A 72089-nucleotide genomic window follows, 5' to 3' on the forward strand; every position below is an offset into this window, starting at 1 on the left:
ACTCAAAAGTTTTCATTTTCTATCTTGCTAGTTCAATACTGTATGTTACATACTTATCACCATTTAATTTCATTCTTAGCACCATATATTTAGATAGATCTATTCCCCAATTGGGGTTCTATTCCCTATAGTAGAATAACATATTCATATTCTTTGCATGTTCCTAACTAACTCTCTCTTGTTGAATAGCTTCTCACATTAGTAATTCCTACTATTCGATGTTTCCAAAGGTTACTTGCAGATTCTAGTTTAACTCTCATTTGCTTTTTGAGGATTACTGGAACAATAAATTTTAAATTCATAATAGGTTAAAGGTATCCCAATAACTTGGTAATGTGGTATACTCTTCAAGTGTTACCTTTCTATTTACTCACCATTCATTTTATTGACTTAATATTTTAGCCTAAAGGTACAAAATCTGATTATGAAGATCATAAGTTTCCTTTACTTATGTTTGAAATTTCTAAATCAATACCAGTAAACTTGATCACTTCCATATTTGATATGAACTACCATACTTCCACGAGTGATTGAGTTAGACAAAATTTGACTTCTACTAAAGGTGATGTGAAACACTTTCTCTCTGGTTACTAGGTTATGTACTCATTTCCACTCATAGGATTGGAAGATGTTTTAGTGTTCTTAACTTAGTTTTACTTCAAGGTGATCATATTCAAATTAATTTTGAACTCCTTATGGAATCATAATATACCTTTTTATAAATACCACATTCTTGCATCAACTCAGTTATTTCAAGTCATTAAGATGGGGTTATCTGTTCATCGTTGACCATTTACAATTGTTGATACCAATTCCAAGTTCTTTCTTAGGTATAGTCATCGGCATCATTGTTTAGCAAGAATACATTAGCTTCTTTAAATTCTGTAAGGAGAACTCCCTACTTCATATGGTAATATTAAAACGTCCACACTTAACATGGACCCATTATTGCCCAAGTGTTATAAACCTAGGCTCTGATACCAAAATGTCATGCCCAAAATATAGGGGCAAAACACACGTATTTTTTTTTAAAAAAAAAAGATTAATAACACCACCAAGTTTGATATGTTTGTTTTCATAAGTTAATGTATAGGTATAATGTAAGACAGATACAAATTCTCCTAACAATGTCCTAACATTCCATTTAGTTTAAAATCATCATCCAGGAATAATTCATTAAATTAAACTTTCATTATTAAATTGATTAATTAAATTAAACAATCCAATTTCAATTAATTAAAAGATCTAACACATTATTTCATTTATTTACTTTTGAAATAATATTATAATTACAACATAATAGAATATGAGACCCATTAGTAAACATAATTTACAATTGATCTAAAATATTAATTAACCCCATAATTAAATTTTTCTAATGACTCATAATTAAATCTAACATAAAAATATATCTTTTTAAATAATCATTATAATCCCTAAACATCAATTCCACATTAATTTTAAACCAATTCATTGTCTTTAAACTTACCACATAAATAATTTAAACACTAATTATATGAACTTAAGTTAAACTAAATAAAAAATAATAGACTACCTCTAGCAACGTTTAACATTATTTAGTTTAAATATACTATAATCTAATTTTAAGAAAGTACTAACTACCTTTAACTAATAATAAAATAACTTCTAATGATAAAATCTACTAAAAATAAAACTAACTAAACTTTATTAAATCTAAAATAAATTCTAATATTAAAATATACTCATATTTAAAATAAATAATAATTAAAATTACTTAAGAAATACACTAGCTAAAACTTTAACAAAAAAAAAAAAACTAATAACTAAAAACATACTAATCTCTAACCCACATACTACCTAACTAAATTCTAAAACTTTATTCAAAAAACTTACTAATCTAACATTTATTATGACACGTATTTGGCAGATTTTGCAACTCTACAACTTTTTCGCCCATTTTATTTTTGAATTTTGAATTATGGAGGGCCTAAACCTCCGGATCCGCCTTCTTGCCCAGAGCTGCAACTAGTGCTTGCAGTGAGTAGAGATGTTGACCAGTTGTTTAGTGGAGGGTCTATGGTGTTTGATGGGTTAGGGTATGTCAAGCCAGCTTTGGAGGATGGATGGTCATGTGTGGATGTCCCTGAACAGGTGGGAGGAAGTTCTGCCAGTTGTTAGCAGGGAGATGCCCAAAAGTTGGATGTGGGTTCTCTATTGGGATGGAAGAATGCGCTCGTGAGTTCCAAGATGTCCAGCCCCATCACGGAGAATCCCACGGTAACTCATGAAAAAGAAGGTCCTTTGATTACACTCATGCCATCAGAAATGGTAAGGAAATGGGTGGACCATAAATGGAAGGTCAAAGGGACTGTAAGTGTTTCTCCCATGCCAAGTGGTCTTTTTTGTTTTAGATTCACTATGGAAGAAGATCTCATGATGGTTCTATCTGGGACTTGGTATTTCAAGAAGCACTATCTAGCCCTAACTAGATGACATTTGGGCTTTGATACTAGTTTGGAGCTAAACAAACTTACCCTAGTTTGGGTAAGATTACCTAGCCTTCCTCTGGAATTTTGGGATGAAATGATATTAAGATGGGTTGGGAACTCTGTTGGTCATTTTGTTACTACTGACAAAGTGACAATGCAAAAATTGAGACTTGTCTATGCTAGATTTTGTGTGAATGTAGCACTAAATAGAACACTACCTATTGTGGTCACTTTAAAAACTAAATGGAGTGAGAGAGCTCAGCCCATAGAATATGAGATTGCTGGCTTGTTTTGCCAAAGATGTGGGCAATTCGGTCACCTTATTGTGGATTGCAAAACTAAAATGCAAAAAGATAAACAAAAGGAGTGCTCCCCAGGGATAGTTATGGAGAATATTGGGGAACCTTCTGTACAGACTGAGAAGACAGTAATGAAACCTCCTATAACCTTGCCCATTATGACCTCCACGCAGGATATGAGTCCTAGGGGTAAGGAGACTAAGGAAGATGAGAAGGCTCGAGAGGAATACCCTTTCAAAAGAGATTTGGAGGACCTTCTGGGCTCACCTTTGGCAAGGTCTTTGGCAAAAGAGTGTTTGGAAGATGGAGAAATATAAGGAACCAACACTACACAAGATTTGACAACAATCTAGTTTGGGGGGAGCAAGCTTGAAACCCCTTCTATGGGAAAGGGGATAACCCTAGCTTTCATGGGCTCCTTAATAACAAGGCGGGGGGGGGACCATAAGCTTAAGGAAGGTGATATAAGGGAGTTAGTTTTCTCCCCTCTAAGTATAGTAAAGGCCTCGTAGGATGAGATAGCAACAAGAGTAATGGCAAGCATTGATAATATGGATAAGTAGATGAGCCCCTCTTCACCTCAAGAGGATAATGGGGAATGGGAAGTGCAAAAGAAGAAGAAAATGGGAGGGATAAAACTAGATATTGGAGTTTTAGGAACAACAAGAAGACCATCAAGTAGAGTTACCAGGACAAAGTAAACTGCTAGAGATGTAGGCAGTGGTAAATAGCTTACACTTGAGATAGTAACAAAAGGTAAGAAATGAAACTCCTTTCATGGAATATAAAGGGATTGAATAATCCCCAGAAGTAGTATGCTCTCAAGAAATTAATATCTCAAGAAAAAATTGACTATGTGTTAATTCAAGAGACAAAAATGTCTAGCTCAAATTTTGATAAAATTGCTAGCTATATCTGGCTAGGGGTAGGGTATATACATAGGGATTCAGATGGAGCTTCGGGGGGAATTGCTACCATGTGGAATCTAAACTTGTTGAAGGGCTATGAGATCTGGAAGGATTTTTTTTTTTTATAATTACTCATTTCCAATCGAATAGTCACAGCTAGAAGCTGATTAATATCTATGCACCTAATAGCAGATTAGGGAGGAGGGAAATGCATGATAATTTGATAAGGATATATAAAACTATGATGGAGGAGAAATGGATGTGTATGGGTGATTTCAATACCCCTCTTTACCATTCGAAGAAGAGGGGAGGCAACAGAGAATGTCAAGAGAGTTTGCAAGATCTAAGTGAATTTACGGGGAAGCTAGACTTCATGGATGTGGAGTTGAGGGGTAACCCATACACCTGGACTAATAATAGGAAAGGTGAAGATCTCATTCAGGTTAGGTTGGACAGATTATTATTGTCAGGGAATTGGAATAGCATGGGCAACTCCTACCTGGAAAATCTTAACAGAACGGTGTCTGACCACTCACCCATTTTATTCCATTGGGAGGATGGCTATAAAGGGGGAAAGAAACCTTTCATAGATGAAATAATGTGAGAATCACATCTGGAATTCAAAGATAAGATTTAGGAGTGGTGGAATATAAGAATAGAGGGTACTGCAATGTATAGACTTACCTAGAAACTAGATAATATTTGGACAAATGTCAGAGCTTGGGCTAAAAGTTCATTTCGGGATCTGTTGAAAGGTAAAGGAGAAGTAGAGGAAAAGCTAAAAAAGCTCTAAAGGGCTATTGTAGAAGGGAATAACTTGAAGGAGAATATTCAGGAGGAGGAAAAACTTAGAAGGAGGTGGAAAGAGATCCTGTAAAAGGAGGAAATTTTCTAGAAACAAAGATCTAGAATCCAATGGCTGGAGGAAGGGGATAAAAATACCACCTTCTTCCATAGATCTACTTCTAACCAAAAAAGAAGAAACACTATCTCAGAACTAAGTGAAGAAGGAGGAAGGTTACTAAAAGAGTAGGAGGACATGGGGAAAGTTGTGGTTGATCACTTCAGTAAGGCGCTTAAGGAAGATAACCTTGCTGGGAACTAGGTGATCAGGAGAGGTCTGATTAATTCAATCCCAAGGAGTATAAGAGAAGAGGAAAATGATTGCATCCTTGGTAAGATCTTAGAAGAGGAAGTGAAAAAGGTAGTGTTCTCAATGAAAGCTTTTAAGGCCTCGGGCCCTGATGACTTCCCACCTATTTTCTTCCAGCATTTATGGGAGGTGATCAAATCTGAAGTTATTTGGGTGACTAGGGATTTCTTCAGAATTGGAAAAATACTACGGAGCATAAATAAGACCTTTATTGCACTTGTTCCTAAAAATTCCAATCCTCTGAATTTGAATGATTTTAGACCTATAAGTCTATGTAATACTATTTACAAGGTCTTTGCCAAGGTTTTAGTGAATAGATTAAAGCCTTTCTTGGAAAAAATTATTGGTAGTCCTTAGAAGGGGTTTGTGCCAGGAAGGAAGATCCTTGATGCAGCTATTTCAACCCATGAGGTTATCCATTCAATGGAAAAGAGTAGGCAACCTAGAATGGCATTCAAGTTAGACATTTCCAAAGCTTATGATAAGGTCAAGTGGGACTTCCTTCAGGATGTACTATAAAGAATTGGGTTTAACAATAGGATTATAAACTTGATCATGTTGATGGTGAGCTCAGTACAGTACTCTTTCCTTCTAAATGGGTCCCCATGGGGTAACATAATGGTAGGAGAAGGCTTAAGACAGGGCGGCCCCCTCTCACCTTACCTATTTATCATGGTTGCTGAAGTCTTGGGAAGGTCATTCTATGAATTAGCTGATTCGGGCTGCATTAAAGGTGTGAAACTAGCCACTAATGCTGAAGCTGAGGTTATTCAACAATTTGTGGATGGCACCTTCCTATTTGGAGAATCTTCAATCATGGAGGCTGAATCCTAGAAAATGATTTTACATAATTATGAAAAAAGCTCAGGGCAACAAGTGAACTACCATTAAAGCAAGATTTATTTCTTTAACACTGATCCTTCACTTCAAAGAAGGATTAGGAAAATCTTGCATTGCCAATCTGCTTGCCTCCCAGACACTTATTTAGGCCTCCCCCTCACTACCAAGGAGGTGTCTAATGAATTTTGGAATTTGATAGTGGAGAGAATTCAAAAGAGGCTTGCAGGTTGGAAAGGGTAGATATTAAGCAATGTCGAAAAACTTCAACTAATTGCTGCTGCCCTTCAGGGAATCCCTATTTATTTCCTATCCATATTTAAGATTAATCTTAATATGGTCGAGAAAATTGAGAGAATTCAAAGGAATTTCCTATGATCAGGGACTGAAGATAAAAATAAATTGAATCTGGTCAACTGGAAGGAGGTGTGTAAACCAAAAGCTAAGGGGGGGCTTGGGATTAGAAGAATAAAAGACCTTAATAAAGCTCTCCTTACAAAAAATTGATGGAGACTGGCAGAAGGAAACACAGGGTAGGGAAATATTATGAAAGCTAAATATTTGTCTAATACCTCCTTTCGGTGGAACCTATATAATAATGACCTCCCGAGTGGTTCAAAGATCTAGCAGAACATTATTAGAAATAGAGGACTGCTAAGAGAAGGATTGAGGTGGATTATGGGCAATGGCTTCAATATAAGGTTTTGGGAAGATAGGTGGATGGAGGGGAAACCGTTGGCTTTAAGTAAATTTAGTGGTTTAAAGGAACTCCTTAAAAAGGACATAGGGGTTAGAGTGGGAGACTACATTGATTAGGGGAGGAGATGGAAGAAGTAGTTGAAGGAGGATTATCTGCAGGAGATAGGTATTCTCATACAGGAACTAGAAGAACTAATAAAGGAACAAAGGATCACAATCCTACAATAGGAAGACATTTTAGCTTGGGATTTAACTCCGACTGGGAACTTCACTGTCAAATCTACTTATACCCTAATGTTCAGTAAGGAACTATGCCAAACTACGTAGGGTAAGGTATGGATCAATAACCTCATACCTAAGATTAATTTCTTTTGGTGGATGGTTCAACATGGAAAATCCTAACAATCGATAATTTGAAAAAAAGGGGATTCTACATAACAAACCCTCGTTGCCTTTGTGATCAAAAGGAAGACAATATTTACCACCTTTTCATTGAATATCAGTTTGCGGTTAACATCTAGACTAAGGTTTGGGAAAGATTGGGGGTGGTATGGGTCATGAAAGATAACTTGGGATAATTTGTGGATAATTGGGATTGCCCATTCCATCATCCAAGACTAATCCTCTTATGGAAGTTTATCCCACCATATGAATGCTGGCACATATGGAAAGAAAGGAATAACAGGATATTCAGGGGAGAAAATAGGATGGTTGAAGTGGTTATTGGAGTGATGAAAAAATTATTGAAGGAAAATATAAGAGTAGCTAAATACAAGATGCCAAAGGAGGAACCTAGAAGACTTGAAAGAATTGTGTTGAGAATTGGGGTTGTCAAGAGGACTTCTTCCTTTTTGATAGCTCTGCTAGGAGGAGGAGACAATAGACAATACGGAGACCACCCACCATCACATAGTATAAATTAAATTTTGATAGAGTTGAGAAAGGAGGATAGGGAGCAGCTGGTGGTGTGCTGAGAGATAGGAATGGTGATTTTCTATTGGTTTATGCAGGCCGGGTCGGGATTGGTAGCAATAATGTGGCAGAAGCTATGGCATTACTATGGGGTCTACAACTTTCTAGGGAAAGAAACATTTTAGAGTTAACTATAGAAGGGGACTCCAAACTGGTGATCGATTGGGTAAAGGGGGAGGTAAAATTGGGATGGAAGATTAGAAATATCATCCTAGATATTAAAAATATATTGGAGGAAATGAGAATGGTCCACCTACAGGATATCTACCGGGAGGGTAATCAAGTGGCAGACATTGCGCCTACCATGGGGTTTAACGTTAGGGCAATCATGTGCTGGGAAAATTTAGTTGATATCAACGAAAATCTAAGGATGTTGATATTCAAGAAAAAAGGCAATAGAATTCAAAATGATGATTACTAAATTTAAAAGTAAGGCCAATTTTGGCGAGATGGAGAACTTTGTCGCTAAATTTAACTTTAGCATTTTGGAAATAAGAGATAGACGTAGTCGTACAAATGACAACTGGAGTAATTACGAATTAAGAAATTTGTCTTTTCGCAATTATGGTAACTTAGGGCAAGCTTCGAATTGCTTCCCAAATGGAAGTACGATAGATATGATGGATTGGGATGTTAGAAATCGACGAGGAGAGAAAATTAGGTTTTTTAATACCCAAAAAACTCATAATAAGATGTTATGGGATTCTGGTGCTCATCATATGCAGGTCTGTAATTTCGATCCCTATTGCCCCAAAGGATTAAAGCAAGAGAGCAGCCATAGAGAATTGGAAAGCGATAAAGTTCTGATGCATATTTCTGAGGAAGAGAGGCAAGATAGTGGAGAAATTATTATGGGAGGTGATCTAAATCAGTTGGAACCAACGAGACTTGAGAACTTCAAGGACAGGATGGCAACTTGGTATCTCCTAAAGGAAGGGGGTTTTTTGCCATATATGTTGTCCATGGCTGGGCACGATGAAAATTGTGCATTACAGTTTGTGAATAATTGGGATGATAGGAAGGTCACAATCAACAGCATTACTTTTCAAGTCACAGAGGAGGTTATTGCCATGGCAATAAGACTCACAATAAAGGGAAAAAAGTGGAAGAAAGTCACCAAAATATCAGATGAGAATAGCATGAAAAACTTCTTTATGGAGAATGAGGAGCCAATTCACTACAGAGGAGGGTTTAAAAGGGATAAGCTACCTAAGCCCTAGGATGATGTGTGTCTGGTCTCGATGAAGTATCTCACCCTGGAAGGTAGGTTTGGAGTGTGCTATTACTATCATTTTCCCTTGTTGAATCATTTTACAAATAGGGATTTCATTTCCATTCCATTTTTTCTTCTACATTCGCTTGAGGATATGATTAAGGATGTTAAGGAAAAAAAAAAGTAAAGGCCTAAACTTCACCATTATTCATCAGGGGTTAATTTTCTGTCTGTATCAGTTCCACTTAGCTCTGTGTCACCCTAGAGAAGTTGTTGTGGAAAACCCCTGCCATAGTAGGATTTCCCCCCTGAGCTCCAATACGGAGATAAAAATCCATACTCCTAGGCCATCTCCTAGTAAGGATACTAAGAAAAAGAAAAAACTTAACATAGCCATAGAACAAAAGGGGAACAAGAAATTAAAAGTGATAAGGTGGTAGAGGTTGTTGGAGAGGATTCTGGTGAAGATATTTGGGGAAAAGCAAGAAGAAGGTCTAGTAGGCTAGCTTAGTCCTAGGCTAGGGGTAAGCAGAAGTCAATTAGATACCCTGTTGAGGAAGTTGAAGAAGATAGCTCTGATAATAACAATGACAGAAGGGAGGAGGAAAGCATTTCCAACTCTAAAAAGGATGATGGTAATGAGGAGGGGGAAAAAAGTTTCAATTCTGGGAACATTTTCATGTATGACACTCAAACTCAAGTGTCGAAAAGCAAATAAAGGAATATTGAGACAACCCATGTTTCAGCTAGCTTCTCACTTAAACCCCTTACTTTTTGTGATGAGACGAGCAAAAAGGATAATTCCCCATTTACCATTTCTTCCCCTGTTAAGGAAAATTTGAAGATTTCTTCTAACCCACGGGTGTTGCAAGATAAAACAAAGGGACAAAAAATGAAGGAGGTTGCTGCTACAAAGGTCAAGGAGCATAAAGAGGAGATGGTGACGGTGGAAGAGCATTACAGAAACCTAGAGGAAAGAGTCAAAGCTTTGGAGGAGGGGTTTTTCACCTTCTCCATGTTTGGACTTAAAGTTACTCATGCTGCTGCAACTACCCTCCAATTGCTGGCACAGGAGAAGGAGGAGGAAGCTGGCTTGGACATGGAGGACAATAAATTACTCTTTAAGTTCCTTGCTGACGACTGGGCCCAAATTCTTCTTCATGCAAGAGGAAAAGGGAAAAAAGAAATCTAATTCTTTTTTTATTTCTGTTTAGTTATGGGGTCTGTGGATCCAAAGACTTTATATACTATTATGATAGTTATAGTTTTGCTGGTTATCAGTTGTAATTATGTTTTTATTAGGCCTGGGTGCCTCGTTGGACTTTGGTTAGTTGCTAGGGTTCCTTTTTGGTTCTAGCTCTCTTGTCTTAGGTTCTCATCGCTGACTGCTGGTTCTCCTGTTCTTTTTGTCTATTTTTGCTACTGGTTGGTAATGTGCTGGTTACCGGCCTTTTGACTATTAAGGGCCGACCCCTTTCCTTTTGGTTGGTTTTAATTTTAAAAACATTAATTATAATAATTTAAAATTACTAAAATAAAATATCACTAAATTTAGCTTATACAACAAACTAACTTACTTTAAAACTTTAATATATAACTTGCACCACTTAATTCATTTCCAAAAAAGAAAGTCAAACATGACATAGGGGCACTTGAGGCAATTTATTTCAGATTTTGAAGGCCTTTGAAAAAGAGGATAAGAATTTATGTCTAAAAGTTTTCTAGGTAAGGATAAAGATAGAGACAATAGTTATGTCATAAAGTTAAGTAGTTAGAATCTTAGGATATTTTGACTTTCTTTTGTTGTTTTCTTTTTTTTAAAATTTATTTATTTAAATTTAAAATATCTATTTATGACCCAATAAGATATTTAAAAAGGATCTTTAAGATGCTCTATTGAAAGAAAGATAGTTAACTTTTTCCCATACAAATTCTAGAGGAATATTTGCTTAATGGGGTAAAAAAAAATTTTGCTAAGTTAATTTTTTTTTGAAAAAAAATTGTTTTTTTTTCTTTCTAAGTGTTAATTTTGAATACAAGTTTTTTTTTTGACAAAGGTGTGTGTGTGTGTGTGTGTGTGTGTGTGTGTGTGTGTGTGTATTCTCAAGACCATATTTATCTAAGTATGGATTTTTGAATGAACAAGGGAGAATATATTATTTTATTTATAAGTAATGGATTCTTCATTTTACATAACTAACCAAGGGAAATATATATATCTTTCTTTCTAATGTTGATTATAATCTTCGAGTTCAAATATTTTGTTTTAAACAATGACGTAGGATTACTTTACTTCCTAATAATTATGAAAGTAAATCAAAGTCCTAACCATAACATTAAATTTTCTTTAACATATTTGGAATTATAATTACATAATTATATTTCATCATTTGATCCAATTAATATTAATCAAGTGAATGAAGTTTTGAAGTATAAAATGCCATAGAAGGGTACAACATCATTACATCTAATTTCAAGTAACATATGCCAAAAACTAAAATAACAAAAATATCATAAGTAGGAATAATACTCAATTTTTATCAACAAATGTGGTTCAATCATTTCTCATTTATTTTATTGAACTACCTGGTTCAAGGGCTCCACCAGGAAAGAACCAGAAAGAAAACTCAACTTTGTAGTCATTTCAACAAAGAGTTTAAATATAACATTTTTACACAAGATTAATATCCCGAGGAGAATTCTCCCAACATATTTGGATTTCAATAACATTTTTGAATTTCTGCTTGGCTCCACAATAGGAAACCATTACGAAGTCCGCAACACATTAGGGTGATCATGGAGAGAACAAAAATTGACCAGGAGACAACCAATTTGAACATGAAGACAAATTCAAAACATTCACTCCCATCCAGGTTTGCACAACAAGTTTGTCATTGAATCAAACTAGGGAGAAGGTGGATTTTTCCAACAGGAGATGTCAGCCACAACACCATAACAGGTGCCCTTTCGGGGCTATAATCACAAGAACTTTTGTTCTTCCATTTCATAATTTCAAAACTCAAAACATAGTTTGTGTTAACGAGTAGGGGCCCATAACACCCTACTCTCTCCCTCTCCTCATCCAGAGGGGAGACTCTGCACTATTCAAGTCCAACTAAAGACATCCTCCCATACATGGCCATTTCTGCCTTATTTGAGGGTGAGTAATGCCAACACAACTCATACAATCACTTCAAAAATCAAAGCAAAAATACAAAGGAAAAACATTTAAGAAAACCCATTTCATCCCTCCCAAACATATTCAACAACCACATGAACAATACATATGCAAACAAAATGACTTAAGCATGAAACACAACATGAACAACATGAGCTAAGAGATTCCTACCTTCATAAAAAGGTTATGATAATTGAACAAATTTGAGATGAGCTTTCCTTCCTTCTCCTTCTCCTTTAATCTTGAATTGCTCTCTAAAACTAGAGCTTGGGTGAACACCCTTCCTCTCTCAAATTTACCTCTAAATAAGTTACTAACTCGACCAACTCCCCAAAATGCAATAACTTCCCCACTTGCCTAAATGTTCTAGAGTCTTCTAACTCAACTAGTCATAAGGCTAACCTCAAGGTGGAGCTTAACTCATCCCACTCATTGAGAAACATTCAATTTTCATAATAAAATAAAAATAGGATATTTTGGTGACCATTAAAGTCAACAAAAGGGGCTAAAGGGGTGGAAAATGCCTCAAACCCATACCCATACCCCCTAGGTACTTAGTTTTCATGATTTTTGGCCTCTAGGACTAATTAGGGACCTATCAAAATGCCTAAAAATTTTGGACTTCCTAACAACCCTAAAAAATGCAAATTAAACACAAATCTTGATTAGGGTAATTAATCTTGATTATAAACTGATTAGCAAAAAGATAACTAACCTAGTCCAAATTAGATATTTTGGTTACTTAGTTAACCCTAACTATCAAGTTGAAATGCATATACAAATCACGAGTCTCAAGCAACACTATAAAGTCACTGTTACAAAACATTAACACTTAAAGATTATAGATGATACATTCATTCAATTCACGATACAAATAAAATATGAACAATGGGGTATGCATCTTTTATTAGACTCAACCTTAGTTTCCACAAAGGGTACATAGGGTCTAGTTCTGATTCTCTATTAGATTTCTTGGCTAATAAATCCTTCACACTCATTGCACACATCAGTAGCTCGAGAAAATCACATGCATATATTTAAAACTTATTTGTACAGTCACATAAATTAGAACATAAATCATTCATTTAAATAACACTTTCTAATTTTGGCACACACATTTAGTCATTAGTAATTACATAATCAATATAACATAACTTTATTCATTAATTCAAATAAAAATACTAGAATAATCATCATTAGGCATGCGTATACATGAACATCATCAACATCACCTATTAAGAAATATTGAACTATTTGAAAGCATAAAATATAATCATCGGGGTACCAAAATCAACACCCTCATCATCAAGTAAAAATGCCTCGTAACATCATTAGTGAAATTTTAATGTTTAAATAGATGAGATAATTTAGTAGTTCTTGAATCACTGAGTATTGAATCATGGATGTATCAAATGCTCTCAATTTCATTAGGATATTCACAACATAAAACATTACTTCATATCTGATTCAATCTCCTATAACAGTTTTAATAGAGGATTCATATTTGATAAGTACATATCAGGAGGGATCTTACATAATAATTGTCTTCATAATCCTTTATCCCCTCACTAAAAAAAGCAATAGTTTTTTGCTCATTTGCATCATTCAACTGTGTCAAGATAGCTGATACACACTATTCACCACCAAGGGTATATAGAATAAAATCCTTACCGAAATTGGGATTGATAAGGGTAAGAGCCAATGTTATTGTTTCCTTGATCACTTCAAAACTAGCTCCCCCTCCTTTGTCTAAGTAAAGATTATAATCTTCTTAAGCATGACTATAAGAGGCTTAACCATGGTAACAAGATTAGGGATAAATTTCCTTACAAAGTTGGTTCTACCATGGAAGCTTTGTAACCCTTTCTTATGAGTAGGAAGTGAGAGAGAAATAATTTCCTCTATTATCTCTAGATCAATAGTTAAACCCTCCTTAGCAACAATGTTTCCAAGCAATTTTCCTTGACTAGTGGCAAACAAACACTTGCTTGGATTCAATGACACACCGTACTCTCTACACTTGATGAAAAGCTACCTCAAATGATCAAAATAATCTATCACATTCTTGGAGTAGACTATTATATCATCTAGATAGACTAACACAAAAATTTCAATTATGCTCTTGAAAGCCATCTCTATTTCCTTTTGAAAGGTAGCCCTTGCATTGGTTAGTCCAAAAGCAATCTTGCTATAGGCATAAGTACCCCATTTAGTGGTGAAACTAGTATTGTATCTATCAAACTCTTAGACTAGCAGTTGGTTATAACCTAAAAACCCATCTAAAATGGAAAACCTTTTAGAGTTAATGACCTTGGATAAAATATGCTCCATGGAATGGAGAGGATGGTGATCCTTAAGAGAAGCCCTATTAAGGTCTCTAAAATCTACATACAGTCTAATTTCTCCACTCTTCTTCCTAGGAAGAAGGTTGGCTACCCAAGATTGAATGTTTAATAGGAAAAATAATATTAGCCTCTATCAGTTTGAATAGCTCCTTTCTCATCATAGGCTCAATCTTAGGGTTGACTGGTCTTTGCTTTTATCTAATGGGTTTAGCATCACTACTCAAATCTATGGTATGTTGGAACAAGCTTCGATCAAAACCTTTTCAATCATCATATGTCCATGAAAATACATCATTAAATTATTGATATAAATGAACAAAACTTTCTTGTTTAGCTAAAGAGCATACCTTTTCCATGTTTAGAGTCTTTCCAACAACAATGGCAACTGGTATGTGATCATCTTTAATTGTAGCCAAGTTCAACTCTCTATTCCTTGCTTGATCATTAGTGTTGAAGATACTCTTCAAAGTGATTAGACCTTTAGGTAACTTGTTTGAACTTAGGTTCATGATTTGGTCACCATACTGGCCTTGTAGCCTAAATTGGTCCCTCTTAGAGAATTTTGCCTCTTCTTGCAAGAAATTGACAATTTACACATCAGAATCAAAGACTTTCCAATTTGTGTAGTATGTCTTACAACCATTCTAATTTATTGCTTCCTATTATCTTCAATATGCTAAGGTACATCATAATGAGCACCAATAGCTACAAGTCAGTTAGCATATTTCTTTTCTTTTCTAGGGACACTCTAAATATTGAATGCTTGAATACCTTGAAGAAAATCCCACACTCTATGTTTGTATTATTTGAGGAGTTTGTTATTGGTGATATTCTAGCTTCTTAATTGATTAATAACCAACTCACCATCCCCAAATATCCTTAGAGCTTCGATTCCTCTCTTTTGTGCAAGTTGGAGACCTTGGACCAAAGCTTCATACTCTACTATGTTATTGGTGCAGTTGAATTGGAGCCTAAAAGATAAATAATACTTCTCCAATTCAAGGGAAACATGAAGTACATAAGCCCCTAAACTATTTTTATTTCTTGATCAATCAAAGAACATGCTCAATAATCCTCTTGTATATTTTCTTTATGTGGTTGGGGATAGGAAAATTACCCTCAATTATACAATATGTGCCAAGTCCTATCTCTAGAGTTTCTTGTGTTGGATCAAATTGATAAGCACTGGTCCACTCATCCAAAAGATAATCAGGCACTTCTGCCAATGAAGTAGCAGGCTCATGTGATGTATTCCCTTCATCTTCTTCCATAATTGTCCAATTCATGCTTATAGGGATAGGAGTATAAGTCTCTATGTGACTAAGGGCTAGAGGCTCTATTCTTAAGGAAGCTTTTTCCCCATTCCTTGTCCTCAAGAACACGTAGGACCAATTTGTTGCAATATGACCCCCTATTTATGCAGTGAAGTCTCTTGAAAGACAGATGGAAAAATAAGGCTCTACCTCTACTACTGATATATCTTGAGTTATAATACAACCCGCGCAAGCATGCAATGCCATTTCTACATTCTTTAGGATCCCTACAATCTTGACAAAACTGCCATCTAACTAAAGGAAATCCCTAACTATGGGCTCATACTTGATGCTAAGGAGATTAGCTATGCACTTAGGCTGTATAGAGCTAATAGCACCTAAATCTATCATACAATTCTAGACTAGTTCATTTCCTATGATCAAGAAAACATAAAAGGTGAGAGGCCTGATTTTCTTACTTGTCTCTCCTCCTTTAATTGGTTGTGCCAAGCTTGTTGCATCCTCTTCTCTAGGTGGCTAATTCTTTGCTTCTATGCCTTCTAACTCCTACTTTAGTAACTTCCTCTTTCATGGCATAGCAGTAGAAATATCCCATATAGAGAGATTGATAGTAGGCTCTCACTAGTACATTTGGATTCATTTTTTGACCTTTATTGGTCAAATTTTTGACCTAAATTTTGACCAAATTTCAACCAATTTCGACCAACCCATTGGTCAAAAAAATTTGTTGACCAAATTTTGACCAATTTTGACCAACATTCTGGTTGGTCAAAATTTTAACCAATGGATTGGTCGAAAACCTTCTAGAGCCATTTTTCAAGTTCAATTAGGAGGAATTGGTTGAAATTTCGACCAATGAAGGTGGAAAGTTTCGACCAATGAAGGTAGAAATTTTGACCAAAAAATGTACGAAATTTTTTTGGTGTTGGTGGAAATTTCAACCAGTAAAGGTAGAAATTTCAACCAACAAAGGTAGGAAAAAAATTCAGGCATTGGTGGAAATTTCAACCAATAAAGGTAGAAATTTCGACCAACAAAGGTAGGAAAAAAAATTAGGCATTGGTGGAAATTTCGACCAATGAAGGTAGAAATTTCCACCAACAAAGGTAGAAAAAACCCAGGCATTGGTGGAAATTTTGACCAATGAAGGTAGAAATTTCCACCAACAAAGGTGGAAAAAAATCTAGGTGTTGGTGGAAATTTCGACCAACAACTAGGTGTAAATTTTTTTTCAGACATTCTATAAAATAGTTCACATGCCTTGTGTATGATATGACATTTTGCATGCATCCTATACTCTCTCATCTAGCTAATGATGGATTACGTAGAGTGATCTAAAACCATGATTCTAAAAACCAAACACAATCAAATCGAAAATGAATGTGCACTACAAATGGATTGTGGAAATATGATATTGTTAATTTTGCATGCATGTCTACTAAGAAAAATATATGTTTAAGTTGTGATTGTCCTAGTAGACATGCATGCAAAATTACTAATATTAGATTTCCACAATCTATTTGTAGTGCAAGTTCATTGTGGATTTGATTGTGTGTTTTTTAGCATCATGATTTTAGATCACTCTACGTAATCCATCATTAGCCGAATGAGAGAGAGTGTAGGATGCATGCAAAATGTCATATCATACACAAGGCATGCAAACTATTTTATAGAATGCCTAAAAAACATCGACAGTATCTAATATGATGAATATATAATTAGTTATATGATTGAGACAAATCATGTACATTGTATGAAGGCATTCCATGGTGGACATGGCCCACCAAAAGATAAAAGATATGATAAAAAGACTTATTTTTATGTTTTGAACATATGGGGTACACATAACATGACTTATTATTGCACAATTCAACTAAGTTTAGTTAATTTCCATAAGGATTTTCCCCATTTAATGGTGAACGTTTTGTCACATTTCAAGCCTTTTGATTATATAAAGAAATGGATAGCATGAAAAGTTTAAGTAATGTCAAGCCATTTATTTACTTGATATATAATGTGAATAGAACTATTATGTTGCTCAACAAAAACCACCAAATAAAATCATCATGTAACCAAGAAGGGATGGATGGAATGTCGAAATCGACCTCCAACTAACAAGTATCACCATCCCTCTATATTATAAGTTATAGTGGTGCACTAGATTTTCTCTATTCCATCATACACTTACATATCATACACTTTACCATAGTCCATATCAACAAGGTTAGAGAGATCAGTTTCATTTGACTGGTATGTGGAAGATCTTGATGTTGAGAAGTTGTGTGATTCACGTGGAGTGGAAGGTGTTTTGGCCCCTTGGAAGGAAGCTTCATCTCTTTTACTAGCTTCTTTATTTTTACTTAGAGAAGCATATTGCTTTGAATTGTCCCCATGGCTCCTTGCAGATGATGCCAAGAGTATCCTTGCTATTTTCTTCTACCATAACATAATGTTCACAAAGTGTTAGAATTGTCTCTAGATGAAAAGAAACTATAGAGGCTCAATTGAGGAAACTGATGAATTTAGGCCTCTTTTGGCACAATCAAGAAATAGCCAGATCAACAACTGAGTATACCATACCACAACTAGGCAACCAAAATAGATGGACCAAAGTGAAAAAAAAATTTCAATTTCTTCTGACTATATAAATTTAAAAACCAATGAGAAAAAACTTGCCTTGGCCAGCATGGGGATAGGTAAGTAACATGTCGATCTTGTGGAATATGAGGATGATGTTGGAAGCCCCACCAAATAACCAATCACTCTTCAAAGATTAGGCTATCATGGATTTAATGATAGCATACTAAGAACAATATTTTATTCCTAATTAGTTCTCTTAGTTGGGGATGCAGTGATGAGTACCTTCTTGAGTTTGCTAATTAGAAATTCGTAAAAAAATCATGGTCATTGAAAAATAAAACAATATAGATAACCTACATCACAAGTGCAAGGATGGAGAGGGATCATCAAGGAAATTAAGGCCTCTTGATGGTTGTCACAGAGACTTAATGTCTATCAAATCAAAGAATGTCAATCTGAGACAATCACTATTGAAGCCTTATTAGTCATGAGGATGAAACTAAATGAATTGTTGTTACTCTAACCATTCTGAGCTGAAACTAAATGAACTATATGCTAATATTGAAAGCCTTGGTGATAAACACTAATCACTCCATTAATAAGTTTTATGGTTGGTAACAAAATGACTTCGTATGCATTTATGTTGAGAAACAGTACTCAGTTATTTTATATATACTAGACTCACAATTGACAGAACTCCAGTAACTGCCTATGAAGACCACTACACACATATATGTTGTTACTATTAAATAATTCTTTAACTAATATCTAGACCACAGAGACAGATACATGTTAGCTTGCATTCTTACCACTTCTTTTGTCCATACATCTCCCTCTAACCACTTGAGAGGAAGAGCTTCTTTTGGGTTCCATATTCCAAACTGAGGGTCATCGCCAACTACAGTAAATTGTTGGCCACATTTGCATTTCTTTTCTAAGACAAACTTCACTTTAACCAGAGGTTACCCTGTAATAAACAAATTGTAAGGTTTGTGATGGAATTTTCAACCTAATTATGAAGATGAATATGAGCAAAAGAAAATTACAATTACAATAGAAAGGGCTTTAATATGCAGCTTGCAATTTTGTAGTCATGTTATCAACACCAAAAGTGAATGACTACCATTTAATTACACATAAGTCCTAGCATAATGGAAAACCAATGCACAAGGTTGGACTTCAACTATTATGAGAAATTTTAAATTGCTTACTAGCATTCATTTATCAAATTGATCTCCACTTCTAAGTTTTGAGGATATTATTTTTGTTTGTCATTCATAGAGTGCCATCTTGCTATCTTTTCTTATATTGCCAAAGAATAATAATGGAATTTTTCCCTTAACATGTTGTCAACCTTACCAAAGGAAACCTCAACTTTAGCAAGCTTGTCAACAGTAAGTGGCTACAAGACTTATCTGGTCATTTTTTAAGACATCTCCTTGATTTTAATATAACTCATCTATGTTGTTGCACTTCTCATCTTCACCAGGAAGCTAGAAACTCATGCTATTACCTTGCTAATTAAGACTGCATGTTGGCTTGCACTCACTATTAATATGGTATTGAAAATTATTCCATAAGCTAAGAGCCTTTATATATATGTGTAAGTTATGAAATTTCACAATATCTATAGTATTCTTGTAGAACTGAAGAATATAAAAGATTAGCCAAAACAATGAAGTCTTGCAATAAATTTTTCTGCCTTTAAAATTGATCTTTGTGACAACATATGACAGTTGGTTCATTGAAAGTAGTATTTCATCTTCAAATTTATGAGCAGCAAAAAAAGGCTTTAGTTGTGTTTGCAAAATTCCTTCTGATAGATTGAATTCTTATTGTGCTTCAAGATACTAATTCCAACAATCAACATTTGCTAAAAATAATATAATTATCTTAAAATTTCCATCTCTATCAAAAAAACATGTTTCCAGAGTTACAGTTGTGGATGTAGTATCAAGAATTTACATAGTGTTGACAGTAAATGGTTTATATAATTTCATGTTTTAAATTTCTAAAATATAAATCATTCTCTTCTAAACTTTTGTACATATGTAACAAAGAAAAATAGCTACACTTGTAATTTTAGAGGAAAAAACCACATTAGCAAGCGAAAGTTTCAAGATATGCAGAAGAGTCGTGGTATTGGAATCACTCATACATTCATCAAAATTTCTTGGTATTTGAAGTAACCTGTACAGGATATTGATATGCCAAATCTACAAATTTTTTGACTTTACAACATTGAAGACAAAATTCTCTAAGTCCTAAAATATACTGCTACTTTAAAGTTGACTATTGCATGAACCAAAGAAATAAATGTAGTGCACACATCACACAAGAGTCTAATCTCATGGTGCCTTTATATTCCTTTTCTCATCAAAGCCTTGGAACTTTCCAGAAAAAAGAGTAAATTATTACAAATCCTTACTCAAAGTTAAACTAGATGACCAATATGCTAATTTAGAAGGAATTCAAAACATTGTTGTTCCTCCCACCTTGCCCTTATGCTTTCTGCTTGTAACTTTCCTCTCAACTAATAGAGTTCTATATTTTTGCTTGCATTACATCTATATTTTATTTTTCTTCCCTCCCAAGATGTTCTCTTTATTTTTATTCTGTGTGTTTGCTCACCCTAGAATGGGTCAAAGTTAAACTAGATGACCCAATAACTGATAATTTCTATATCTAAAGAGCACATGATCTAGTGGTTGCTCTAAGTCATCCCAGAGAGCCTAGAAATATTTTGTATGGAAAGACATCTTCCAAATCCATTTTGACACCAATTTGTGCATAGTTTAGCACCATGTGAGGAAAAGAAGGCTCTATCGCAATAATGTACTTTCCAATTGCGTTCCCTATCCTCTTTAGTGCATTTGATTTCAAAATGGAAAATGTAAGCAAGGTGAGGGAAAAATATGGCGATAGAACCTGCATATGTTTGCATTCTATTATAGGCATTCTTCAGGAGTAGAAGCTCCACACATTCTTATTCCCATCAACAAATAGAATATATCATTGAGTTATTTTACCTAAAAAATAACTTGCAATTAAAGGATAAACTTGAGATGTGCAATATGTATCCTAGGTACTATAATGGAAATTCTACTTCATTATAGCAAATTGGTCTGTCTTGTTTCCAAAAAACCCCAAAATAGTTGGATAAGTATAAATACTCCATTAATAACTGGCAAAACTGGGACAAACCAAAAGGCATTCATACATTTTTAATGGGCTATCCCCACAAAATATCATGACATAAGTAATCCTCATCAATCATACCCTATACAGGAAATACTTTATCCCAATATAAAGAATTGCGACTTAGACCTTCTTAGGTACACTACTTCAAAAAAAATTGAAAACATGAAAATTAAATCCTTAAAATGCTTATGTGATTCATATTATACAATGCCAATTTTTTTTGAACTTTCATTCATTAGTAAAAAACAAATAACAAAGAAACAAATTATGAATTTGCAAATGATATTCTTGTTTTCTCACTACTTTGCCCCCACAAACCAACAACATTCCAAATACAAGGCACAATATGTTAATTACATTACACAGACTAGAAATGGTGCAAGTATTCATAGGTTGAGGATTCTGCATGATGACTTGACTTATGTCACAAAGTTCAATTTTTTCCTTGGCTTAAACTTTTTAAAACATTAACAAAGAGATTAAAACCATCTCTGGGTAGATGAAAGGTTAGAAACCAAAGCAACTAACTTTAATCAAAGTTCATCAGCCATAGTTTCCTAGATCTCAGCTACAAGTTCAAGGAAAATGTAGCATTCACTAACTACCAAGTTAGCACTATGATGCCAATATATACAATAACAAAAAGAATATATGTGATACCTATTTATGAAAAAACAATAAAACTATGTTCAATGGAACAAACCTTGCTTTCTATGAGAACTTCAATTTCTACAATTTTAGCAAACACAAATTTGATATCCATCCAACACATGGAAAGCTACTAACTATGCATATTACATAATAGAACAAACCTTTTTCTTCATGAGAAGTCTTTAAATCAGCTAGGTTGGTACGCATAAAAATATCCTCCGAACTCATCTCATCCTAAAAATCAGTGAAGAATCTCATTAGACAGGTTCAGCATTGACATAGCTCAAAAATTTACTAACTCATTATCTAATAAAGATTCTCAAAAAAATCCAGATTAGTTGTTAAAAGATAAAAATATTTATCCATGTAGCAAAGCATTTCCAATTTAATTGAAGAAAAGAGTTAAAATATAAAAGTCGATCTAGTGTTCTACAAATAAAGACACCAAACTCAGATGCTTCGATAGTTAGTCTTAATTTTAGTCAGTTATGCTAAAGAAACATATAAATTGATGCCTCCCATTGTCATTAAAATAGTTTTCTCCTTATTTCTTAGCATAGATCATAAAATGCCTCCCATTGTCATTACAACCAATACTTTGTCGAAAAGTCCCAACAAGCATGACATGAAGTCTACATACTTGAAAATTTGAAATAATGAGAACAACAACAAAGGTTTAATCTTGATACTACAATGACTCAATAAAATTGACTTGTAAATGTACAGTAAGATCAAAGGTAGTAGCTTCAACCATTCTCTCCTACATATGTTGAAAATTTACTAGTCATTGATAGAAAAGATTTATAGCTCATCATTTCCAAACATGGGAACAATTAAGAAAAGATTACAAGATATTTAAAGCACATTCAAGCTGACAATTAAATTTCAAGAGAAACTCATTCTTAACTAAGAGTCAAGAAAGTTATTCTACATGTACAACAAACAAAAAACTACTTCCCCACCACCCAAAAAGCACATGAAAAACAAGTAAGAGGCATGCAAGAGGACAACCTTTTATATTATTTATTATTAATATGATAATATCTTGACAACTAAATTGCATGCTCAATGTAGTGAACTTGGTCATAGGATAAATCTAAAGATGCAGAATTATAAAATATGTTCATCTATGTACATATTGTGATTAAACACTCTTATTGTGAGATGCAACTGTGTATTGACCTCAAACAAAACATGTTTTCAGCAGAAATATTTTAAGCCTTCCAAAATACATAAGTATTTATTGTGCTTCAAGCTCAAAGCCATACCAGAATGAGGGCCTTTTTACATCCTAATAAGTGTTACAAGTACAATATTTTATGATAAAAATATTAATAATTATTAATATACTTTAAAAGGTGGCAGCTTGTCTTGTAGCCTCTCCCTCGTACATATATAGTACAAGCACTATTGTCTCTTTGTCCCTAATATCTAACTATTTACAAGCATGTATTCTAAGAAGAGCCATATCTTTACAGATTACCAATGATGATTTTTACTCTTTAATTGTCATATAATTTGAAAAGAAATGTTTGGAAAATATGGAACTAGTCCTCTAAATTGTGGCAATCTAAAATGATTTACCAAATGCGATAAAAATATAGCGAAACAAAACAAAAGAGATACAATCTGTACATTATTTACTATGAATAGCCTTGATATGTAGATGAATGTGAATAGAAACACCAAAGGCTGAAATAAAGGGCAACACATTTGGCACTATAAAGGGCGTCATCTACACATTTTCTTTGAGTGACTTATTTTCTCCTTGCAATCACTCTCTACATGCCGCCACCTTGTTTATGAAGGAAAAAATAGAGTTCAATCAACATTCACTGCATTTAATAAAAGAAAAGAGTTTCCCAATAGGTTCGTATGATTATTGAGGGAGTGGGACATGCTTAAGAAATATTTAATATTAACTGCAATTACTTGTAAAGAAAAGAATGAGAGAAATTGTATCCCTTAAAGGGGAAGGGTATAAAAAGAGGTCTAGCAAAAAGAAATGCAGAAGAAAACTAAATGCAAATTTATATATTTATTTTGCATTGGTAGAGCATAAATAGTGTCCTAGTAGCCCAAGGACAAAACCCCTTAGCATACTTATTTGGACTGATCCATTATTCCAAATGGTCTATTTTCATGGCAAAGTTCTTTATCAACTCTTCATATTTCACTAATGGTCTGGTAACATTTTTTATTTTTCAAGTTTAGAAAATGTTAGAAGGTTTACTCTATGACATGGAATTAATAGGCCACATAACATCCAATTTCAACTCACTAATAAAATATATAGCTAGAATACAAACTATGGAAAACCAATGATGAATGGAAGGAGATTGGCAGTGGAGACTGAAACATGCCAAATAGACATATATCCAGCTCAGTGATGACACTATGTGAGACTGGATGAATTTTGTGATTGTGTTCTAATTTAAATTCTCATTTGGAAACCATAGAATGCAAATTGTATTTAAAGAATAGATATTATACTCATAGAAATCATCTAAGTAGGATGTCTTCATTGGATTTTGCTTCTTAGCATTTTGATTTTAGATGAAATATAAAACCCAAATTTTGATTGGGACTTGATAAGTTGCAAGTTTCATCATCTAGGAATCTTTATCATCTTTAATGCACTAGTCCCTTTGTTGAAGCCTTGGAGTGTCTAATTCCTCCTTGAGTGTCCCAAAGTATAAAGGTGTATTAGAGGTGTCCAGAGATTTCTTGGTGAAAAAGGTGTCTGCTAGTTGTACTGCGAAGATATCTGGGGTTTTGAAGATGGGGCTTACAGAATCTAAGAGGGAGTTATATGAGGAATTCAAGTGATATTTTTTTTCTAACAAATTTGTTGGAGGATTGCAAGGTTATTATATGCCTGATGATGATGCAGACCATGAGTACATCAAGAGACTAGTTGAAGGATGGAACACTTGGGCTAGATCCAAGGCATTTGATTGCAAGTACATGAGGACAAAGAGTAGAGGGTACATCATATTTTCAAGGTCTACTGATGAAGTGATTAGAGATTGGAAGAAAAGGAAAAGGAACCCAATCCAAAGGGACTTAGATTGCTTTGATCCTTGGTAGCATGATGTAGGAGCATCAAGGCCAAGAATGAAGACATGAGAAGACATTAAGGTCACTAGATAGAAAACATGACTATGTTGGGTCATTGAATGTAATAAGACCCTTGTAAAGGTCCTTTTTGATATGTTTTGTAATCATTTTGTTAAAGTTCAAAGTTGTAAGCCATTAATGGCATGATGAAAGTACAAAGAGAGTCCTAGAAGGTACTAGGATGATTAAATGTGGTCAAAAGGTCATGATGTGCATATAAAATGAAAATAAGTACAATGTAATTGGAAAAATTATGTAACATTGTCAAATGTTGACAATAGGCCACCTATGGCACTATAATAGAGTCTAGAGGTTAAGTACTGGCCTAGAAGTCCTTTAAGTATTAGAAGAGTCTTAGTTTCAAAAGTTTTATCAATATTTGAGTCTTAAAAGACCAAGGGTAAAACAATTAGTAGAGGAGTTGTTATTAAAAGTTATTAAAAACTGTTCAAAACTGTCCCAAGACAGTTAAAGTAGTTTTTGAAGTTTGGACAGTTAGATGGTGGAAAAGGAGTTTATAAATACAATGTATTCGGTTTCCAAGGCATGATGGTCAGAGATCTCAATATAAAAGTCTTGAAAAATTAATAAAATTATGTATTTCGCTATCACATTATAATTGTCAAAAACAACGACTAATGCAATTTGGTTTGTTTTAAAGTTTGTAAGTCTTTTGGCATCAAAAAGATTTGTATTTGAATCCTAAATATTTAGAAGGCTTTGATCATGGCTTATTAACATTTGGATACTGAAAGTTTAAGAGAAAGAAGTCATTTTGTTTGCTGTAATATGACAGTCACGTGACAGATTTAACTCTGTTGTGTTGTTCTAATGAGTAAAAGCCCCTCCCACTTTATTTAGATGGTTGTTTCTTGTGGAAGGAGGGTTAAAAATGTATACTTCTTGTAGGTATTGTTTTCATGCAGGAATGTGCAATGAGATTGGAGAAGAAGATCTCTAGTTGAGACAGAGTGTTGTTTGGGAACACTTGGTGGTTGGAACAGTCAAGGTTTAGATATTCAATCTACATGAGGGCTTTATTTTATTGCACAGAAGGTCATGTTAGGATCAAGTGAAGGTGTTCGATCCATTGGGAGGGTCTAGAAACATTTGGAGAGGTGAGTTTGGCAAAACCCTAGGCTTATGCACCTAGAAAGGAGGGATTGATGATTGGACAAGAAAAACTTTATGGAATCTCCCGTGAATGTGAAAATCCTTTATTTTGGGTTAGGATGCAACTTTTTTTGAGGTTAGATGGTTTGGGGAATGAGATCTACTAGTGGTTACTTTATAACAAGAGGGCTAATTGTGGGCAGCAGTGTTGGTTTGGGCATTTGGTCCAAGGAAGTAGCATGAGCATTTGTATTATGTTGTATAGTGTCTAAAAGGGTATCAAGATATGGTCTTTTTTTTAGTGTTTTGGGAAAGGTGAGAGAAAATAGTGAAAAACTGATTAGGAAAGGCTAATTGAGAATAGGCCTAGTGAAGGGCTAGAATTGAGTTTTGGTATCAGATGATGAGTTGAATATTTGGGAACCATGGGAACAAGTTAATTGAAGTTGTATGAAGTGAGTGAAGGTGGAGAAAACACCTGGTTAAAGTGAAGACAAGATTGGAGCCTATTGGGCATTGTGAGTATTTGATAACTTGTTGACAATATTGCTTAGATGAATCCAACGGATGGATTGAGGGATAGAGATTATGTTTATAAGATGTAGAGCCTATGGTGGCACATGAGAATGATATGTGCACTCTGATATCGTTTGGAATTGACTGGATCAAGGAGAGTGATCCTATGAAGAAACTTTTTTGTGTTATGAGAACACTAAATAAGTCCATCTAGATGAGAACAAAGGGACCAGTGCACTAAAGATGACAAAGACTCCTAGATGATGAAACTTGCAACTTATCAACTCCCAATAAGACCTTGCTAATGCTCTGATACCACTTGATGGATTTATACAAAGTCATGTGTGGTGGCACATGATAAAATAGAGACTAAAAATTATTTTTCTACCAGTTTCCTGCGAGTGAGCTCTGCTGCTGCTTTCACACTACCAAGACTATGAATATTTGAGGAAAATTGTGTAGTAATAACTCTTCCTTTTGCAGAAGAAATCTTTCTCAATAATTCTTTGGCAACATCTATTTCACTAGTAGTTCTTCCAGGTGAAATAATGTGGAGTTTCTCATCATCTGACAATAGAACAAATTTCAGCACGGAGCATAATCCAACAACTATCAAGTACATTTGATATTCCAAGCACTCTAATGGACCATAGAGAAGCAGATCAATTCCTGAGCATGACAAATAAAATAGCAATTTTATAATACACTGACACAGATTAAATAATAATTATCTAAGTATTCAATTATATTAGACACAAAACCTTGATCCCTGGGAAACAACCATCTATTCATTGATTTTATGCTAAGACACTGAGTCAAAGGTATTCTATTTCCATTTTTCATTTGACACCCGACTAAAAAAAAAAAAAAAAAATTTTTAAAACTATATCCACAAAAATCCTCATCAAATGGGTATATGAAACTTCAATAGAACAAAATCTTATGTGAACTGTAGTTAAATAATACGACTCTAGTTTCTGATTAAGATTTACGACTATTATACCCCATTACAATTTTATTTTCAAGCTTCTTATGCAAAAGGATTTTCTAGAAAATGGTCAGAGGTCATTTAGTGAACTAGAAATTGAAACCATCCTGAAACCCAGTCAAAAGATTGATGTTAGATATTTTCTAGGACAATTGAGGGATACAAATCCCTATAATCATCTCAATCCATAGATATGATGTGGCTTTGAAGTTTTGAATGGTTCAGAAAGATACATATTTAATAAATAAGATTCTCAAATACAAAGTAAAGAATTGTTTGGTCTAGCATCTCAAAATTCTCCCTTGATCCCCTAAAATCAACAACACTCTCATCATCTAGGGAGCATATATGTTGGCAATCATATCAAGCCCTAAAACATAGAAGATAATAGCATAACATTGCTAAGATACATGTCGGTAAGGATAGATGGGAGAAGGATGTGTGGAGATAACAAGACCTTTTATTAGACTGAGATACAACACCCATCTGGAAAAATGCTGCACTCTTAGAGTGGTGTAGGATATTTGTGGAGTTTTCTGCTTGTATAAGATTCCCAAGCTTCACCATTCATGGATTTTGTTATCTTTTCATTGCTAAAACTTAGTTGTTTCTAAGATTTTAATGCCTTTTAGAAGAGTAACATGAAGAATAGGTTTCAAGACTTACATTTATAACGCTTAAATGGGTATTTTGATTTAGTTTTCAAAAACCTACCCTTTGATTTTAAACAAGATTTAAACAAGAGTAGGGAAATGTTGTGAATTGAGTTAGTGTCAAAAGATGTTATGAGAACTTTATCCAAATGTTGAGAAAAAAATTCCACTGCCTTGATACAGCTTGTAATTGTATGTTCATGTGTTTGTCAATAGTCCACAATCTAATATTCTTCTCTTGTAGTTACTTGTTGATATATGAATATGATTAGTATCAGAATTTGGAATGTATGAGGAAACTCATTTAGCAATTTGTTGTTTATCTGCTTTCAGATCTTATACTATCAAATTATTTTGTGGTGTTTCTCTGCAATGATTTTGCTATGGATAAACTTAGCAAGCTTCTCTTTCTTGACACCTACCATTGAAGATAAAGATGCTTTTCCTTATCAAAATCAACTTTTTCCTTTCTTTTCTAGCAATCTCTAGCAGCTTTTAGTTAAAATATGGTGGGTATGAAAGCATGGTAGCAAAATGGGTGCATCAGTTGTTAGAGATAATCAGATAACCATTGTTCTTTATAGTTATACTTGGAGAGCATTGATAGGATTGAATGGAAATGAACATATAGACCCTGCTCAGTTGAGTATTATTAACATTAACTACCACCATGAGAATTCAGATAGGGCATCTTGAGTTTTGAAGCCTTCTTTGTTAATTTCATTCATTGAGATTCTGAATGAGAAAATTTTCAATAAAGCAATAGAGTCTAACAATCTTGCTTGTTAGATCATCTCTAAAGTTCTCACTTCCAGAATGCTTAAAATCCTGCATCTGATCATTTCGTAGCAACAACTAGGCTTTTTTCCTGGGAGACAAATCTTGGACTCAGTGCTGATGGTTCATGAGGTTGTTCATTCTTTACAAGCTTCCAAGTGGGAAGGTATGTTTCTCAAACTAGATCTCTCAAAAGCCTATGATCGGGTGGGCTGGTCCTTTCTTGGAAAGGTCCTTTAGGCCTTTGGTTTTGACAATAAAGTGTGTAAACTCATTTCTCAATTGGTGTCTACCTCCTCTCTTGCTGTCCTAATCAATGGAGCCCCCTTTGAGTTCTTTAAACCTTCTAGAGGTCTCAGGCAGGGAGACCCCCTATCACCTATCCTCTTCATTATTTTAGCTGATTGCATTGGGAGGTTTATTGAATGCAAAAAGTCTGATGGAAGTCTAATTGGGATTAAGCCTTCTTTGAGAAATGACCCCTTCACTCACCAGCAATTTGTGGATGACACTATAATGGGGGGGGAAGCTCCTGTGAAAGAAGCTAAGACATTGAAAGAGGTTCTTGATACTTACTCCAGAGGGATTGGTTAGTTGATTAACTAGAACAAAAGCTTGACCTTCTTTGTTAACACCCTTGAAGTAAGACAAAGGAAAATTGCTAGAATTCTTGGTTGTGGGGTGGGCTCTCTCCCTTCATCCTATCTAGGTCTCCCCTTGGGCTCTTCTCCCCCTGACTCCTTCTGGAATGGTATTCTAGATAGATTCAACAAGAAGATGGTTGGATGGAAGGGTGCCTCTCTCAGCCAGGCTGGGAAATGTCTACTGGTCAAATCCACTCTTTAGAACCTTCCCATCTATGCTTTGAGCCTTTTTGGAATTCCTGCAAAATTTGCAAAGGAAATGGAGAAAATCCAAAGAGACTTTCTATGGACTGGACTTGAAGGAAAGAAAAGGTACCCACTTGTTGCCTGGCAGAAGGTCTACCTCCCCAAGAGGTATGGAGGTTTGGGCATCAGAAAGCTTACCAATCTCAATAAGGCACTTCTTGCGAAACAAATATGGTGTATCTTCAATAACACTGATGAATGGAGAGACATGGGTCAGTGCAAGAAGTTGGGTCTCACTTTTGGCCAAAAAGTGGAAGTGTTTTTCCTATTTTTGAAATATTTTGTCAATTGATGCCAAAATTTGAGCCATTAGAGATTAAATATAAAAAAGCTTTAGAAATAAAAATTGTAGTGCCTACAATCTTCTTTTTCAATATGTAATTTATTTGTACACCCATATGATAGATTATGTTTTTGGTATGGATCTTTAAAAATCACTTTTTCAAAATGCCTATTTCAAGACCATACCACGGTCGTGTACGGACACCATAATTTGACACAAATGAATGAATTTTTGCGAATCCTTTTAAATAGAGTTACCTGACACACCAAAGATTGATGAAAATATTTTTCTTGAATTTTTTAATGAATATTTTTTTTTTATTAATTTTTAATTGGCTATAAAAGAAAATTTTTAAATCTCTCATGTACGGACACCATAATTTGATCAAAAGTTCACTTTTTTCAATTTTATTTTTTTTTAACTTCAAAAGAATTGAATGTAGATTGATGACATATAAATTAATTTAAGAAAAAATATATAATAAAAAAGTTATTAAAGTTTTAGTGGACATTGCTATTTTACATTTAGGTACCAGCTTTGATTAAAAAATAATGAAAAAAATAGTAAATAAAATCATAACTCTATAAAATTTATATTTCTGAAATCAGGACAATGAGAGCTGTAATGGGTTTTTTTTGTAAAAAAATTTGATCTGGAAGACCCTCTAAAAATTATGGCAAGGCATGAATTTGTCAGTTTAATGCCTTAGCCAAATCTTGAGAGGCCAAGGCATAGGCTTGGTCTCACCAAGCCTGTCCCAAACCAAAATTCAAGACAGGAAAAAAAAATCCCGCCTCATGTTGTAAGAAACGAGCACCTGTTATTTGAATTTCAAAAAACAGGTACCCATTTTGAAAAGCTAAAAGCGGCATGTAAAATCCATCGAAAACTTAAAAATTTGAATTTTTAAGAAACGGGTACCCATTTTAAATTTTTAAAAAATCGGTGCCCGTTTCTTAAAAATTTAAATTTTTAATTTTTTGAGAAATGGGTACCCATTTTTTGAAAATAAAAAACGGGTACCCGATTTTTAAAAATAACGAGTGCCTATTTTTTAAATTTAGGGTCGGGCACCCGAGCCAAAAATAGGTGCCTAATTTTTAAAATCGGGTGCCCGTTTCTAAAAGGTCTCATTTCGCGGATTTGACTTCCGCAAAATTGTGACCCAACTTTGTGCATTCACCCACATTTTGGAAAATAAATACCTCAGAAGTCCTTCTCTTCATTTTACTTTATTCAATAAGGACATCCCTAAAGGGTCAAAGAATTGGAATGGTATCCTGAAGGCTAGGGACTTGGCTAAGGCAAGGGTCTCTTGGAAACTTGGCAATGGGGAGGATATTCAGTTTTGGTCTGACTAGTGGTTATGTCAAGGCCCACTTTCTAGCAATCCATTTTTTGAGAGATGGGTGCAAGAATGCATGGAGTTATATGGATCTAAAGTTAGCAATTATTGGGTTGGTCAGGAATGGAGAGATCTCTCCCTCATTTCTGAGGAATTGAAACCAATAATGACTATGCTTAATGCTTTGATCCCTAGTAATAATAAGGATGAGCTGGTCTGGAGGGATAATCCCAATGGAAGTTATTCTGTTGCTTCTGGCTACAACTCTCTTTGGGGTTTAAAAGAGAAACCCCCTTGGGCGGATGCCTAGCTCACGGGCCTCACTCCTAAGATTAACATATTTTATTGGCTGGCCCTTTAGAACAAAATCCTAACACAAGATAACCTCATGAAGAGAGGCCATTTTATGCCCAGCAGATGCCCGCTCTGTAAAAACTAGTCTAAGTCAGGAAATCATATCTTCATTCAATGTGACTATGCTAGGGAGGTGTCGAATTCTCTTAATCAGGATATGGAGATTCTCTGGTGCTGGCCAGATAACCTTATCGACTTTTCTAGTCATTAGAAAAGCCTCTATAAAATTGCTAGCCGGCAAGATAACTATGCCTGGTTTTTGCCTCACTTCTGTTGGAGTATCTGGAAGGAAAGGAACAACAGAATTTTTAGGGACAGAGAGGAGCCGGCAATTATTCTGGGAAGGAAGATTTTGAAAAACATAAAAGAAAACCTCCAAGTAATGAAGGAGGGGGAAGTTGACATAAGGGACAGGAAGACAGTTAAAGAAAAAGATAGGGATCCCAAAAGATAGGATGCCAAATGGATTCTACCCCCGGAAGGATGGTCAAAAGCCAACTTCGATGGTGCTTCTAAGGGCAACCCTAGCCCCTCTAGAAGTGGTGGAATTATTAGAAATAGTTTTAGGGAGGGGATTGCAGCTTTTTCTCTCCCACTTGGTACCTAGACCAATCATTTGGTCGAAGCCAGAGCCGCGTGCAGTGTGGTGAAGCTGGCTTTTGAAGCTGGAGTTACCAAACTTTTTCTTGAAGGGGACTCCAAAAACATAATTAACAATATTACTGGTATCTCCCCTCCCTCGTGGTCAATTGCAAATATAATTGATGAGACACGTGCCTCCCTCACAAAATTTGAGAAGGTCCACGTCACTCATGTGTTTAGAGAGGGAAACCCAGTTGCTAACTAGTTTGCTAACAAAGGGGTGGGAGTAGACAAAGAGATGATCTAGCACTCCAGAAAAGATATGCTGATGGAAACTAAGTCACTTATCGAGCTGGAGAAAATCCACGGAAGTATGGGTCAATCTAATTGTTATTATGTTTAATAAAGAAAGAATGGAGGTTAGTACGAGCAATAATATGTTTCTTGGTTTATGTAATCTCAAGGGATTTTCTCCATCTTTTTGACACGTTTAGAGGATCATCATTAATTTTACCTGCTATTGCACCAAAGAGACGAATGATCACAAACCCAACAATAGAAACAAAGCCAAAATCTTGACTGGAAAAAATTTGCAGAGATTGGGGCTCATGAGAATTGTTGAAGAAAAAATGGACGCCATGACTAGAGAAAGGAGCAGAAAGGAGCTGTGAGTGAAGTGGAGAAGTTGAAGAATATGGGCAAAGTCTGGAAAAAATTGGAAAAGGGCGGGGTTACGAGTTTTTTCGAGAAACTCCATGGTTTTGACCCTGAGGTCACCAATAGCATGGTGAACTCGTGGAACAATGGCAAGGTCAAGGTGAACGGAGTTTCTTTCCAAATCACATAGGAGGTGGTTGCAGAGGTCACTGGTATCCCTATGGAGGGTTTCAAATTCTATAGGGACAAGAAACTCTCGTCCAATGCAGGCAAGGAGTTCGTGAAAAATGATGAAGAGATGAACAAGCTGGAAAAGAAAGAGTCCTATGTGACGGAGACTATAAAGAAATTTTGGAGGTATATTTTATATGCCCTCATTGATTATGTTACCCTAGACCCAAGGTTTGATCGGGTAAGAACTCACCATTTTGTGATTTTAAATCATTTTTTCCATAAGAAAAGAATTTCCATTCCCTTTTACCTTCTCACTTCAATGAACAAGGAAATTTCTAGTTTCAAGAAGAAAGCCACTGCTAACCTTGCTTTGCATGAGGGCTTATTACTGCTCATCCATGAGCATTTCAAAGCTCAATCTATATGCAAGAACCCTCCTCAAGTTGAGGATGTTGAAGAAGGCAGCTCCAGCTTTTTCTCTGACTCTGATGACATTGAGAGCGTTAGCTCGAAGGAGGAGAATGTTTCCTCAGGAAAGAAGAAAAAAGGTCAAGCCAGGAAACTATCAACTGCTACTACTCCCAGCAGGAAAAGCCCTAAGGATCATGACCAAGCCCAAGGAAAAGATGGTTATGTTGAGGAGGAGGAGGAAATGGACATGGAAGATTCTGAAAAAATGTTAGAGGAGGAGTTGGAAGAGGAGAAACCTAGGAAAAAATGAAAGAGGGAGGTTGTGAGAGTTGAGGAGACCAGAAATCAGAGGGCCGATGCTATTCCTCTTCCCCTCTCCCCTGTCCACTCTCAGCCTCCTTTGGAGGAAAAAGAGAATGTCATCATTGGTGAGAATGAGGGGGAAGTGCAGGTCAAAAATAGGATAAAGGCCTAGAAAAACTTCAATGTGAAGACTGCTACTATGGGGATTTTTAGGGAAGCTATGAACCCTCAGATCCTAGTGGACAACCTGGAGCAGCCTAGGCTCAATGAGCTCATAGACCCAGCTATCCTGGCCATCTCAAACAACGCAAGGGAGACTAGAATGAACCTTTTGAATAATGCCCACAGTAGTATGATTAACAACTTCAGGTCAATCAAATGGCTCTTCCATGAGCTAGAGGAAGTTAGAGAAAGGGTATCCCAGATGGAAAGTATAAAGAATAAGATAGGTAATGACAGCCAGGAGGACCAAGATAATAGAGAAAGCTTAAATGAAAGGAGATTAAGAAATCTTGAAAATTACAACCACAACCTAGCTAGTCAAATGATTTCTCTCCTGAGTTCGATTAATGACAACATCCAATCACTTGCTAGAAAACTTAAGGACAGAGGCTTGCTGGTGGAGGAGGGAGGATAGAATAGGGATAAGGCCAGACTGGATGATGACAAGGCCACAATTAGCACTCTCACCAATATGGATCAAGGCATGGAGAAGGTCCAGGATCAAATGGCTAAGGAGCGTGTAGGAAATGGAGAAGTTAACTGAAGACTAGTTTTCTTGTCTTTTGTCTTTTCATCTTCCTGACTTTTGGCTTTTCGATAGGCTTTCTATAGTCTGTTCTAGTTTGTTTGTTTTTCGGCCTTTCTATGGGCCTTTGTTTTGGGCTGGGCCTTCGAGATTTTTTATTAGCTGTTGGACCTCTGTTTTGGATGGGCCTCTTTGGCTTATTATCAGCTTTGTTTCTGTTAAACTTATGGGTTTCAGGATCCCTTAAAACCTGTTTATCTTATCGAAAACAATCTTGCTTGTTAGGCATGTAGATAGGCAGTTAAATCGGCAATAGAAGAGGAAAATTAATCTGGATAGTACATAAATGGTCAAAAAAGATATTAAATTATCAAATAAAATCATAAATCTATGTTCTTTCAATTGTTGAGAGTGATACAATTTGTATAACTTGTAGATAAGATGCAAGAGAAAGTTATTCATATTTTAGATTCTACACATCTATTTTTATCTTTCTTTTATCCTATAGATCCTACACGCTCTTCAAATTCTGATGTTGATTGAATTATTCTCAAATATCCATTGATGGATTCATTGATGATGGGCTTACAAACAAGAGTTTTTTCCATGTTCACGGGAAACAAATGATGAATCTACAATACCCAGTGAGGATGATCAAGGAGCCTCATTTGAAAATAGTGATTGTGAGTCTCAAGCAAAGAAAGCAAAGGAAAATGTTGAGGAAACTAAGATAAGTGAATCAGCAAATGGGAAAAAGGGTAGCTCAGGCAGCATTCCTAATAAAGTGATGCCCAAAAAACCTGACAAGCTTCTCCCATGTCCAAGGTATGATAGTTTGGAGACCAAGTTTTGTTATTACAACAACTACAATGTCAATCAACCAAGGCATTTTTGTAAGAACTGCCAAAGGTATTGGACTGCTGGAGGAACTCTAAGAAATGTTCCTGTAGGGCAGGTAGGAGGAAGACCAAGCACAACACAAATAACACTACTTCTACATCAACCTTGATCAACTCTCATGGCTCTTTGTTAGTAGGTAAATAGTAAAACATTAATTATTTTAAGAAAACCTTATAAAAAAATTACTTAGTGAGTAAATAGTAAAATTTTAATTATTGCAAGTAAACCTTGTCTGCCTGACAAAATTATTTAGCAAGTAAAAAGTAAAACTATAGAATTTTGATTATATTAAGCAAACCTTACAAACTATGTGACAAAGTCACTCAGTAAGGGGTATAATATTTTGGCTAAGTTTTATTGGGGATGTGGCAGTCCTTCAAGAGGATAAGAGATTGGATGTGTGTTCTCAATATTTTTGAGATGATGTAGGTGGTGGTTAATGTGTTATGATAAGTGGCTAAATGATTTGATATGAACATAGACAATCTATACAATGCGTATATCTATAATGTTATAATGTTAATATGGATAATACAAGATGTAGATTCCTACCTGATTATGATTACGTATGAGTGTCATGTATACATGGATGCATGATATATGGCTTCTACCAGTATTTATGATTGTTAATAGATATATGATGTATCGTTGATGATTATTATGATGATGAAAATGTGTTTAGACTAATAAATTTAAATGCAATGCACTTAAATGAAGGTAAGGCATATAAAATGATTATGAAGGGATGCATATACTAATAGGTCAGTATGATGCAAGATGAAACTAAATGAATGCAATAATAAATATGATTAATGGATAGAATAACAAGTCAATATTATGCAAGATGAAGTGAAATGACAATGAAATGATGAAAATGATTAATGGATAGATGTAAGTCTTTTGTTCTGTTAGCACTTTAAAAGTAATCTAAAGCATTGATGCAAAAACTAATACAAAATTAAATTAGAAAATTATCAACAAATTTTTTATTAAGCCTACATAATTTATATTTTTGAACTCTATATTGATAAAAAAATAGCTCAATAAGAATGAAAAGATGAAAACAATTAGAACAATAAAAAATATATATTATAGAATCAATTGACCAACAAATGAAACTAAATGATAATGCAGTTCCATGATAGATGAGATGTAAGAACAAAAGCAATGGAAGATAGATGTAAAACTAGAAAATGAAATTGTGTGTCAAGGGACTCAAAAAACAAAGCATACAGACCAAAGTGAAGCAAATCTTGGGTCCAAAAGATGATTCACCCTGTGTTTTCTTGACATGAGAGAAGAGGACTAGAACAAGTGTACGTGTCTTCCAGTCAAAAAGAATTTGTGTGCAATAGTTGGAAAGATTGCTTCATACGGTTGGAATCTGGGGCTTAAGGTGATATAATTGGTGTGGAGATAACAACCCAGTCCATGAATACTAGTTTTAAAATATAATAGCATACCCATATTAGCCAAGGGTAGAGATAGAGAAGGTCTAAAATAAATGACTTCAAAGCCATGAAAAAACACTCAATTTCACTTCAAACGGCCATAGCAAAAAACAATGTTTTCAATAACTACCCTCTATGATCCATTATAATTTCTTAGGGACCAATCATCATCATCACTTGTTCATATCATATTGACTTGCAGGTCAAAGAAATGCAAAGGAAATTTCTCAAGAATACTCTCCCATGCACACATCAAGGATATACAATGATAATGGGTAGGGGTTCATATCATATCGACTTGTAAGTCAAAGAAATGCAAAGGAAATTTCCCAAGAATACTCTCCTAAGCACGCATCAAGGATATACAATGATAATGGGCGTCAATAAATTGCCTTCTTACATATTAAGCTCATGTTGGTCAAAATTTTGACCAACACAAGCATGTATTGGAAAAAAAAGATGTGTTTCCTAGCATATTCTGTCCACTTTGACCCCATTTTATTAGATGGTCAAAAATTTTGGTCTAAAAATGTGGTCAAATGTACTAGTGCCTCTTCATTTGTCTACAATGTTAAGAGGAGTACTTACTACTTTGTTTGGGGCTTTGGGGGATATAGGGGCTACTAATTGAAATTGAGCACTTTGAGGTTCAACAACACCCTTGTGGCTTGTGTTCTACTTCTGCTAAGGAGTAATATTGGATTGAGCATTCATCACTAACATATGAGGAGAAACACCTAAAGTTGAAGCTTGATTAAGTGTAACATCCTCAACAACTCTCCTTTCACTTCTGATATTGTGGGCTATAATATCATGATTGGTGTGACAATGCTCCTCTAATTGATGGTTCATGAAAGAATAATCACTCTGCTATTGTGTATGAGAACTCTAAGTAGGTTGGATGATATTATATTATTGTCCTACTACTTTCTCTTATGTAATCAATGCTAAGTAGGACTCATCCTTTTGGAAACTACAATAGCCATATGAATAGTTGTTGGAAAGACAAAAGTCTTGATCTTGAGCAAGATTATTTTGAGGGACTAAAGCCCTATTTTGGTTTTTATTTTCAACATGAGTATTACCAATAGGTCTATTCTAATTATAGGGAACATGAATTTGGCTTTGATTTTGGGGTTTACTCTGCATAGGGGCTTGATACTAGAGTTGGGGAGGTTTGTTGTTTTCAGCTTGCTACTTTTCTAGGGTCACCACCTTAATGCTCAACTTTTGTACCATTGAGAAATTGTCCTCTAACTTCTTCTTTTGAATCTGTAAGTTCTTATCTATAGTCTACATTAGGGCCATCAACTCACCCAACTCATTAGAAGGTGTAGGGGCTTGAGGAGCTATAACAAGAGGTTGGCATGTAGAAGTAGTAGGGATTGGGGCTATTGCAGGTTAGTGATTGGGCATATCAAGAAAGAAAGGAATTGGATGCCTTGGAGCTAACTTTTCTCATTGTATCAATATATTTTCTCCCTTTATGGCAATTTCATAAGCATCTAGTAAAGTATCCCCTCCCATAGTTTTGCACTATGGTAGCTATATCACAATTGAAGGCTCTAAGGTAATGTATGAAAGAATTACTAGGAGAAGGCTTTACTATAGTAGGTATTCTATCGCATGTCTTTTGAAATTTTTAATTAAAATATGTCATATATTCATGGGGTGCTCTCTTAATAGTTTTTAGCTGCTCTAAAAGTGATACGTGATAACTTTTATCCTCAAAATGTTTACATAGCCGTATTCCTAACCCATCCTAATTAGTAATAGAGTCATGAGGTGAACCCCTATATCATTGTAATACTTTTCCTTCTACGAATGAAGCTAGAAGCTTGATAGAAAAATCATCCTCTATAATACCATGTATATTAAAAACATTTGAAATCTCTTGAATATTTTGAGATGGAAGTTTCACCAGTAAAATCAGGAATACTTTTGAGAGATGACACCTGAATATCATGTCTTTGAGATAAAAGGAGAGGAATCCCACCATTAAAGGTGGCAAATGCATGTGCTCTAGGCTATGCCATGTGGAATAATGACCTATTCAAATGAAAAGATGGTACCTAGGTAGGCTGTGACCTATAAGCAAAAGGAGTGCAAAGAGATCTTACTATTCATTACTATTGCACTCCTAATTGGTGATAGAGATTATCTATTTCTCTTTCTTCTAGGGTTTAAAAATGACAGCTCAATGTATTGAAAATTACCTCTAGAAGATGCTTTTGTTTTAGCTTTGGGCATGAATCACAACAACTTTGTCTAGAAACCAGAATATAGAGTTGGAGTTGCCAAGTACTTGAAAATGAGCCTCTTGAAGGACTAGAATACTAAGAGCAACACTATCCTCTTAGCATGTATTTGAAATTTTCTTCCTTGAGACTAGTGAACTTATAATGCTTCAAATATTGGTACCACCAAGCATGCCAAAATTTTTTGTCACAAAATCTTGCACCCTTTCTTAAAGTTTTTACCAAAAGGAAACCTTGTGAAACATGGAAACAATCTCCAAGATGTTAGACTTGAACTATGAGATTGAGTCTTTGGAGAAGGCTAACTTCCTTACTATCAGGGTGCATCTAACTACTCTTCAAGAGGAAAAGGGATGAGGAGTGCATGAAAGAAAATTACCTAATCTAATCTAAAGGGGATGATAAACCAAAATAGTTTGTTCAATCCTATTTCTACCTAATAATGCACTATTCATCAATATAATCTCAGAAGACACTGATTCAATCTTTTGTTTTTGAATCAACAATCACATACAAATCAAAAACCAAATGGATACTTTGAGAAAGGGACTTCACTCCATAACATTCAAGGGGCAATAGTGGATACTTTTATGTAGATTGAACAATCAAAACAAATATATTAACAACAATAAGGAGGTTTTATAGTTATATTAATGGAGAATGAGGCACAATAGAGATTACATTCATGCATAGATAAAAGGGAAATTATAGTAGTAGAGCATGGAATGCAATGCTAAAGAATAAAAAAAAGATCAACCCTAAGAAAAATTACAAAATCTTCTTTCATAGTTCAAGAATAACTCAAATAGCTTCTATCTTAAGGAAAAGCACAACAACTACATTTAAGGTTGCATAGAACAATCATTACAAATCTAGGGAAGATATTATCAAGGTACACATCTAGACATATAAAATATCACATCTTTCACCAACAAAGCCCTGAGAAGCAGCTAATACCTTAACTGAGTAGATGGATAAAACAAAGGTGGTGGAGTGTTTCTTGCATAAAAAAAGCATAGAGAAACGCCTAGAAGTGGTTAGGATTAATTGATGATAGGATTCTCATTTAAGAAATGCATTTGATAGTGTTGTTTGGTGCAAAATCAGCCATGTCAGCAATTAAAATGAGTCTTTTATCTAATCCTGCCATGTGGTTGAATACCTTTTCAATAAGTTGCCACCTCGTACAACCTTCTTTCTTTCTTTGACTTGTTGACTTCCATGGTTCTACAGGTTTGCAACTAATTTCTTGACTTAACCATTTGACCCAACAAAACCACAGTGTCCTTATTTATGCCTAATCACTACATCACAACCAAAATTTGAGTTAGCATAAAATGCTTGTGACCTTGTGGTCGTAGTTGCCTTAAGATAAGATCATATCATCATAACTTGATTTGTTGACCCTGGCATTAACTCATTGATGATGCAAAAAGGTGTTTGACCATTTCATGGCTTCAACCCCTGTTAATCCTTTCTTCTTTGCGACCAAGTGATTGAATGAATATTGAATAAACAAATGCTCTTCTTTATCAATTCATTCATTTGAAATGTGATCCCACCATTGGCTTATTGACTTTCAACCCTCTGAGAATGTGCCACATGTCAACATTTCATTTGTTTTCCTTTGCTCCCTACTTGATTATTTGGGTCCACTGGGACATGTGTCGACCTGTCATTATGTCTCTATGACTAAATATCGAGTAGTTCCTAATAGCAACATAATGACAAACTTTGATCTTCTTTATATTCGATGGTGGAGATCCATGATGAAACTGCTCCCATTCATCGCCTAGTTGTGACTTCACATATCACTTCATTATCCACTAGATTCAAGTTGTTACATTTTGCCAATGTTGAATATTTAACCTTTATTGTCCAGTCGCGACATTAACTTTGGTTGATTGATTTGGCCATGCGATCATGTGAACAAGGGCATCTGCCACTTCACAGCTCGAACTGTGATTAACCCTCAACCTTCTGTGACAATGCGAATGAAGGAAGGCATGAATTTTCAACTATTAATTGAATGATTGCATTTTGAACTATGACCTTGCATTAACCATTGAAGATGACCCCCTCACACCTTCACAACCAAATTGATGATTAAGTACTAACCGCCCATGACCAAGCGAAGGAAGGTATTCGCATGGTTGCGACTTAAATATTCTAAAAGATAAAGCATAAAATTCTTGAGACTTAGGATATAATGGATAATCCAAAGTTTTAAGATATCCCTATATCATAGGAGATTTTAATATTTAAATTTTGAAAATATGACCGTTGGCCATGTTGATAACCTAAAAAAGTTCAATTTTAGCGGGAGGACAAGAATGGCTAACAATTGCCAATCAAGTTTCTTTTAATTTTATTATTAAATAAAAGAATTTGTGAAGTTGTTCTTGGAGTTCAGATTGTACGATGTTTATTTTGCATTTGGTTTATGTTTTGGTCTTATTTGACAGATTGTTGAGTACCACAATATTTGTTAAAAAGAGGGATAACATACTGACCAAAGCTTCAAACAACTGGTCAACAACTTCACTCTTTTTTAATGTTTTTCCTTCACTCACAATAGTTGGAAACTGTATAAATGACATTCTGAAACAATCCTTCATAGCAATTGGTAACCGTAAAAATGGTATTCTGAAACAATCCTTCACAACCATGGCTCTGAAATTCTAAATACTTTAGAGAAAGCTACAGAGACAAAGTTGCACAGCAAAAGCATTGAGACTATGTACGGCTAGAGTGGAAAATGATAAAATGGCATGTATAAGAAGAGTAGAAAAATGACGAAATAGAGATCACTTTCACAAATTACAAAACAAAATAAGAAAAATACAATAGAGATCGCTTTCACAAATAATAAAACAAAATAAGAAAAAAAATAAGAGTAAACACAAGTAAAGCTTGAAGTAAAACAAAATTTTTACCTCAATATTTTTTTTAGAAAATGGATATGACACATGTAATATATAAACCTTGACATAACTGCTCTACAACTTCACTTTAGAGACGATGAAAATAGAGAAGATTGAACATAGTACATGAATGTTGGAGAGACTGGGATTTATGTGCTTACAATTCCAACAACTGGCCCACATTCAATGCAAATAAGAGCATTAAATTAAATTTCAACTCTTATCACTACATGAAATAGCAATAAATTTCAAGTATACATTAGAAGAACTTTTCTGAGGCTTTTAGATTTCACATTAATATGTGTCCCATGCACAAAAAAGTTGAGAATAAATATTTCATCATCTAAACAATGAATTTTTTAAAAAAAAATTAAATAATGACTGTGTTCACTGTAAGATAAATGTTGAGAAACATGTGTCTCAACCTTGCAATCCTTTCTTGGAAAATTCCAGAATTTGTTTGTGGAAGTTTTCCACTTGTTTATGCATTGGAAAATGGTTAGTGAGTTATTAAAATGATTCTTATCCATAGTAGAATATAGGTAGGTCATTTTTAGAGCCTTGATGACTCATTTTGTGACTTTTATGGGGGTCTAGACTAAGAGACAAAATTGTGGACGGGATTACTATTTTAACTTGGTTGTTTTTCCATATTGGAAATGTAAATGTCAAAAATGGGTAACATGTGGCATGGTAGTTTTGCCCATGGTTTTATAAAACCATAAGTAGTTTTCAGGTTGTAAAATCACTATAAAAGGAGGGCTTGGGGAGGTGTTTGTGTAATTGAGTTTAGTTTGCAAGACTGGTGCTAGAAGAAGTCTCTCCAAGTTCGAGTTGTGGTGATGCGCTCCTGTAAGAGCTTCCATTGCAAGTGTATTGTAATCATCTTGGTTCGATAATACATTGTGCGAGTTTTTGGAGGGTGGGGTTTTTCTCCCGGAAGGGTTTCCCCATGGTAATCACTATGTTGTGTGTTCTTTGTTATTTTGATTATGTTATTATGCATTTCTTGAGATCTTTGCAATAGTTACTTTGATTTGCATAATCGTCCTCTCAAAGATTAGCGTAGGAAGCGATTCCGTGCACCTTTGGTTCCTTACAAGTGGTATCAGAACCTTGCTAGTTTTGGTTCTATTTTTTGGGTACAAGGTTTTTTGAGCTAATCAAAGTTTGAGTGGGAGCTTGTGCAGAGCATTTCATTTCTGTGTTGCAAGATTGAAAAGATGGCAAGCATGTCAGGGAGAATTGATGTTGAAAAGTTTTCTGGCACAAACTCTGAGATGTGGAAGCTGAAGATGGAAGATCTGTTGTCTGATCGAGATCTATGGGATGCAATTGATGAGAATAAGCTGAGGCCCACAGATCCGACATTAGCTGCACAATATGATGTGACTGATAGAAAAACTAAAGGTCTCATCAGATTGGTCTTGCAGACTCGATTCTGATTAATGTCCATGAAGAACCTACCGTAAAGAAGTTTTGGAAAAAGCTTAGTGAGATCTATCAAGAAAAATCACTTGTGAATAAGATTCTCTCGAGGAAGAAGTTGTATTCCTTGAGAATGGAAGAAGGTGGACAAATTTTTGAGCATCTGGAAAGGTTTAATATGTTGGTGACTCAGTTGACCTCAGTAGGGGTGCCAATGGATGAAGAAGAAAGGTGTCAAATCTTGTTATGTTCATTGCCAGACTCATGGGATAGTCTTGTGATGGTTATAGGGAGCACTTTAGTTGTCTTGAAGATGGAGGATGTTGTTGGTTCTCTACTTTCTGAGGAGATGAGAAGGAAGGTCTCTCTGAATGCCAAAGAGGCTTTGAGTGTTCGCGGAAGACCAAAAGAAAGAGGAAAGAATGAAAAGTAGCATGGCCATTCTAAGTCCAAAAATAAGGGGAGATCAAAATCCCCTAGTAAGTCCAAGGCAATCTACTAGAATTGCGGCAAACCTGGACACTTTTGAAAGGACTGCAAAGAGGAGAAGAAAAAGAAGAAGAAGAAGAAGCAAGATTCTGATTCTAAGTCTGAGAAGGAAGATGGAGATGCTTTCATTGCAGCCTTGGCCACTCATGCAGGTGAAAATGCATGGTTAATAGATTCAGGTGCATCTTTCCACATGACTCCTAATAGGAACTAGTTTAGTAAGTATGAAAATTTTGATGGTGGTAAGGTGTATTTGGGTGATAATTCAATACTTGATATTGTTGGTCGTAGAAGTATTCGTGTGAAATTTTCTGATGGTAGAATTAGAAGATTTGATGGTGTCTTGCATATCCCTAGACTAGCAAGGAATTTGTTATCTCTTGGTAAGCTAATAGATGCAGGTGTGCATGTACAATTTTCTGAAGCAGGTGTAAAAATGGTGAGAGGCACTATGGTAATAGCAAGAGGAAGTAGATTGGGTACATTGTACCAAATTGATGCATGCATAGTCAAGTGCAATTTAGTACTTCTGATAAGATTGTGAAAAAGACTACTTAGTTGGAGAAGGAGAGAGTTTCTCTTTCAACAGATGGTCATGGTTTTTGGGTACCCAAGGGTGCTCTGTCTACCGAATCAAAGTTGCCTACAGAGAAGACTATGTTATGGCACCAGAGACTTGGCCACATAGGTGAGAAGGTCCTACGAACCTTGAAAAACAAGAACCTTTTTGATGGGTTGAATGATTGCAATCTTGAGTTTGATTTTTGTGAGCATTGTATCTATGGTAAACAAAATCGCATTCAGTTTTACTCGAGTTCTCATAAGTCTTCATGTATTTTGGATCTAATTCATTCAGATGTATTTGGTCCAATTGATGTTCCTTCTATTGGTAGATCAGTTTATTATGTTTCTTTCATTGATGATTTTAGTAGAAGAACATGGGTTTATTTCCTTAGGAGTAAAGCTAAAGTTTTCAGTCGTTTCAATGAATTTAAAGCAATGGTTGAATTGCAGACTGGAAAGAAAATAAAATACTTGAGAACTGATAATGGTGGTGAATTTTTCTCCAATATTTTTGACACATTTTGTAAAGATTGTGGTATTAAAAGAGAGAAGACAACTCCATATTCTCCACAACAAAATGGAGTTGCAGAAAGAATGAACAGGACCTTGATGGAGAAGGCTAGGAGTATGCTGAGTGGTGCTGGACTAGAACAAAAGTTCTAGGCTGAAGCTATAGCCACTGCCTGCTACCTGATAAATAGGTCTTCTACATCAGCTCTTGTTGATAAGACACCAATGGAAACATGGTCGGGCCACAAGCCTTCACTTAGACATCTGAGAGTGTTTGGTTGTGAGGCATATGCTCATGTGCCAAAGGAGAAGTGAACAAAATTGGACAACAAAGCTGTCAAATGTATCTTCATCAGATATAGTTATGGTGTGAAAGGATACAAGCTTTGGGATCCTGTTGCACAAAAGGTATTTTGTTCCAAGAGTGTTATTTTTAGAGAAACTAAGCCTTCTTCTATTACAGTGCAGCCAGAACAAATTAAAGAAAAGAAAGATGTGATTCAACTTCCTGCTCCACCTGAGAAAGTTGAATCAAGGCCCTTAGAAAGACGAGATGTTGAAGAGAGCTCTACGAGTTCTAAATCATCAGAGGAAGAGGGAGGACCTAATCATGAACCTGAACCTCCTGAACCTCCTGAACCTGACCTAGATCTTGTTCGAAGATTTACTAGACAAAGGAAACCACCTGAAAGGTATGGGTATTCTCCTGATGATTGGAGGTGCATATTTGCATTGAATGCTAACATTGATGAACAAAGATTTGTAGAAAGGACTCTTGGGATGAATGATTCAGAGTCTTGGAAAATAGCCATGGATGAAGAAATGGTAGCTCTTAAGAGGAATCGAATGTGGGACCTTGTACCATTGCCTGAAGGACGAAAGCCTGTTGGTTGTAAATGGGTGTTCAAAAGGAAGATGGGTTCCGATGGAAGCATTGAGAAGTATAAAGCACATTTGGTTGCAAAAGGTTACTCTCAAGTTGAGGGAGTAGGTTATGGTGAGATTTTTTCTCCAGTAGCCAAAATGACATCCATTAGATTTTTGCTTTCTGTTGCAGCAGCTTATGATCTAGAGATCGAGCAAATGGATGTGAAAACTGCTTTCCTTCATGGAGATTTGGAGGAAGAAATTTACATGTCATAGCCAGAGCACTATGTGGTGAAAGGTAAAAGTCATTTGGTCTGTAAATTGAAGAAATCCTGTATGGTTTAAAACAGAGTCCTAGGATGTGGTACCAGAAGTTTGATACATATGTGTTGAGTTTGGGATTTGTGCGATCTAAATCTGATCACTGTATATATTTCAAATCTGATGGTGATGGTTTCCTAGCTATTGCCTTGTATGTCGATGACATGTTGTTTATTGGCAAAGGAAAAGGTTTGATTGCAGAGTTAAAATCTCAATTGTCAATAAAGTTTGAAATAAAAGACCTTGGTGCAGCTAGGCACATTCTAGGAATGGAGATTATATGAGATAGACGGAACAGAAAGCTTTGGCTAGGCCAAAGTAAGTATGTTGGTACTATTTTGAAAAGATTCAATATGTAGGATGCAAGACCATTGAGTGTTCCCGTTACTATGGGAACAAAGCTATCTAGCTCATAGTGTCCTACATCCCCATTGGAGGTGGAAGAGATGAGTCGAGTACCATATCAGAGTGCTGTTGAAAGTTTGATGTATGCTATGGTTTGTACAAGACCAGACATTGCCCAAGCAGTGGGAGTACTTTTCCGTTATATGTCTAATCCAGGAAGAGCACATTGGGATGCAGTAAAAAGAGTTTTCAGATACTTGCGGGGTACCTCAAAGTACTCAATATGTTTTCATGGAACAGGAAGTGAGAATTCCTTGGATATTCGAGACTATGTGGATTCAGACTGGGCTGGTGATGTTGATAGAGGAAGATCCACTAGTGCATATGTGTTTACATTATTTGGTGGTGCAATCAGTTGGATGAGTAAGCGACAGGCTATGGTTGCTTTGTCTACTACTGAGGTAGAGTATATGGCAACTACTCATGCCTGCAAAGAAGCCATCTGGCTAAAGAGATTGTTTTCATAAATAGAGTTCAAACAGGGTGCAGTGACAATTTATAGTGACAGCCAGAGTGCAATTTGCCTAGCAAAGAACTCGACTTTTCATGCGAGGACCAAGCACATTGATGTACAATATCATTTTGTGAGAGATATGATTGAGGACGGCAAGGTGAAGCTAGAAAAGGTATAGACTTTGGTGAATGTTGCTGATGCATTAACTAAGCTCGTGAGCACAGAGAAATTCAGATGGTGTTTAGAGTCTATGGGCCTCTCGGCCCCTAGCAATTAAGTCCATGATATTTTAGATCCCCTGACTCTTGGAAAGTGTTCAACAAGTGGGAGAATGTTGAGAAACATGTGTCTCAACCTTGCAATCCTTTCTTGGAAAATTCAAGAATTTGTTTGTGGAAGTTTTCCACTTGTTTATGCATTGGAAAATGGTTAGTGAGTTGTTAAAATGAGTCTTGTCCATAGTAGAATATAGATAGGTCATTTTTAGAGCTTGATGACTCATTTTGTGACTTTTATGGAGGTCTAGACTAAGAGACAAAATTGTGGACGGGATTACTATTTTAACCTGGTTGTTTTTCCATATTGGTAATGTAAATGTCAAAAATGGGTAACATGTGGCATGGTAGTTTTGCCCATGGTTTTGTAAAACCATAAGTGGTTTCCAGGTTGTAAAATCACTATAAAAGGAGAGCTTGGGGAGGTGTTTGTGTAATTGAGTTTAGTTTGCAAGACTGTTGCTAGAAGGAGTCTCTCCAAGTTCGAGTTGTGGTGATGCGCTCCTGTAAGAACTTGCATTGCAAGTGTATTGTAATCATCTTGGTCTGATAATACATTGTGCGAGTTTTTGGAGGCTGGGGTTTTTCTCCCAGAAGGGTTTCCCCACGGTAATCACTGTGTTGTGCGTTCTTTGCTATTTTGATTATGTTATTATGCATTTCTTGAGATCTTTCCAATAGTTACTTTGATTTGCATAATCGTCCTCTCAAAGATTAGCGGAAGAAGCGATTCCGCGCACCTTTGCTTCCTTACAATAAATAGATTTTCATAAAAATAAATAATAACATTTATATAAACAAACACAATATTTAAATAGGAGCATATGCAAATTTAAGAATTTGACTGGCTGAATAAAAGTTATGAAAAGACATCTCACTGAAATTAAAAATTACAAATTTTCAACAAATACATGATATCCTGCCTGTTGACAGAAACTAAATATTACAAATTTTCAACAGTGCATGGAAAGAAAACATTAGCCAAAAAAATCTGTAACATTTTAATTGTATTAAATTATATAGACCTTTGAAATTGGTTAATTACATTGAACTAATAATAAAACATATTTATGTTTGTGAATTAATTTAATCGTTCACCCTTATTTCGAGGTGCATTTAATAAGGTCAATTCAATACGAATTGGGTAATTACATTGAACTAATAATAAAACATATTTTATGTTTGTGAATTAATTTAATCGTTTACCTTTATTTCAAGGTGCATTTAATAAGGTCTATTCAATACAAATACCATAATTTACTATGCCTCGAGACCATCTAACTATTCCATTGAATCATAAACAATTCAGTGGGTTGGAGGAAAGAATCACTTTACAAGGAATTAAAATATGCGTGTTTGACGGACTGTGGTCTTCCAGACCGAGATTAGATGACAAGGGAGGCTCATATGTCTACAAACGCGTATGGAGGGCCACATCACTTTCTGAGTTTCCTTTCCCTGTTCGTATCTGTCATGCGTTCATGAGATCCGTGCAATTTTTCATTTATCTCTGTCATGCACTGCAACATGTACGACCCAAGTCAAGTGCCCTTTGAACCCTAAACATTAATAAGTATTCCGCGTTTCCTTTTTGCGGCATTCTCTGTCCAAGGAGAGGCTTCAATTTATCAGCTGCAAATTTGTTCATCGTGCCTTCCTTTATTACCAGCGAGGAATACGAAAGTGATGGGGTACCCATCATTGATCTTTCTTTCCTCAGGAGTGGACAGGATCACAATAATGAAGAAATCATGTTGGGTAGAATGAAAAAGGCTTGCCAAGAGTGGGGATGTTTTCTTGTGGTGAATCACGGGATAGAGGAGAAAATTGTCACTGAAATGGATTCAGCGACCAGAGAGACGTTTAAAGTTTCAAAAGAAAACAAAGAGAAAATTCAAGGAGAATTCGGGTACATTCCCTCCATGCCTGCTCTGCCTTTTCTGGAGATTCTCCCCGTCAATGGCGCCCCTGATCCCAACGCAATCAAAAAGTTTGCCCAAGACCTGTGGCCTCAAGGAAACCCTAAAATCTGGTATGTGGATTTCTTTCATTGATAATGTGATACTTTCGTAATCTAATTTTCATCACTGTTGGTTTTAAATTGGGTATATGAGTTGTTTTCCCAGTTCATATGATCCGACTTAAGAAATGAAACATAGATATGTAGAATTTGACTATATTAATATAGATTATCCACAGTCCAAAATTGATTTGGATAGTTTCTGAATTCCATTGTGCGTTATTTTTTTGTATCAGCATTTTTTATCAACATACTGTCCATGACCAATCAAGAAATGAAGTATAAAAGGAGAAGAATACTGATCAACTAAAATTTTACTTCCCCTTAAATGTGTTCTATATTCTTACCGAGTCGTCATGTTCCATTTTTTACAGCGAAACTATAGAGGCATACACTTTACGCATGGAGGAGCTCACAAATGATATCATAAAACTAATATTTAAGAGCTTTGGGGTAAGTAAGTACTACGAATCACAGTTTTGGGGACTCCTCCGCATGAACTACTGTGACGTGCCTGAGAAAGCAAGAGGTGGATTGGGAGCCCATACAGACCACAATTTTATTACAGTGATATACCAAGATAACAATGGCGGGCTTGAGTTGAAGACAAAAGCAGGGAAGTGGGTGGCATTGAAGAGTCCTCACAAGCATTCCTTTGTAGTTCTCACGGGTGATTCCATCAAAGCGTGGAGCAACGGCCACATTCAGAGTGGAATACACAGAGTCATGATAGAGAGGAAATCCCAGCGCGTGTCACTGCCATACTTCTCCTTCTTCCCTGACGAAACAGTGCTAGAGGCGCCTCCTGAGTTTGTGGACGAGGAGCATCCTCGCCTATACGGGCTCTTTCCGTACGGGAAGTACAAAGCCTACTGTAAAGCAATTAAGAGGGCTAGGTGCGAGTTAGGGGACCTTTTTGAAGGAGAGACTGACGAATCTTTTCTCGAAACTTTTCTTGCCATTTCTACGCCTCGAGTCTCCAATTTTGGACAATAGTCTGATTAGCTTCGGTGCCACTCATACAATTGCACATGTTTTAGTATGAATACGCTCTTATTATTATAAAAGTAGCTCAGCCCACGAGAAACACAAGAAAAGGCGAGAACAGATTTTGCAACTAGTTTTCAAACGAGGAACTCAAGTCTGAACAGTAGTTATAGAGTAGAAAACATTGAGAAATAATATTCTTTTGAAAAGTAGTAATGGATTTGTGTTATTCTGTAGATTTTTATGGAATTTAACAATTTCAATTTCAGAAGAATGTTCTGTCTCATTCCTTATGATATGTAAGAGAATAGTTATAGCAATAAACAGTATTTTTTTAAAGAAAAAGTATTAGATCTATGTTCTTATATGAATTTTTATTGATTACAGAGTTTAGGTCTTACAAGGAGCAATAGACCAAGATTTTATTGGTTTTTCCTTTATAAAATGGATAAAAAGATGGACGGTAAAATTAGACAGGGAGAATGTAAAAGTGGCTTACCAAATCAAGTTTTGGTAATATATTATCAATTTATGCATGCTATTAATTTGTATATAAAATTAAAAATAGAATCTTATCTTAAATTCTTTCCTTATTCTTCATACATTAGCGATCAAATTCTTTCCATAAAAAAACAGATTTGAAGACAGTGATGCTACTAAAAGAATCAATTAAACAGAAAAGATCACATGTTTTCATACCATTTTGTTGAAAATTCTGCATGTGTCTTGTTTCGAAACACTCGATTATAGGCTACTGCAATTGTTTGCTATGTTGAAATTCGCTGCATTGACATCGGATAGACTCAGTCTAGAACGCAAAAGATGCAAACAATTTAAAGAAACTAATAGAAATACGATTAAAAGAAAAAAAGTAATACCTATTTTTATTAATAAATTTCTCTAATTTTTTTGGCTACTGCATATATATCTTCTCTCTGCATTAATTTAATATTGGTGTTTGTAAACAGCTGCTGAAATAAACTTTCTCTCCCTTTGAAACGATCTTTGCATAAATGGTCGGGCCCTTGAAGCATTAATATTATAGTAAGAAAGAGAAAAGGCCTTCACCCACTTGTATCATAATAAGAAGAGAAAAGGCTAAAGTTTAAACAACAATTATCTTTGAGGTCAGATCTTGCGTCACATTAAGAGCATATACACTTTGTACAACCGCGTAAACACACATGCGCTAGTCTGACGGGACTTGATATTCAAGTGAACACAAAGTCCAAGGTGTAAGCGTGATCATAACGTTTCAATTAAAAAACAATAGGTTCAATGCATTCCGGTCGCAGGCTGACTACTTGTCGCTATAATTAATAAAGACCATACAAGCAGAATTCATAGCCGCAATATCTACAGTAAAATAGTTGAAAACTAGAGTTCTAGTTATACTCGTGTTGGTAAACAGATATGTCACAGTAGAATTGCCCAACGGAATGTGTGGCAAACCATTCACAACAGTTGGATAGGCCCTTGGTATGCGACCTTCCTCTGCGTTTTGAGGGACAGCTCCCTCATATGATATAATTTTTAAAAGGTTTTTCGATTAAAGAATCTAAAACTTCAAAGTTCAAGAGAAAGTCGTGGAAGACGAATGCACCATACGCCTTCACAACCTTCGGTGGTTAACAAGATCAATAACAGAGGTGCTCAAGAACTACACTTGAAAGCAACCTGTATTATTAAGCACATTCATTATCATCCGTAAACATTCGCATAGTACCATGAGAATGTCCACTACAACGTATAACAATTTGGATTTTAAAATAAGAAACCCAAAGCAGATCTCATTTCATTTCCTTGCACCAAGAAAAGCAATAGAGATTTTTCAATTCAAAGATAAAAAGTGTACATACTTTCCAAAATTTATCCTTAGATCAAAATTTCAGCATAGTGTTCCCTTATTCTAAAGCCAAAAAGAGTCCCTTTTACAAAGCTCAAAAGCACCCTTATATAGACATAGAGGTTAATAACTACTTCTTCGTGGTTAATAACCACCTCCAAAATACGTAATTTTGGAAGGTTAATTAACCTCAAGAAAATTAACCTCACATAACAATGACCATTGATTGAAATGTATAGCTTGGAACATGTCTTCAGATGGTCGAATCACTGACTTGTTGTGTTACTTGATAAGACCCTTCTTCATGATCATCGCCTCCCCATGTCCCTGAAAATGAATCATTACTGTTACTAGTGGGAGAAGAACTGCTGTCTGAATCCAAACATGCTGCTACTGATCTTTCCAGAACTCCTCTAGTTAAACTTTCTTTGGCTTGCTCAGAGCATCCTTGTCCTCCAATTTCTTTGCCTTCTTCTTCTTCCTCATCATTGTTCATATCAAAAAAAAATTTCCACAACATCCGGTGAGGAAGGAGAAGGCATTGCCAAGTCCTCAGAGGGTTGAGCTTCCCTTGTTTCTCGCTTCACAAGTGCTCCCTCTGAAGTTTCATCTGTTGGATCTAAATCTTTTTCGGATTCTTTTCCAGTAACATTGAGATCGTCTTTGATAACATTAGATGAGGTTGATGTTTGCTCCTGCAAATTGTCCTCAGAATTTTGTTTCTGAACAGAAACTTGTATGCCTTCAGCGGACGAGGTAGAAGAGTCAGTTGGAACATCCATTTGATTCTTTTTTTAAATGCACAACTTTTCCACTTTTCACTATGATTACAGAACACCTCACAGGTGCATTTCTTATGCAATAATTTGATTTCATCCTTTTCTTCCATGAAACGAAATGGTCAGAAGTGCCAATGACAAGAGTGGAGGCACTTAGAACCTTTGCTTGTTGAACTAAGGCCTCCTCTGGATGATGGCCTCCCTCAAACTTAATATCCATTTGAATTTGTTTCTGTTTACTGAGTTGCCTCAGCTATTGCAGCTGAGCTCTAACGCCACTTCTTTTGCTCTTCGCCACACACTTCTCAACGTTGTGCTCCTGCTCTTCATCACTCCTAACGACCCCTTTCAAAAGAGCAGATGAAGGATCGCAAATATTAAGGGCAATCACGATATCTCCGGCTCCAGCCGCGGCTTTGATTGTCAATGCTATTAAGTCCACTCCTACTTGGCTATCGGGAAATGATGAAATGAATATTAGCTCCCCGTGGGAATAACACTTAGAAAACAATAGTCATCGGCCCTGCAATTAATCTTGCACACAGGTTCATCAAGAATCCTCATCAACTCAATGAAAGTGTGATTTCATGCACCGAAACACGATGAGTATTTGACCAAATGTTTTGAAAACATTTCTATTACCTCACTGATAGGATTGCGATATGTGACAACAGTTTTAAGTTTTCAAATTTTAAAAACAAAAAAAAATGTCATCATCTAAACACGTGAGCTATACTCATATTTCTAGCCGCAGCTATGCTTTCTCCTTTTCCTGAGTCGCTAAGATTAACGTCAACATATGCAAAACCCTATTCCAATGATCTTATTTTGGCACAAGTTGGTAGGATACCAACAAAGGTTGAAGAAATTGAATTATCATTTGCCAATTGCATCTGCTTATAAGTTTCCAAGGCTCATTCTGTGAGACCACGTTTCTTTCAAGCATTTCATCAAACACTAGGCATGTATCCTCCATTTTGCCGTATTTAGCATATGAAAAGATCAATTCAAAATTAAGACATACATCTCAATTGAAGTCTTTCTCTCCATGAAATCACTTAAGTACCACCTGGGTATAATTCATGAACTCCCGGGTCATACCAGCCTAAAGTTGCACATTTGCTTTGAAGCAATGAACCCAATGAACAAAACGGGATTCCTGACTACTCCATCAGCATGGTATTTAATTTTATAGCCACCAGTTAACTTATTAACTATTCTTGGCAACATTTGCTCGGTGAGTTCCATCAAATCATTATAATTTGCATAAGCCATACAAAATCCACAAGTAGTAAACTCTGGGTTATGAGTCAAATCTATGCCCAATCTGTCATTTTTTTAAAGGCTGAGGATAACGTATGTGACACCTCATTTTCATGTTTGAAGATAAGCTTAATGAAGCTTCTAGAGCCATGGACCAAGAGGAAGATACGATCATTTCATCTGTCAAGCATTTCGTTAAACAATTTACATGCCTTGTTAATGCTCACCACCTTCCTATTGAGGCATTATATCAAACGATCTATGACTTGTGGTTGTAGTTTCATCATTCCAAATGCCATGGGTTGAAAGTAGAGACGTCTAGATTAACCTCAACTCCAGTGCAAAAGATTTTCCTCAATGACTCATCAAATTTAAAAATTACAATCTTTGACCTCTCCTTTTCATAAAGAGCTATAGATCTAGTAGCTTCATTTACAGCCAACAGATCGAATCCCCTCCTGAATATATGAATAGGGCAACCCTTGTTGCTGAAACCAACCTTGGAACACCGATACAGGTTCAAGCAGAAATGTGTAAAATTGTGAATGAAAATCAACCGCTCTCCCGACTTGAGGATGATAGCTTTAAATAATCTTTCATGCTGAGGATTAATGGCTACTAACTCTACTGATTCTCCACAAGTTGGAACAATTGCACGCCCACAGTTGCTACTTATATCAAACATGTCTCTTCTCATTGGAGCCAGCTCCTACGCTCTATAAACAATGTTGAACGGATATTCTTCCTCAATTGACACCTTCATCTTTAGTTCCACTTGCCGCGGACATGAAAAGAACCCCCCACAAAGTTTTATTGGCCCAAAGTTCTTCCATATGCCTGGTCACTAAATTATCACTCTTTACCTTGGACATCTTCTTCTTCAACTCGTTAACAAACTCGTCCTCAGCTTCTTTCATTCGAGTCGACCAAACTTCCCTTCTTCTTGAACAAATGATTCCACAACTCCTTTATGTTCTCCTGAGACTTGGGTCCATGATCCTCATAGACTCGACAACACATGGTTTTCAGGATGTCATTAGATAAGAGGGCATCGTCATCGATTGAATGAGTAGAGCGGATGTTACAGAACTTAATATACTGATCTCGGATTTCGTTTGGCAGACTTTACATAGTTTGGAATGTGTTGGTAAATAGATTTCCAAAATCCATCAGTATGTTACTTTTCTTCTGTAACCTTCAATGTGCCTTCTATCTGGGCACCCACGTTGAAGAGGTTAAGAAAAATGTGTTTTTGGATGTTATCATTAACCTTTTCAGAGGTTAATGGTTAGGAAAAACGTGTTTTTGGATGTTATCATTAACCTTTTGAGAGGTTAATGGTTAGGAAAAATGTGTTTTTGGGTCTCTCCATTAACCTGCAATAACCTGAGGCTCAAAAGTCAGTTTTTAAAAATTTCAAGTGCTGTGCAGACCTGGGAACGAGCCAATGACATGAAGATTTAGAAACTCACAAGAATTCAAAAATAACACGGCCATTTTAAAGCTTAAAACCAGGCGAGTTTCAAAAATTAATCATGGCTTACAAAATTGAAGCAAATTTTATAACCTGGCAACAGCTGGCTCTAACTGGGGACAAGGACTATACAGGACGAAGCTCGAATCCTGAATAATTAGAACAGTGCTTTTTCGATGGGGCTATAGAGTCACTTGAGGGATCACTTTGCAAAAGGGAGGAAACTAGCACCAAAAACCAGACAATTGAAAGAAAACTAGGCACAACAAAAACTCCTAACTAGACTATGTACAAGGCAGGTTTCCCTACCTCTAGTGACTCGAGGCATAATCATGCAAATCCATTCACAGGGTGGGGAAAATAAATACCATGGTGCACCAACATGTGACAATTCTTAAGCTTCCATGGGTTCGAACATAAGTGTGCTACTTGAATTCTAACTCTGAGATTTGTAGCATGCCTCACATCTCTTGATGAAAGAACATATCCAAATAACCAGGCTTCATTAAAAATCTCAGACTTCAAAATCAATCCTGCTTCTTGTTGCATGTCATTGATAACTTCATTTTCAAAGAGTTGGAGTATAAGATTCTCAAGTTTTTGAATGCATTTCTGATCTTTTCCTATGCTTGGCGAACCCTCTTCTTTTTCCATTACCATGAACTTGGTTGAATCTTCTGTAAAATTATTCCAACTTAGATGCACATCTGTGTTATATTGAATCTTCTCATGATCCATTTCTTCTTCCTTATCTTCCAAAAGATCATCTTGAATCCTCAGTTTCTCTTGAGTTACATTGATACCATCATCAACATGATTGGTCGTCACTTCAATTTCCCTTCCATTAATATCAAAATCCTCCTTCTGAAGATCCTTCTGGTGATTAAGACTCAAAGATATCAAACCTCGTATTGTATTTCTCTCATATAATCTATGATGTGAAGCAACTTGAGGAGGTATAGCCATCAAACCATGTCTTCGAATACCAACTTGAGAATCATCAACAGAAATGCCTTTCTCTATGAATAAAGGATTTGAGTAAACATTTTCTTCATAGAGAAATTTACTATCCAAAGATTTTGAGCACAATCTTGGAGTAAATACATCACAAGATATTTCTTCACGTGATTCCTCCATGAGATCCGCTACTAGCTCATTACTTTCTTCATCATGATTATTCATCTCATAGAAGTTCTTTGGCATAGAATTTCCTATTTGATGAAAAGACTCAAAAAGAGGATTTCCTTGAACTTTGAATGATCCATAGGATTTCAATTGTATTTCCGTTGGAATAGAGGAACTTGTCTTCATGTCCATATAGCTTTCATCTTCAATACGTTCGATGATATCTATCCCCTTTTGAATCATCATTTCTTGTCCAAGACATCTTTCATGAAGTGTGAAAGTTGGCATGCATGATAAAGAATTATGATTATATGGTTCATCTTCTTCTCCTAGAAGCTGATTTTTAACTTTTTCATCAACCAATTGTTTAATCACAATTTCATCAATATCATCAAATGTAAAGGTCTCCATTTCCTCAAGGAAAGTAGATATTTGTTGAAGTTCATGACTACTTTTACCTCTATCAATGGTAGTGATTTTAGATTGTCCCATAACATCTAAAGTGTGGATGTCATCAATAGATTCATCATCTTGAATGATCATTGAAGGATGATTGGGAAGATTTTCTCCACATAGGAAGTCATCATCTGAAGCATCCAGGCACCAAGTAGGAATAAAAGTAGTAAAAAATTCACTTTGATCCACATTTTCTTCATCTTCAAAATTCACTTTTGATATTTCTTTTTCTTTCTCATTAGGATCGAGATGATTGAATAGTTTCTCTTGGGTTTGAAAATTTTCACAATGATGCCTTGATACATTACTAGACTCTTTTTCTTCTATAGGCACCATCTCTCGATCATCTCCTTGATTAAACATTGAACCTTTGTCTTCTTTCATGTAAGCATATTTAGATGAATTCTTTCTAACATTTGGATTAGGTGATGTTCTTTTATCAAGAAAATAATTCTTGCATGGGTCTTCTTTCTCAAGTTCTCGCAGTATTTGAAGTAAAGAAGGATGTACATTGTTAGGATCCAAGCGTGTATTTCCATAGAAGGTTTTTAAAAATTCAACCTGATTGGGATCAATGGAAGTATGACTTTGATGAGTAATAGGTGCAAGCATGGAGACACCTTTTTGATCACCATTATCCATCTTCGATTGACATGAATCACTTCTCTTATCAAGCCCTTCTTTATAATTACATGTAGAACTTGTTTCTAAGGATGATTTGGGCTTGTGAGAGAAAATTTGATAATCTTTACCATCTTCTTGTTCAATTTTTTGCAATGTTTGGAGCAAAGATGGATGAGTCTCGCCCGGATCTAGTTTCCGTCCACCATAGAAACTCTTGAAAAAGCTAGCTTGTGTAGGATCAACAAAAATCTGATTTTGTTCAAGCAGAGGCACATGAGAGATACTTTTATTATTCTTCATCACTGATTTAGATGAAAGACATTTTTCAGTAAAGCCTTCTTTATCTTTATATGTTGAATTTCTTTCCAAGAAGGATTCTTGATAATGAGAAAGAAACCCATATTCTTTTCTATCATCTTCTTCGATCTTCTGAAAAATTTGAAGTAAGTGGGTATGAACCATTTTAGGGTCTAACCTCCTACCTCCATAGAAATTCTTCAAGAATTCAACTTGCAGAGGTTCATCGGGAATCTGTTTCTTAAGATATGAAAAGTATTCATCATCGCTATCGGTATCACTGTCACTTTCAACTTTTCCCTTGTACCAAACCATGATTCTGAATTGCCACCTTCAAATAGAGTCGCCAATAATCAATCTTTAAAATAGAGTTGCCAACCTCCATTCTAGGGAAGGTACCTTTTATCAACCATGTTATTGATTATTGTTCACTTGGTTTGGGATGTGACCAAGATTTTGCCTATTTCTTCTCGAATAACTACTATTCTTTCAACAATTACAACATTGTGACTGATAGGAGCTTTTTGCAAGATTTCCCCAAACTCGTCTTCTTCTTCAAGAACTTGATTCACTAGATGGTATTGTTGAGCACTTCGTCTACACCTCAAGCTAGAGTGTTCAAGTCTGAAATAATATCCTCATGGGTGTCTTGGAAGCCAAGGTTTGGTTGGAGAACCAGACAAATGTTCTCATATGGTAACACCATTGTACTTCATTACAGGCGACTGTCAATCTTTCTTGTTCAGTCTCCCCAGTGGAGTCGCCAAAAATTTGTTGGTAAACAGATATGTCACAGTAGAATTGCCCAACGGAATGTGTGGCAAACCATTCACAACAATTGGATAGGCCCTTGGTATGCGTCCTTCCTCTGCGTTTTGAGGGGCAGCTCCCTCCTATGATATAATTTTTAAAAGGTTTTTCGATTAAAGAATCTAAAACTTCAAAGTTCAAGAGAAATTCGTGGAAGACGAATGCACCATACGCCCTCACAACCTTCGGTGGTTAACAAGATCAATAACAGAGGTGCTCAAGAACTACACTTGAAAGCAACCTGTATTATTAAGCACATTCATTATCATCCATAAACATTCGCATAGTACCATGAGAATGTGCACTACAACGTATAACCATTTGGATTTTAAAATAAGAAACCCAAAGTAGATCTCATTTCATTTCCTTGCACCAAGAAAAGCAATAGAGATTTTTCAATTCAGAGATAAAAAGTGTACATACTTTCCAAAATTTATCCCTAGATCAAAATTTCAGCATAGTGTTCCCTTATTCTAAAGCCAAAAAGAGTCCCTTTTACAAAGCTCAAAAGCACCCTTATAAAGACATAGAGGTTAATAACTACTTCTTCGTGGTTAATAACCACCTCCAAAATACACAATTTTGGAAGGTTAATTAACCTCACATAACAATGACCATTGATTGAAATGTATAGCTTGGAGCATGTCTTCAGATGGTCGAATCACTGACTTGTTGTGTTACTTGATAAGACCCTTCTTCATGATCATCGCCTCCTCATGTCCCTAAAAATGAATCATTACTGTTACTAGTGGGAGGAGAACTACTGTCTGAATCCAAACATGCTGCTACTGATCTTTCCTGAACTCCTCTGGTTAAACTTTCTTTGGCTTGCTCAGAGCATCCTTGTCCTCCAATTTCTTTGCCTTCTTCTTCTTACTCATCATTGTTCATATCAAAAAAAAAATTCCACAACATCCGGTGAGGAAGGAGAAGGCATTGCCAAGTCCTCAGAGGGTTGAGCTTCCCTTGTTTCTCGCTTCACAAGTGCTCCCTCTGAAGTTTCATCTGTTGCATCTAAATCTTTTTCGGATTCTTTTCCAATAACATTGAGATTTTCTTTGATAACATTACATGAGGTTGATGCTTGCTCCTGCAAATTGTCCTCAGAATTTTTTTTTCTGAATAGAAACCTATATGCCTTCAGCAGACGAGGTAGAAGAGTCGGTTGGAACATCCATTTGATTCTTTTTTTAAATGCACAACTTTTCCACTTTTCACTATGATTACAGAACACCTCACAGGTGCATTTCTTATGCAATAATTTGATTTCATCCTTTTCCTCCATGACACAAAACGGTCAGAAGTGCCAATGACAAGAATGGAGGCATTTAGAACCTTTGCTTGTTGAACTAAGGCCTCCTCTGGATGATGGCCTCCCTCAAACTTAATATCCATTTGAATCTGTTTCTGTTTACTGAGTTGCCTCAGCTATTGCAGCTGAGCTCTAATGCCACTTCTTTTGCTCTCCGCCACACACTTCTCAATGCTGTGCTCTTGCTCTTCATCACTCCTAATGGCCCCTTTCAAAAGAGCAGATGAAGGATCGCAAATCATAAGGGCAATCACGATATCTCTGGCTCCAGCCGCGGCTTTGATTGTCCATGCTATTAAGTCCACTCCTACTTGGCTATCGGGAAATGATGAAATGAATATCAACTCCCTATGGGAACAACACTTAGAAAACAATAGTCATCGGCCCTGCGATTAATCTTGCACACAGGTTCATCAAGAATCCTCATCAACTCAATGAAAGTGTGATTTCATGCACTGAAACACGATGAGTATTTGACCAAATGTTTTGAAAACATTTCTATTACCTCACTGATAGGATTGCGATATGTGACAAAATTTTTAAGTTTTCAAATTTTAAAAGCAAAAAAAAAATGTCATCATCTAAACACATGAGCTATACTCATATTTCTAGCCGCAGTTATGCCTTCTCCTTTTCCTGAGTCGCTAAGATTAACGTCAGCATATGCAAAACCCTATTCCAGTGATCTTATTTTGGCACAAGTTGGTAGGATACCAACAAAGGTTGAAGAAATTGAATTAACATTTGCCAATTGCATCTACTTATAAGTTTCCAAGGCTCATTCTGTGAGACCACGTTTCTTTCAGGCATTTCATCAAACACTAGGTGTGTATCCTCCATTTTGCCGTATTTAGCATATGAAAAGATCAATTCAAAATTAAGACACACATCTCGATTGAAGTCTTTCTCTCCATGAAATCACTTAAGTACCACCTGGGTATAATTCATGAACTCCCGGGTCATACCAGCCTAAAGTTGCACATTTGCTTTGAAGCAATGAACCCAATGAACAAAACGGGATTCCTGACTACTCCATCAGCATGGTATTTAATTTTATAGCCACTAGTTAACTTCTTAACTATTCTTGGCATCATTTTCTCGGTGAGTTCCATCAAATCGTTGTAATTTGCATAAGCCATACAAAATCCACAAGTAGTAAACTCTGGGTTATGAGTCAAATCTATGCCCAATCTGTCATTTTTTTAAGGCTGAGGATAACGTATGTGACACCTCATTTTCATGTTTGAAGATAAGCTTAATGAAGCTTCTAGATCCATGGATCAAGAGGAAGATACAATCATTTCATCTGTCAAGCATTTCGTTAAACAATTTACATGCCTTGTTAATGCTCACCACCTTCCTATTGAGGCATTATATCAAACGATCTATGACTTGTGGTTTTAGTTTCATCATTCCAAATGCCATGGGTTGAAAGTAGAGACGTCCAGATTAACCTCGAGTCCAGTGCAAAAGACTTTCCTAAATGACTCATCAAATTTAAAAATTACAATCTTTGACCTCTCATTTTCATAAAGAGCCATAGATCTGGTAGCTTCATCTACAACCAACAGATCGAATCCCCTCCTGAATATATGAATAGGGCAACCCTTGTTGCTGAAACCAACCTTGGAACACCGATACAGGTTCAAGCAGAAATGTGTAAAATTGTGAATGAAAATCAACAGCTCTCCCGACTTGAGGATGATAGCTTTAAATAATCTTTCACGCTGAGGATTAATGGCTACTAACTCTACTGATTCTCCACAAGTTGGAACAATTGCACGCCCATAGTTGGTACTTATATCAAACATGTCTCTTCTCATTGGAGCCAACTCCTACTCTCTATAAACAATGTTGAACAGATATTCTTCCTCAATTGACACCTTCATCTTTAGTTCCACTTGCCGCGGACATGAAAAGAACCCCCCACAAAGTTTTATTGGCCCTAAGTTCTTCAATATGCCTGGTCACTAAATTATCACTCTTTACCTTGGACATCTTCTTCTTCAACTCATTAACAAACTCGTCCTTAGCTTCTTTCATTCTTGAGTCGACCAAACTTCCCTTCTTGAACAAACGATTCCACAACTCCTTTATGTTCTCCTGAGACTTGGGTCCATGATCCTCATAGACTCGACAACACACGGTTTTCAGGATGTCATGAGATAAGAGGGCATCGTCATCGATTGAATGAGTAGAGTAGATGTTACAGAACTTAATATACTAATCTCGAATTTCGTTTGGTAGACTTTACATAGTTTGGAATGTGTTGGTAAATAGATTTCCAAAATCCATCAGTATGTTACTTTTCTTCTGTAACCTTCAATATGCCTTCTATTTGGGCACCCACGTTGAAGAGGTTAAGAAAAACGTGTTTTTGGATGTTATCATTAACCTTTTCAGAGGTTAATGGTTAGGAAAAACGTGTTTTCAGATGTTATCATTAACTTTTTGAGAGGTTAATGGTTAGGAAAAACGTGTTTTTGGGTCTCTCCATTAACCTGCAATAACCTGAGGCTCAAAAGTCAATTTTTAAAAGTTTCAAGTGCTGTGCAGACCTGGGAATGAGCCAATGACATGAAGATTTAGAAACTCACAAGAATTCAAAAATAACACGACCTTTTTAAAGCTTAAAATTAGGCGAGTTTCAAAAATTAATCATGGCTTACAAAATTGAAGCAAATTTTATAACCGGGCAACAACTCGGCAACCTCTCTCTTAGTAAGACTCCTAACGAGAATGATCCTTGCGAATGAAGACCATCCCATTCGAGTATTATATTGTAAGTCAGAATCTGCAAATGTTTTCTGCATTAAATGCTTTTAGACGAATACATTTGTATGGACAAGATATAGTTGCCAACTGCTCAGCACATTTACCTGGAAAAGATAAGATATCGATCTATTATGAAATCGCTGTCAAAAAAACACAAACTAAAGTAGCACAATTTCATGTCAAATATATTGTTTGGGACGGTGTAGCAGCACTCCGAGATCTATAGATTGAATCTGCAAACACAGTTTGGCAAAATTGTGCAATAGGAAGTTAAATTAATTTGGTTTAATAGAATAAATACATATAATTATATATCAATTAATTTAGATTGGTTTTTAGTTATTGAAAAGGAATAAATTGTTAGAAAAGTTAATATTATATTCTTTTCATATATAAGCTTTTATTATTATATGCAATTTAATGTCTAAGATACGCATCATCTTAAAATTATAGTGACATTTATTAAAAGTAAATGTTTGGAGTGCAATAATTGACCTACAATATGTCATATTTGATCTACAATATGTCATATGTAGGTTAAGACAAACTAAATCTTGGAGTGTAAGTCAAGTCAAAAATTTGAAAATAATTTTTAAAGAGTAAATAGTCTTTTGTTTAGTCAAGTTAAGGTTCCAAATTTGAGTAAATATTTGAAGTATAGTCATACTTGTATTTGTATTGAAAGCAAAAGTATGGAGTGCACATCAAGTTAGATATTTCTCAGAACTTTCGGTTGTGAAGCATTTGCACATGTTGATTCTGAAAGTAGAACCAAGCTGGAAGCTAAGTCAAAGAAATTTAAATTTATTGGATATGGCATTGATGAATTTGGTTATAGGCTTTAAGATTTTGAAAATCATAAACTTGTAAGAAGCAGGGATGTCATATTCAATGAGAAAGTGTTCTACAAAGATCTTTTGTAGCAACATGAGAATCAAGAAGATTATTATGAAGTGTTGAATGATACTCCAAAAGATGATGATCCAACGATTCCTCATGATGTGCAACAACTACAAAAAAAAATACCACACACCCCAGTGAATGTTAGATGATAAACAAGGCTAAGTAGTCCTCCAAAAAGATTTTCTCCTTCTTTGTACTCTATTTTACTAACATGTGTTGGTAAACTTGAATGTTATGATGAAGTTGTGTAGGTGGATACTAAGATTAGTGGGTGTGTCCTACAGAAGATGAAATGGACTCCTTGATGAAAAATAAGACTTGGGATTTATGCAAGTTGCTTGCAAGTAAACAGAATTTACAAAATAAATAGTTTCAAAGGTTGAAAGAAGAGGATAAAGGTAAGAAAATATTTAAAGCTAGGTTAGGATTAAAAAGATTTACATAGAAAAAGGGCATTGATTTTGATGAGATGTTCTCTCCTATTATAAAAATGACTTCTATTCTTATTGTTTTAAGTATTATGGCTACTGAAGATTCACATTTGAAGTAGCTTGATGTTAATATAGCTTTTCTTCATGGTGATTTGCATGAAGATATATATGGCACAACCACATGGATTTGAGGTCAAAGGTAAGGAAAACTTAGTGTGCAGGTTGAAGAAAAGTTTATATGGCTTTAAGAAAGCACCTCGGCAATGACATCTGAAATTTGACAATTTTATGCATGAGCATGGATATAGTAGGTTTGATTCAGATTATTGTATTTACGTTAAGAGGTTAGATGATGACAACTACATTATTTTATGTTTATATGTTGATGATATTCTTGTAGCTGGGTCTAACAATGAACTGCTAAAGCTAGACAAGATACAAACAAATGACAATCCAACAAATATGTTTACAAAGGTAGTGACAATGGAGAAGCTAAACTCCTCTTCAACTTCAGTTGGTCTTCTAGACTAAATAGAATAAAAGAACAACTGAGTCTAGGGTGGTTTGATCCAGTGGGAGCCTCATGTGGTAGTAGTATTACTACAAGATCCGTCTTCAAGTGGGAGATTTTTGTCTAGTGTGGACCTTGATCAGTCCCCAAGTGGGAGATTGTTAGTTTGTGGTGACTGATCAGGGAAGTATTGTACATACTTCATAAAAAATAAAAATTGAGCCCTATTTTATGAGGGCATATTTTAATGGTAATTTTGGGTTGACATATTATAATTAATTATAACCCTAAAGCAACAAAAATACTTGTATAAAAGGGCTTAGAGCTAGGGATTTTTAAATAAGGTATGATGCAAAAATTGCTTCCTATGGCAGTATTAAGTTGTAAGGGATTACATATTGTAATTAGGTTGTAATTACTTGATTGTAATAATATTGGACTTGTTGTTTGGTGGACATAGCCTAGGGTTTGGATGAACCACGTTAAATCTTGGTGTCTTGTGTTCTCTTTCTGATATTGTTTATATTTGTATGTAATTGTTATTTCTATCTATGGTTAATCCTAACAAATGCGCGTGGGCGCGCACACACACACACACATCCAAACTTCCATACATGTTATCCAACAACATGGCCGACCTTTTCTATTTATTCTAAGGCCTAAAAAGTTGCAAAGAACTAAAACTAAAAATCAAGAAGGTGTAGGTGGAGGGAGACTCAAGTATCCTTGTCACACTATGCATATTACTACTTATTTTTAATATTGAAGAATCAATATCACTTCTTATCCATAAGAGATGAAATGAAGATATAGGTTTTCTATAATGTAACTCACAACCCTAGTATAAGATAAACTTATTGCCATGGTATTAGTATCCATCCCTAAATTTGAACTCACATTTTTATTAAGAGAAATTATCATCTAAGAATTATTTATCTTTTTACCACCACAATGCTAAATTGTGAAGGCATAATTAGGTGGACTACTTTTTGGGATCTTTCAAATCCATGAACATATGGAAACAATGATTATATTATCCTACTCATTGTAGTGTAATTTGCAACAATTTAGAATGTAAAAAGGGGATTTATTGAAATCAATTAAACTTTACCCACATCCATAGCATAATCCAAGATCTTCCTATAGTATTGAATCAAATATATATCTCTTTCAAAATGATGATACTAATCAATTGCCTTTTTATGCAATCTTTAAACAAGAGCATTCAGATCACATGTTAAAAGTACTTAGATGACTTGGTTAAGAGGGTTGCAAATAAGGCCAAAGGGGAATAATTATTCAACATAAAAATATTTTTAGAATAAACTATGAGGTAGTGTATGCTTAAAATGTGAGCACACTTCTATGAGTCATTATATCTAAGATTGCTCAAGAATAAGGTCTTGAATGGCGTCTCATAGCTCTCTATTCATGGAGTGCAAGGGTTTTTAATGCAGGCCCTTAGTTTGACCTAGTTTGTACCCATGAAAGTACACTATAAAATGAGAGATTCAAATATCCAATATACATGCAAATGAAGATGCAAGATAATCTATATGATATCAATATAAAACAATGCAAGATCTAATCTATCAATGCAACATCTAATCTATGAAAGTAAGATCTAAGCTAATATGAAAAACCAAGAATAGATCATGATGATAGAAGCCATGGATGTGTGAGAGAAGAAGACAAGAAGATATAAGTTCTTCACAAAAATCTTTAGTATTCAAACTCCTCCTTCAAAAATTGCTCTCCAAACTTGCAGGATAACAATAGCCTAGAGTGTGTGTATGTAAAATGAGGAGAGGGCTCTACCTTATAAAGAAGATTGGACGATCAAGATTAAGAGGAAAAAAGATTTAATCAAGGGTGGAGAAAGAATGATCTGTGTGAAAGAAAGTTCCACCAATGAGAAAATAGGAAAAGAATTAAGTGGAATCCCACTTAGACATATGTGCATTTAAGTATAGAGATATTTTATTTTATTTTTTAAATTTTATTTCCTCTTTAAGTGAGAATTTATTTAATTATAAGGGAGTAAGTTCTTTTAATTACATAGGAAATATTTAATTAAATTAAAAGAGGGGTTTTTCTCTTAATTAATTAAATGTGGATGAATTATTAATTAAAAGAGAGGTCTTCTTTTAATTAAATGAGGACTTATTTCATTTAATTAAAAGGGAGATTTTTTTTTAATTAAATAAGACTTAGGATAAAATGATCAACCTTAGAAAAATAAATAATCAAATTTGATCAAGGAAATTGATTTAAATTGATTTAATAAAATATTGCAAACCATTGATTCAAGAAATTGATAAATTGAGAAATTGAATAATGAGGGCCCATAGTTTGGGTGACCATTTTAGGGTGTATACATGTAGTAGGTATATTATTTGCTGTTCTAATCATGCTAGGGTTTGCAAAGAAGATGCAATATCTTTCCACATTAATGTGTTTGATAAGAAGTTGTATGGTAGGATTCAAAATTTTATATTTAGTGTTAATGATAATTCAGCAATACCCTACCTAGAAGTTTATATGGCCCATGACATAGGTGCATTGGCTAATGTGGAAAGCATTTTGAGATGAACCATTCTGGTGTTCAAGGATACATTAGTTGTTGAAAACTAAGTTCCTATGGTTGAAAGGACTATATCAACTAACTATTATGATGGTTTCATAATGCTTCTTATGTGAATTTACTTTATCAAAGGTATTGCATTCAAGATAAAGGGAATATATTGATAGATGGCTTTGGGTATGAGATACTTGAAAGGTACAAGGTCATTCCGTTTATAATCATCAACACATCCATGTTGAACATAAATGAGAGGTATATGAAGGGAAAGGGGAAAGATAAGAGTAAGAGAGAATGTATAGCTATGCTAAAAACATCCTTTGTGGGTCCTAAAGGAAAAAAATTATACAATGAAGAATAATTGGTATTTTATTACCATAAGGGAAATAATTAGCAGTTAGTAGGATATGGACCTACAATTATTAAAGAAACTTAATGATATAATGAAAAAATCTAGAGGTTTAATTTGATTCCATACGTCTAATACTCTAGCATTAAGCCTCATAGATATAAAGCATGAAACTTCTTAATTTCTATGATGACTTCATTATCTCTATGGACATATATATTATATGGTTAAATACAATGTGGATACACAGTTATTAATTTTGATAATGTTACGAATTACTACTACCCTATCCTTCATGTAGATAGTACTTATTATTTCATTGATTGATCAAGAATCATTTTTTTATTAAAATGATAGATTCCATGATTCAAAAATACATATATATTGTGTGCATTTGAAAATACTATTAGAATGAAGCTAATAATTTTCTCATAAATACTAAATTTTCATAAGAATAGTTGTGCTAATGGGCTGCTATAAAGTGATCTTATAAATGATTTAAATTACATAGGATTTTTACGCCAAAGGTGTCCCTATACTAAAGTATTTGAACCTCAGAATTTCATTGATGGTACCTATTTTCTAAGAAGCAATGCAAGACGATTGAATTGTTATTGATCTTTGGATCTTTAAACTCCATTCAGCAATTTCCACGTGTTAGGCGTACTAATATTATATTCTGCAATATACCCATAGATACGCAAAGAAGGTGTCATTAATGATGAGGACAATTAGTCCAATTCCATGTAGAAGATGTGGCTATGACAAATGGAGAGATACACACATTTTTGGGTCATGGTGTGAGTTATGGACAGATGAATTAATGGCATATGAGTTGGTCAACATTAAGTTGGTATGAAATTCAAAGTCTCAGCCAATTAAATCTAATGAGAAGAGGATTGTTGAGATCTTCCCCAATTAAAATAAAAATTTAACCAACAACTGCGTGGCCATACATAGCTAAGAAAATTTCAACACTTGGAAAACATGCAAGTGGATTTGAACCTAAAGAAGTCTAGATGTGTACAGGTTCAATCATCCACTATAGCAAAAAGGAAAAAACCAACGAACAATTCACCAATTTCTATGTGTCAGATGTACTAACATGATATGTAGCAATATATGCACAGATATGAAAAGGTGTCATTAATGATGAGGACAATCAATCCAACTCCATGTAGAAGATGTGGCCATGATAGATGGAGAGTCATTCATACTAATATCTAGCATAATCTCAGTTTTTTATGTACAAATGAAGTGACACATAGAGACATCTCAATACAAAAATTGGTAACCGGTTGCTGACATTCCATTTAAAGCTTTCACTAAAGCAATCAACTTGCATGTCTGTCTCACTTGCCACAAAATCTGTAACCATATGTGTTGTTTGTCTCACTTGCCACTTAAATTCGTTGAGAGTTTGTGATAGCATTAAGTTGCTAGACGATTGCGATCATTTGGTCTTTGAACATTTTTTGCTACACTCTTTAAAGTCTATTGTTGGTAAGTTCAACTTCTATACATTATGTTTCCAAGTTATAGAATTGCATTTAGTATTGAAAAATACTGCTTAATTTTCTCATTCATTCGTATCTCGTGATTGATTGACTATTTTTTCATTTAGTTTTGAATGAAATGATTGATTCTTTCCCTCATCATTTTCTATATGTTCAATTGATTTCCCTCTTCATGTCATTCAACAGTACGACATTTTACTTATCATTATTTCTATTAAAATATATAGACATCACTTTCAAAATCAGAATCTTTGGTTGGTTTCAGTAAAATGATAAAGTGACCAATGAATATTCTGACAATATTTATGCAAGTGGATAATTGAACAACAATGTCGATTTAGTATAATAGTCATACTTAATAATAATTCAATAACTCATGTTCTCACTTTTCTCAGTATAACATGCGCTGCTTCGTTATTGAGATAAATTAAATTATATTTTAATTTTATTAACACCTAATTCATATGAAATAACAATAGTTTAGTTTTTTCAATGTGCTTGTAATCCTTCATGACCAAATCATTTGACTATAATCTTGTCTTGGCTAAGCAATGGCATTTTAATCATTATTATTATTCATATATCGAGGCCTCCTCAAAATCATTATTATTATTTCGTTTGAATGAAATAGCAAAAAATTATATCAATTTGTTTAGCAATTTCTAGCTTCTTTGTTCGTATAAATATACTAGTTATTTTGATTAACTATCTGATTTGCAAATATTTCATTTTTTAACATTCATTGTTGATTATTCACATCTCCTAAATTAGATTAGGATAGTTCACTTTATTCTGTGTTTCACATTATGCTTTTGTTGCATTTTTAAAAAATTAAGGCTCACAGTCCTTTTTCTTGACCTTGGACAAAATAAAAAATATTGTCATTCACCCACTATTAAGAAAACCATCCAAATACGTAACTTGACGTGAAACGTAGTTATTTTCTCATTTGAACTACTAGATTAGTGATTCAATGCAAGGCAAATACACATTGCTCTATGCTAACTACATACAGATAAAGCAAAATAAACATTAGCATACAAATCAAAGCCAAAGCTACAATAATTAATTTAACCCCATGAATAAATATGAATGCATTCAAGTCAACATTATATTAAGACATATTAATATATCCTCCCAACCATAGTAATCATAGCCTTTGTAGTCATCAAGTGGAGGGAATCAACTCTGTATCAACAATTTATAATAAATAGAAAGTGACATTTTAGAAATATTAGTAATTTAATAGTTAGAAATTAGATTTTAATTTGGTAGACACAAATAGATAGTTTTTTTTTAATCGTGTTGATTTATTCTTTTACACAACATTGCTAAAAGGTGATAATTCTTTCAATTAATTTCTTGTACACAATATTGGTAAAAGTTGATAAGTATATTTAGTAATTGAGTTGTCAAAGGATATACAAAAAAATGGAGGAGTCCTTTATTATATTAATTTGAATTAATTAATTTATAATTACATAATATATTACGAAGTTTTATTTTCAACTTAATATTAAAATTAGAATTTTATTTTTTCCAATTTATATATGAATACTTCTTATTATAATATTTGACTAAAGTTACATTATAGTTAGTATTTTTGAAAGGAAACTCTTATATGTTTTTTTTAGTTTTGTACTTTTATATAGTATCTTATTACTATTTGATAAAATTGTCTTTATTCATTCCCTTACACAAATTTGACCCCAAGGTAGTATTGAAATTCCTTACCTTGGGAAAAATAATTTTAGATTGTGATGATTAAGGTTAGGATTCTGTTTACAATATATAGCTTATGATTTCATTTAGGAATAGCATTATAACCAATGCTTATGATACTATTTAATATTTAGGTTTATGGTATTGGTTCATGATTATATTTTTGATTAAGAGATTATTTTTTCTTTATATATAAGTAGCACTTTTATATTTAGAAATATATATCAATGTTTTTGTAAAATTATCTTCAATATCAATATCTACTTGTATATATTTAATGCAGACAATATCAATGAAATTAGTATATCATGAATGGTTTTAGTTGCACTCTATTTAATTTGATTATTAAAACTCTCAAATGGTTCCAATAGCAACACTTTAGTCTTCCATTTAGAAAAAGTTCAAATATTCATTTGTATCAATTTTACTTTGTATTAACCATTACTTTTAAATTTATTTGCTGAAAATATATTTGCAATATGTGATATTGCATTTATTTATTATCATTATTCATGAAGATCAAATAAATATGTTGTGCCATGATTTTTTTTGCAAAAGTTCTAGCGCACAAAATTATCATCAAACAAAGCTTTCGATATTGTAGATTCTACATTCAAATCACATCAAGGTACACAAAAAATACACCTATTTATATAGCCCCTAACTTACAAATGTAAACAAACTTGATAAAAAAATATTTTTTTCATTATTTCTTTTAACTAAAATTTACTACTTTTCAAAATATTAGACTTAGAGAAAAACCATT

The 72089-nt window shown here is 34.9% G+C and overlaps 1 protein-coding gene across 1 annotated transcript; it reads left to right on the forward strand.

The window, feature by feature from the left end:
- The first annotated feature begins 7788 nt into the window (after positions 1-7788).
- On the forward strand, positions 7789-50893 carry LOC149534443 (taxane 9-alpha-oxidase-like). The gene is made up of 4 exons (XM_089806026.1): positions 7789-7971; positions 8065-8400; positions 49101-49573; positions 49936-50893. The coding sequence occupies exons 1-4, from the start codon at positions 7789-7791 to the stop codon at positions 50555-50557; spliced, it is 1614 nt and encodes a 537-aa protein (XP_089662152.1). The 3' UTR covers positions 50558-50893.
- The last annotated feature ends 21196 nt before the right edge of the window (positions 50894-72089 follow it).

Source organism: Cupressus sempervirens, chromosome 10 (assembly GCF_028749045.1).
Source record: "Cupressus sempervirens isolate cs-2001-9-10 chromosome 10, ASM2874904v1, whole genome shotgun sequence".
NCBI lineage: Eukaryota > Viridiplantae > Streptophyta > Pinopsida > Cupressales > Cupressaceae > Cupressus > Cupressus sempervirens.

Excerpts from the sequence above, each read along its gene's own strand:
- LOC149534443 (XM_089806026.1), top strand. The coding sequence starts at position 7,789 with ATGGAGAACTTTGTCGCTAAATTTAACTTTAGCATTTTGGAAATAAGA. Across the intron at positions 7,972-8,064 it reads TAGATATGATGGATTGGGAT|GTCTGTAATTTCGATCCCTA; the intron begins GTTAGAAATCGA and ends CATCATATGCAG. Across the intron at positions 8,401-49,100 it reads CTTTTCAAGTCACAGAGGAG|CTAAACATTAATAAGTATTC; the intron begins GTTATTGCCATG and ends GCCCTTTGAACC.